The following is a 70,200-nucleotide window of genomic DNA, read 5'->3' on the forward strand; positions in this document are numbered from 1 at the left end:
GTTGAGCCTAGCAGTTAAGGTACTAAACTAGTAATCAAAAGGTTACTGGTTCAAGTCTCACCACTGCCAGGTTGTCACTTTTGGCTCTTGAGCGAGGCCCTTAACCCTCAATTGCTTAGACAGTATACTGTCACACTGGATAAAAGCATCTGCTAAATGGCAAAGATGTAAATATGATAATTCAAAATCTTAACCTCCTAATTAGGACAATTAAGATGGTGTTCCAATCATTCAGGCATGAAAAGAACAACTGGAACTACAAGTTCGTTAAAATTCGGTCAGGACAAACACGTCTCTTACAAATGACTGTGAAATTCTGACTGTAGATGATTTTATTCAAACATCAGCTATGCAGTCCAAGACTTTTAAGAAATGAACCCCAGGATATTTTTTACTCAGTTTTGAGTCTGCACGGTGATCCTTTATAACCTATTGTTCCTGACTGTAAGAAATAGACAGCATTTGAAAAAAGAATGCAGCCAGCGTGGGACCAATACACAGCGGGTAGAAAAGATCCAGGGTACCCAGAGAAAGAAAAGAGAGAGACAGAGCGGGAAGAAAAGTGTCATGCCGGGGATAAGTGGAGTTCACAGAACGATTGACGGAACGAAGAGGAGGGTAGGATGGGGTCCAAAAGTAAAGGTCAGGAATAAGTGAAAGGAACAACATGGGCCTGAATGGTGGAGAGTAATGCACACACATGGACAGCTCTATCCCATTTACTGTGAAAACATTACAGAAGGAGAAATTGAAGTTCAGAAGGTCTGGTCACATCAGGTCATTATATGCAAAATGAGTCTGTGCAAAATTAAATTCGTGTGAATGTTAGAATGAAAGCTGCGTCTCCAAATTATGATGCAAATACAAAAATTATGGTCAGTCAGGGAGCTATTCCATTACAAAACCATGGCCATTAATATACAGTTGCCCCCACTTGCAGCTCTAATAGCCTCCACTTCTTAGAAAAGCTTTCCACAAGATTTTTGAGTGTGTCCCTGGGAATTCATGCCAATTCCATCAAAAGAGCATTTGTGAAATGATGGTGGATGACAAGGCGTGGCTCAAAATGGATCTTCCATTTAATCCCAAACCTGTCAAACCAAGTGTTTATGGATTTTGCTTTGTGCACAGAGATACTATGCTAGAATGGCAAAGGGGCTTTTTACTGTTGCCATATAAAATATAAATACGGATTCTTCAAAAGTTTCCACACTTATTTTTATTTTATTTTACTTATTTATTAAGAATTTACATCATTTAGTAATAGTCAACTTCTGATACATTTTTCCCAGCATCGTACCAACTTTTTAATGCCATTAGCAAAAAATTTTTTTGGTTGAGTGTGTAGCCACTGATGCACCGCTGCTTTCACATCATCATCACATGAAAACCTTCCTCCTCTTAAAGCTTCTTTGAGCGTCCAAAAAGGAGGAAATCAGATGGGGCTAAGCTATAAGCGTCTCTCAGTCTCTCAGACACGACCGATTACTCCTCCTCCCACCCTCATCAATTCCAACCAAAATATAAAAGTGCAGAAAAGCCATTTGTAGGTGTGGCTGAAACACATACAAAACACAGTCACTGTGAGGTTTGTCCACATACATTTGGCTTTGCATTGCAAGACGCAATAAAAACAAGAATCTGTAATTTGTTGATTCACTTTCACTTGAACCGTGTTTAAGTGGCAACCAAACAGATTGGCCGACAAGCTGGATTTTATTTATGGGGTTTGTAAACAAAGCCAGCAATGACTGCACTTATTACAATTGTATGTGGAAGACTGGTCTTATGCCAAGGTCTGAAAAGAAAACCCAAACTGTCACATTGTTCAGGAGGGAAATTTGTCCAGATGGTCAGATGAGATCCAAGAACCACAAAAACAGACTTGTCATGAATAATAAGATGTCGATATGAATCATATTGTCCACAGTCAGGCAAGCTTTATGGTGCTGATACTGGAGTAAGGTCTTTTTCTTTCATACTGTCAAGTCATCATTGTCTTTGTTGTTCCAGACTCTTATTTACGACAAATCTGTTTTTTGTTGGTTTTTGGATCACATCCGACCATCCTGACAACAATTCATTCAGCATTAAGTGACAATTTGGTTTACTTTCTTATCTTGGCCCTATTTATATAGGCACAGAGAAGTCATCAGCTGTTGCCAACCTGTGTGATCAGCATAACTTTATGGACACTGTGGACACTGTGGACTGCATTAATCAAAATTTAGACAGAATATTTTCAGAACTGTGGTTAAAATCTCAGGCAGTGGTAGCTTAGTGGTTAAGGTACTGGATTAGTGATCAGGAGGTCACTGATTCAAACCCTACTACAGCCAAGTTGCTACTGTTGGACACCTGAGAAAGGTCCTTAACCTTTAACTATTTACATTGTATTCCGTTACTCTGAATGAAAGCATCTGTTAAATGCCATAAATGTAAATCTAACTGTAAAACATAAATCCCAAGACTTCTATGATAAACATACGAATGTAAACTGTATGTGTTAAAAGAATATAGCCATAACCTCTGACCATGGCTAAATGTACTACATCCTCATGCATCCAGCTCAATACAGAGCTAGCTAGCGCTTCCAAAAAGCAGACAGAAAATGATAATCACATCTACGCTACAAACCCAGCATGGCTACTGTGTCAAATTTAAATAATTTATGACAGCATGCACAATGGAGTGCTGAGATGTGCTATTGAGCAGTGATCATCACAGCAGCACACACACACACACACACACACCTCACTTTGATAAATGAGCACCACAGTGTTAGAGAGATCACACTGCCCTAGGTGAGAGAACCTGTGTTCCCCGCAGCTAGAATCACACTTGAACACTTCATAGTTCCAGCGGGATTTGAACACACACCCATCCATCTTTATCTGAACTCTGCACCCTCCTTCAGGCTATAACGGATGGGTCCATTATTACACGTTTTGGTTAAGCCATGCTAACACTATAAAGGCCAGCGCTTACTGCCATCATTTTTGTGCTCAGTGTTCAGATGTCGCCTTTCAGGCGAGGTAGCCCACAAGTGAGAGAGAATTCAATTCAACATTATAGCTCAGCAGCTGAAGCTTAAGGGACGTTTTGGGTCAAGTGATTTAAACCCAGAATGAAAAGTAACCAACACAGATATTTCTTTTTCTTTTTTTAGGATTTTAACGTCATGTTTTACTCACTTTGGTTACATTCATCACAGAAACGGTAGTTACTGGTTACACAAGATTCATCAGTTCAAGTTTTAATGACAAACAGAGTCATGGACAATTTTGTATCTCCAATTCACCTCACTTGCACGTCTTTGGACTGTGGGAGGAAACTGGAGCTCCCAGAGGTAACCCACACAGACACTGGGAGAACATACAAACTCCACACAGAAAGGACCCAGACCACTCCACCTGGGAATGGAACCCAGGACCTTCATGCTGTGAGGCGACCGTGCTATCCACCAAGCCACCGTGCCGCCCATGTCATAAATATACATACAGCAAAAAAGTTATTTAATATTAATTAATACTGCAGTGTGGTTCTTTAATTCCCTTTAATTATTTATGATTAAATACATTTGGTGATTTTTCTGTAGCCATTTGGTGTTCTGACCTCCCAAATGATTTCAGAACGTCGAGAAAAGGAACAGTTAATTGATAAATGTGTCCAAATGGATGTAAAATGTAGCCAAGCAAGTTTGAATGTAAGTGTCAGGAACCATGGTGGGTGAGTCTTTTTTTATGACTGCAAAAATTTCTGCAACACAGGACACAGAGAAAAGGAAAATCAGCATCATGAAAATCTGAATTATGAAAATCTGCATCATGAAGGGACAAGTCAATAGCACACGTCGAGCATGCAGCTTCAAGCTGCTCCTCTGCACCAGATTACGTCAGTGCTGATTTAAGCTCTGGCTATTATGAGCCAGTTATTTTTTTATGCAGAGAAAGTAATTGCCCCCTTTTCTGATTGCATGTTATTGCATATTAATAAATCATTCATCAGAGTCTAATATTACACCAAGTAAAATTGTGTGCAACACATTCATTTAATTTATTTAGAAAAAGATTATCCAACACTCATATTATCCTTCTAAATAACTGGGTGCAGCACTGTTAGCTGCTATGAATGCAATATAATGTTATTTAGAATTTAATATTTTAAAATATTTTAGCCTTTTCAATCAGCTCGGGGCTTTGACTGTCTGTGAAGAAGTCATTTTAACCTTACATGTTTAACCTCTCCTGTCGCCGATTGAAAAAAGCAACCCCATATCATGATGCTCTCATGCCCGAAGTGTCAGATGCAGGTGTGAACTGAAATGATTGTGGTGCAGTTTGTTACTTGTTGTTTCTGGCTCCTCTTATACCTTATTTTCAATATTCTTGGAGCACATTCTGTAGAGCTTCTGTTAATGGATGATTACTTGTGGTTCCATTAACTTGTTTAAGAGTGTTTTATGCATTTGTTATTGCTGTGGCTTTTTCTTTTTTTTAGATAAAGCAAGATGCAATTTGCATATGAACATTTTTGCAGCATTAATATACAAAACATTTATTTATTTCCAATATACCAATTTACACATATTTTAGTATCTGAATACATTTCCCCTATTAGTTTAGTCAATTTAAATTTGTGTTTTATTTATGCTTATAAATATATACTTTCTGAAAAACATTATGGGTACAGTGTTAAAAGAAATGCTTTGTAAGTTTAAAGTGGATATATACACTGTGCTTTTACTAAATAACAAAAATAAAAGGATTAACTACTCGTTTCGTATAAGTGCGTGTAAACTGTGCAGTGATTTTAATTCTTCTTTGTACTTTGCTACCATCTAGTGATTTCTTCTTGGTTGTCCTTAATCCTTTTGAATGACCACGTGATTGTAACCCAGCACTTAAACTTGTACCCCGAGGTTTTCAAGTAATAGTTTAAGACTTAACAATAGCAGGCAGACAAGCAGGAGGATGTTTTGAGTTGTTGGCTGCCAATTGAGTCTAAACACACACACACACACAGGGACTTTACTACTATAAGTAGACAACAAAGAAGAACTGTTGACAGCAATGTTACCAACAAAACTGAGACTTTGCTGTTGTTACAGGTGCTAAATAACTAAACCCACACTGCAGTGTTCTCAGTAATCTCATACCTACCTGCATTTTGACGTTCTGCTGTGCTGAAGCTTTCAAAAAGAGATATTATATCCTATTTGTGCAGGACGTTTCTGGTGCAAATGCATTACAGTGGGATGTGACAATATCTTTTGAATCATAGTGAATTTAATAAACAGTCTGAGCCTGCAGTTAACAGCACAGTTGGGAGTCTGGCAACCTTTGTATTATTTTTTTTTTAGCATGAATGCTCTTTGATTGGCCAGTGTACTGTTTGAATAATACAACAAAAATGTAGTCATACATACATTTTTTTAATCCAGTTTTAAAGTTACATACTGCATGCCTTACACCGAGGGTTACAACCACCAACTAAATATTTTTATGATTTAATATTTTATGATTTAATGTGCCTGTCATGTGTATGGCTCATTGGAGAAAACATTTAACTTCTTGTTAGAAAAAAGGGTCAAAAGGTTATAGGGCCCATTGTTTGAATCAAGAATATAATCTGCCTGCACACACACACTAGTTTTTTTTGGAGATAATTAATAATTAATAAGGCATTAAGGAACACCCCCGCCCACCACCACCCCCCCCAAAGATTTAGGAATTTGCTGTGTGTGGTCATATTACAGTATTGAAGTATTTGCATATCGCATAATTTACCATGAAACAGTTCAGATTTCTATCTATAGATTAATGAGGTCAGGTGAGCTCATGGGACTGCAAATAGGGGGAAGTAACCCACCACCAAAACCACAATGACTGTCCACCTGCACATGCAGGATGCATGTGTCTCAGGCCCTGTCACCACAAACAGATATTTTTCAATATATTATTTCCCTCTTTGTGTTTTTAAATTTGTTTAAGATTCTCTATTTTAACTGCCCTAAAATGGCCTTAAACTCTTCCGAGAGTGCCTTCTCAGTCATTTCAATGACTTGACTGCACTCACAAATCAGACATGCAATGCTATCACCAAAAACAAAAGCAGAAAATGGACAAAGTATTGCGCAGAATGTTTGGTTTGAAAGATGCTGGACAAGGCCTCAAAGAATGTTTACTGTATATGTACAATGTTGGGTGGAAGCGCAAAAATGTGCCACTGTCTCTACAAATATGTATCATCACCTCGTTTTTCTGTACTAAAATGCTTTTAAAACACAGAGGAAGAAATATTGTTTGAAAAACCCTTTTAATTAGTGTGATAAAGAAGACCCTATGCCATTAGTGTGATTGTCAATGTTAATATTAGGTAGAAATATTAAAAAAATCATTTACTCAGTTCCTCCATGGTTCCATTTTTATTCTCAAATATACATGTAGCAAAACTGTTGTAACAGATCTTTTATTGCTGCAAAGAAACTGCAATGCAATCTGGAATGGCGTTAAAATTGCCTAGTAAACACTTGTTAAAACAAGTTACACTTGGAATTGTTTTCATCATCATCGTCCAATCAGAACAATTGTGTTGAACACGACTACATAGAACAACAAAGTGACATCATAGGCAAGGTGCAAAAATTTAAACTAAAATCTGACTGTGTGGGATAAATCTACTAAGCAAATGCTGTGCAAGTACACAATTAAGGCAATAGACATTAACTCAGTAATCATCTGATTACTTGATTTCAAAGCTAGAGACTCGGGCATCACCATCAAAGTTTATGTAGTTATACTTTTCAGCACCAGGGCGATTGGGGAAGCTGATCTCCGAGCCGTCAGTCAGAGTGATCTTGAACTCAGTAGCGGTAAATTTGATCTGGATCTAATGGGGAAAATGGCACATCATTATACTTCTTGTAAACATTAAGAAAACAAATTATATAAAAACTCTAGTCTTATATTCCTTATACAGTGCATTAAAAGGCCTTTCCCAAACTGTTGCCACAAGCAAGAAGCATATCCTATATTTCATGTAAATGATTTTTACTAGGAAGAGTTTTTACATACATGTGGCCCAGTGGCGGCTGCTGGTCTTTCAAAGAGGGGAAGCTCATTGTCGGCTTACATCATAAAATTTGTCAATTTATTTATATATAAATGTATAAATTCTCCCCTTTGTTAGTTTTCAAGAAAATGGCATGAAATGGGTTGCAGTTTGTCTTCCGACTTCACTCGCAAAATCCGCGATGGTACTGAAGCTCCCAGCGACAGCTGTCAATCAAAACGGGATTCAGCCTTTCGACTGATCCTCCAATCATCTTGCAGAAGCTCAGCGTCCAGACTCGCCCACAGCCCCATTCACCCCCAGAGACGCTCAGCGTCCGGGGGCGGGACAAAATCGTGGCAGCCCCATAGAAGCAAAGAGACGCTCAGCGTCTGCGGGTAAATGCATTGACGCTCCGGGAACGTATGAGTTAAGTTAACAAAATCGAGTCGATTTGTGATAAGTAGCTGATTCTGAACGAACTCGTCTTCAAGATGAACGTGTTCTAACGCATTTGTAGTCAATGAAATGTTAACACAACTGTACATATTTGACCATTTAATTTTTGACATTTTAGGGGAAGCTGAGCTTCCCTTGCAGTCTTCAGAAATCGCCACTGATGTGGCCATATAGTGTACCTTTAAGCTCAATTCAGTCCATCCTAAAGTAAGAAAAATATGAATCTAGAACCACACTGCACATGTCAGGCTGCCCAACTAAAGTTAGACAACAAAATAGAAGAAAATTTGCTTACAGTTTAAGTGTAAAGTTAATTAGAATAATTAGAAATAATAATTAGAATTGTGGACAGTTATGATTTTTTGATTCATTCTTTAAGGCTCTGTATATGATCAACACAGTGTGAGTTTGATAAAAATATACTACCTTAAACTCCTCGCCATAATTAAAAGGAAATGAACCATCTCTCTGCTCTTGACACCAGTTGCCACCCTGGTATGAGTTGCATACAGTGGTACGGTTGTCCCCATGAGCATCAAAGCGAGGGTTCAAGTGCAAGGCAAGCTCTGCCGGGCTGCTCCCAATGTTAATGGCAAAACTGCAAATATCAAGAAGTGGATAAATATTCAAAATACAATGGATTGCTAAAACATCATGCTATCATTACAATGTCAGTATATCAAATGTTTAAGTAAATCAGTATCTGTTCACAACCTTACAGTTTTAAATGTATGTTTTAAACTTTACACAGAAGGGTGGTTAAATTGATTTGCTTTTTGGCTTTTTTCTGTTCCACACATAGCAGAGTCAAAGTGGTAACTACTGAGATCATGTCATCACAACTAATTGCTAATTATATAATAACATGCTAATTCACATCAGAGAAGAAAAGAGTATTTTTTACTTTAACCTGACAAGGAGAATGAGTCTGAGACTGATTGAGACTTTATTTGGAAAGGTCATATGAATTCTTTAGATGTTCGCACATGCATGCTTAAAAGGGGGAAAAGTCATTCTTTAAAAAGAGCACTTTAGCCAAGTCACTTTAAAGACACATCAAGCTCAAAGTCTTAATCCTGCAGCTGTGATGGAATGAGGACATCTGAGGCAATAATACAGTCTGTGGCCATGGCCAAAACTCCATACTATGTTTAGTTTAGCAAATGGTCCCCTTCTCTATTTTAACATGTTGGTTAAGTTCATTATATTGTGCGTCCTGGTCTGCAGTGTTGGATAGACATGTGGCTACAAACATAAATGCTTATAGATTCACATTTCCCAGTATCATGTTCTTAAAATAAAATATTTAGGTAGTTAAACTATTTAATTGGCATATTAGTAGGGCATTACTAAATGCTACATTACTATTTTATGTAAGTTAGGGTGAACAATAGTACACCTATAGTACAGTATATGTAATTTTACATTTAATTTTTATATTTTGGAAAAGTGTTAAAAAAAGATGCTGTGTTGTATTTGCAAGGAATACAAGCTTTTATTTTCATATATTTTTAATATTTTTATCAGGCCATATCCATTGTTGCACTAGTTGATCAAGTGTCCTTTGAAGGCACTTGATTTTGGGGTCGGCAGCATGTTGATGTAGTGGGTAGCGCTGTTGCTCCATAACAGGAGGGGCCTGGATTCGATTCCCCGGCCAGGATCCATTCAGTGTGTAGTTTGTGTCGTCCTAAGTGTGAGGGTGTGTGTATGTGTTTGCTCTCTGATGGACTGGCAACCTGCCTGGGTGTTCCTTGCCTTTCGCCCAATGAATCAAACCCACTGCAACCCTGACCAGGACAAAGCGGTGGTAAAACAGACAATAAATGTTTCTTTAGGTTTATTTAGGTATTCAGAGCTATTTGAGTAGAATGACCTCAGCCAACTATATGTGGTAAAAGCTTTTTTTAAAAGATAACAATAGAATAAATGCTTTCACCTTTTACTATCTTTTTATTGTTTGATGAAGAACTATGAACGTCTTCTTGTTTTGCAAAACTGTTTTGTAATCACTGACGAGGAACAACGAGGCCATGCCACAAATGAACAGTCACTACAGCCACCAAATTCTTCATCTAAGATGCTTTATGTATATTGTGAACCCAATAGATTTAGTCAGATTGTAAGAAAGCCCACAATAACATTATAAACTTGCATGAAATACATTTCCATTACAGGTGTAAGTAATGTACACAATTTTATGTAATATCTGAACAGTAGTAAGCCACAAATTCCTGACTTATCAAAGGCTCGTAACTTGCACTAACCTGGTGGAATCAGCTTTGGGGACTCCAGTAATGGTCAGGGTTTGTCCTGCTTTAAAGGACATGTTCTGCACAACTACACCCTGTAAGGAAAAAAAGAAACAACTGTTAATCTCGAAAGCATCAGCTGATATGTACACACACACACACACACACACACACACACACACACACACAGAGTTATAAACTATAATTTGTTAAGAAGCATCACCTATTACATGAAGAACCAAAAGTCCATTATTAAGTGATCCCATAATCACATGTTTCTCCCCACTCTACTTTGTCCTGCTTCTAGAGGCCCAGTGAGCTGAATTATGGACCGTCTGTTTCCACTCAAGCTTTTTTGTTTAGAAATTGGGCAATGAGTCAGGAAAAAGATTTATACAGTTAAACACGGTGTGTTATTTTCCTCCAGCGGTTCCTATAGCTGCAGCTGGATTGATGAGGAATAAGTCTGTCAGATTTTCCTTATTGTACAAAAACCATCAGGATTAAGGTTCAGTACTGTACATGTGGCACAATCCATCTGGAAAGTTCCACACTGTGGAAAATAAGCAGTTGTGCACTAGACCGCAGATATCAGAAAAGCCTAAACCGCCTGTTGGGCCTTGACACATGATACTGTGTTGGCATGGAGAGGTAGATTTTAATAGCTCCATTTAATCTTGTCCAGCAAGCAAGGCTAAATTTGGCAGTGGAGAGAGACACAAAAATCTGGTCAATCTTAAGGACCGAGACTAGAAGAAAAAAAAAAGAACTAAAAGGAGAGAATGGAAGTCATATGAATTCTTTCCACATTAAGACTTCTGCTTTGTAAACTATGCAATCCAGGTCACAGTTCACAGCTGGTGAAGAAATGCACTCATATGAGTGTGAAATGTCTCACTTTTTCTCCATCTCACTTTCTCAAATACTAAAAAACTTAATGAAGTTCAACTCAATAATCACACACAGTGTCACCATGTGAGTTTATATTTATAGTACTATATGCAGCATGTGATACTAGTTTTGTTATTTCTTTTTGTTATTTCATATGTTCACTCTGTTATCCAAATTTCAACTAAATGTAACTCTTTCTATAATCAATAGTACTCTATTTTATATATTTATTAATGTATTATGGGCACTCAAGTGGCACAGTGATATATTACAACAGCCCACTACCACTGGGTTCCAAGGTTCGAATCCCCAGAGGTGCTATAGGCCAGTCAGGCATTTACATACAGACATGGTTGGCTCTGCCTGGGGTAGGGAATGTCCGGGGGGGTGTCGGAGACCCTGCGATGGATTTGCGTCTTGATTTGCTTTGTGCTGTACAAAGGCACATTTTATTAGATGATGCAAAATAAGAGCTGGAAAGGATTTTTCAAAAGCAATGGAATTTAAAACCACAAAAACATGGAAGGGTGGCTTAACGGTTGAGCTGATAGAGTGGATGCTGCAGAGCAACAAGGTTCCTACTTTTCCTTTGTGTAAGTGATGAACAATAAACTTGCAAGGCAGCCTCCATGCCCACTGAGATGTGAAGCTCACTTGAATGTATATTTATACTGTTAACCCAAATTTATGAAAATATTAGTTCTATCATTGTCACAGGAGGATGAAAACTGTTGCAGAAATCATTATTTTTAAAAAATGCTGTGAAATATACGAAATATGAAAGTATGTACACTTCAACTCTTTGAAGTTACATAATTATAAGAATATATTATAATGATAATCAATTTTACTGCAATAAAAGTTTGTTAGAATAACACATTTAAGTCCTTATTAATACAGCATAATTATATACTGTAAGAAAGAATGTTTATATTGAACTGTATGTACATTAAATAGAAGCTGCATGGTGTAAAGCACTGCAGTGCCACTCCCTTTCCCCAGATGGGATGCATCACTGTCACTGATACAGAGCAGAGCAGTGTGTAGTATATGCAGTTATAATATTTACATAAAACCAATACAAGTGAAGCATACATGATGAAACAGACACATTAAGAGTAATAAAACACTCACGGTCATTGTTGCTGTTCTTGTTCCTTCTATGACAAACTTAAAGTGAAGACTCAGAAGAAAAAGTCACGCTGCGGTTGGAGCTTTTATAGCATCGTTCTGAAAGGCGGGGCAAGTCGTGATGATTGATCGATACAGTATCCAATAAGATTCTCTACTCTGAAGTCTCTGACCAATGACAGTGAAGCTAGGGAAAGGAAGCAACCTAAGGACTGGAACGCTGACGGAGATAAACTTTATTCCCGGCAAATTTTGGCAATTTGCTGCTGGACTAGGACCAAACTTCAGTCCTAGACTTTTAGACTAGTCTATTACACCATGTTTTACACCCCTCTTTACAGAAGGCAGACATTTCTTGAAGCTTCCAACTACTATTATTCCAGTTAATGTAAACTAATACCTACTAATAACCTTTTTTAAAAACAATTGTATTTAAGCTCCTTAATCTCCTTTTGACAACTTAGCTTAAGTGTGGATGGATGTTCATAAATAATGTAACACTAGTTTTTTTTGTGTATCTGTTATTGTTCAGTGGCAATTTTACATCTCATTTTCTACCAGTCAAAAATTTGACACATTAAGTCATAGATTTACTTATTTATTAGGATTATAACATCATGTTTTACACACTTTGGTTACATTCATGACAAAAATGGTAGTTATTCGTTACACAAGATCAGTTCACAAGTTTATTGTTAAACAAGTTTACTGTCATGTACAATTTTCTATCTCCAAATGACCTCACCTCACTGCCTGAGCACTCACACAGAGACAGGGAGAACATGCAATTTCCACACAGAAAGAACCCGGACCACCCCACCTGGGAATCAAACCCAGGACCTTCTTGCTGTGAGGTTACAGTGCTACCCACTGAGCCACTGTGCCCCCCTCAAGTCATAAAATGTCTATTTACATTATTTGAAATACTACTTTTTCGTTTGCAAACGTATGTGTTCTTGGCTTTAAGCTGCCTTATCACTTTGGATATCAAAACTGAAATATCTTATTCACAGTATTCAGACCCTTTATCTGCTATTTTGTAGAACCCCATTTGGCAACTATTACACCTAAAAATCTTCTAGGATTGGGTCAGTTTATCCCAAAGACAGATTATCTTAAGCTTCATCGGATTGGAAGAACATTGGAACATTTTTGGCATATTTATGGGACTAAATTTATTATTTCATAAGGATAAAGTCAGCTGTAACAAATGAAGTTACTGGGACAGTAGCAAATACAGACATAGGTCAGGAGCTTTAGGTAACATTTACATAAAACAACAAAAAAAATGTGCAAATTATCCTTAAGATGTGTCTAGTCCACCTGCTGCAATTTAAATTGACTGGACATAATATGAAAAGACATGCCTGTGTTTATAGCTGCCCACAGTTTACACTGCATTGTCTGACTGTCTAACTGTCTCTTAGACAGTTCCTAGAGCTTGCATTTTCACTTTAATTGTAATCTCATGTGGAACCAAGAGAAAGTAGCAAGAGTACTGAATTTCCTAGATTTTTATAGTCCTTTGCGATGTTTGATTTACTTAAAAATAGTACACTTTTTCTTTAGCAACTGCTAGTCTGTGTGCCAGTTGTGTCAGATGTGTAAGTGCTGCTCTGTCTCTGGTTGGCCTGGTTGTTGCTTTTGGAAAATTTCAGAGCACTGAACGAGACCTTCATTCTTTTGGCTGTTCGCTCACTGCGACACATCAATGTATTCTTCACATGATTTCTGAACTCCTCAGAGATAAAATAATACACAAATGGGTCAATACAGCTGTTAAGGCTGGACAGGCACAGTGCAACAATGTATGCGCCATAGACATCATTCTGAAACCCAGCAGCCAGCTGAGAGTAATGCACCATCAGTAAGATGTTACTGGGAGTGAAACACACTAGGAACAAAACCAGTACAACAATCATGAGCCTGATCGCTTTCTTTTTCTTTTTACCACTGCTGGAATCTATAGTGGAATTTCCGAGATGGTAAAACATCAGCACATACGCCACCACACACACAATACAGGGAACTACAAATCCCACAATACCCATAGTCAGAAAGTATGCAACAGGTAAGTGTGACTGACTGAAGCGAGCAACATCATGACAGGTGGTGATGTTGAGATTACTGATTTTAACTGTTTGGTCATACAGGTATAGTGGAATACTGAGGAGCCAGACCATAACCCATATCAACACAGATACACACCCTGCTACCCGGTTGTTCAGTTTATTAGAAAGTGGGTGCACAACTGCCCAGTAGCGGTGCACACTGATACATACTATGAATAGAGTTGAACAGTACATGTTGCTATAGAAAGAGCCCACCAGCACCTTACACAGTGTCTCTCCAAAAATCCAGTTATTGCCATTAAAGTGGTAGGCAATCTTCAGTGGAAGCCAAATAACAAAGAAAAGGTCAGCAAGTGCCAGACTGGCCATTAGGATGGACGCTGGATGCCTTTTCTTGGTCCTAAACAGGAAGACCCAGATGGCTATGGCATTGTTGGGTAATCCGATGATAAAAATGATGATGTAGATGACAGGGAAGACGACTTTGGTGAGATTACTTTCCAGCATTTTCCTTGAAGTAAGGGTCGCTGAAACACCCCATTCATCTTCTTCAACTTTGAAACCTTTATAGACAATTCAAAATGTTTGTTAAAATCTTATGAGGTAGTACCACTAAGTCAACAAGTCTAGCCTAAAACATTAATTTAATGACAAAGCTGTAGGGTCAGATTTAGCTTAAGAGTTTCAAACTCAAACAACATCACACCACAACAGCTGTTGTGAGCAGGGATGAAGAGGAGAAAATGTCATCTAATACATTTAATAAAGTTTTACAGTTGCAATTAAAAATATTCAAACACCCCCTCAAAGCTTATTAAGATTTATAACTCCTTATTCTGCAGAACTAGATAATGCTTTAAATGAAGTCTCAGTCTCCATATTTAAATCCCATAGAAAGTGTTTAAAGGATTTAAAGTGAGCAAGTGCAGCATGAAAGGTATCAAACCTCAATAAGCTGGAAGTTTTGCATTAGAATAATGGACAAAGATTCCTCAAGTGGGGTGTCAGAAGTGTGTTAGCACTTACTGAAATAAGCTATTAGAGATTATCAAGGCAAAAGGATGTTCTACCAATTACTGAATCTGGGGGTTAAAACAGTGTGCATGGACATCTGTCAAGAGAATTAGATGTGCTCATTTAAAATCAGTGAATCTGACCTATTGAGAGACCCTGACCAGGATAAATCAGTGGCAAAACAGACAATTGATAAATTATTGAATAAATTAAATAATTAATAAAACTTGTGAAATCATGTTTTCAAGTTCAGTTCTTTACACATCACCATAATACATGTTAAAGTGAAGAAGGATGAATATTTCTGATTGCAACTGTACAAGATAAAACAATAATCTGTGCATTACTGGTGTGTATTCTAAAGTTAAGAACAAGTTAAATTAACAGAAAATCAAGAAAGAAAGAAGTTGAAAGTTTCAGTTAAAAGAACATACCATGTAATACCAGATCTCTGTTCAGGGAATCCATAGTAAGCTGAGTCCTGCAATAATCTAAAAAATAAACCCAGAAGTTTCAGTGTCAGACTGAAGAAAGCTGTTTCCTGGCTTCAGCAGCAATTTTCACAACTGAGCTTCCGTATTGTGCAGACTCACATTACAGGTGTTTCATGCAGCTTTATTTCCGTTTTTTATAGTTTTATTGATGTGGTTGAGGTTCAAAGTTCAAGCGTAAAACCACGCATCAACATAAACTATCACATCCGCCCAATTTTTAACCCGAAAGACCATGGCTTTAATACAAAGTTTCATTGAGGTCCAATATAGGAGAGGACAGGGTTGGTTGGCACACGTTGGTTAATCAATCAAACAATCAATCCAGGAATACTATATTAAAATTACACTATATGGAAAAAAGTATTCTAATTACTACATTTAAATGTTTCAACCACATCAATTGCTACCAGGTGTAATAAATCCATTATATAAAGGAAATTATTGCTTAATTTTGCAGCAAGAGTTTAGGGAAGGTCCTTTCCTTTTACAGCATGACTGTACCCCTGTGCATTAAGAAAAGCTTGGTACAGAGCCCTGACCTCAGCTCCACTGAAAAGCCTTAAAATAAACTGGAACATCAATTCAGGGTTTCTTTACCAATATCAGTGCCCAGCCAAGCAGCAAATGCTTGTTTGACTGAATGGGCACAAATTCCCACAGACATGCTTTAAAGTCTTGTGAGAAGCCTTGTCAGAGAAGAGCTGAACAGATCACATAGAGATCACGTTATTTGTCATTTGCTTTTGAAATGGGACCTCCAACAAGCTCATGGTAAGGAGTCCAAAATACTTTTGAACATACTGTATAATCAACAGGTAGAGAGATTTTTCACACCCGGGGTGATTTGTTTTCCCATCCGTTTTCGCTTTGCTCGCTGTGATTGGCCAGATTTGTTATTTCCTATGTGTGCGAGGCTCTCAGCGAATAATCGCACAGAACGCTAGCTATTAGCCAATCCAATTAAGGGGGCGGGTCAAGTTACCAGAAAACAGTGGGAAAAACACCTCATGGTCTGTGTGTCCACAATCGTGATGTTATTGTTTATTAAATTATATTATAATTATAATTCCTGTCATTAAAGTGAACACAGTTGGTAAAGTGAAATGAGCAACAATACGGTTCATGATGTGATTTCGTCATGTCATTTCCAGAAGCTATTTTTCGCCATGTGTCGTTTACACACATTTCCATGGCAGGTAAGCCTGATTCACTCATTTATATTTACTACAACAAACTGTTACTGCAAAAAAGTAAATATTCACGTATTGTTTTAGTCTTTAGAAACTGAACTCCAAACCTCACCTTCAGAAGTCATTCTGGACATCCTGAAAAAGGTACACAGTCTTTCAAGCTGCCTCACAGGTCTACAAACACGTCTCACATTTGCACATTCGTTATAGATCCTGGTATTTTCAATTATAATAAAGGTCCAATTTTTGTTACCCGAATTTGAGCAGTACGTTGGAATTGAGTATTTGTATTTTGAATATAACAAGACTATTTAGAGTGACACTTCTTTTCCCCAGACATGTCTTCATGCTGTCTGTGGTAAACACCCCCCATCAGTGAAATACAGGAGACTCTTCCTATCAGAATTAATAAAAAGAGTAAGTGGACTTTTTCTTTTTTTATTTCACTTAGTGCTGTCAAAAGAGTTTAATTGTTTAATGGTTTCATTATGTCATGTTTTGTTTTGAAGCATGAGGCTACTGCTTTAGAGCCATTAGATGAGCTGTATGAAGCACTATCTGATGTCGTGGGTGCTGAAGAGGAGGCAGTGTGTTACAAAACATACTTTCTGGTAAAGTACACTTAAATGCATTTACATCACACCCACCATCATACAAATCAATAAAGTTAAAATTTGAGAGGAATGTATGTAATCTGATTAACTTTGAAGTATTTAGTGCAATATACTTTCATTTCATCACACTAGTATGTTACACAATTTTAATTCCCTTAGTGTTGCTAAGTTGCCCTGCTTACTGTAAACAGTAATAAACATCTTGTATATTCAGTCTGCTTTTTCAGAGCAACATTCTTTAAAAACCTTTAGAAGCACCTATAATGGGCAATAGAAGAAGGTCTACTGGTCCAACGAATCATGTTTGGCACCAGGATGCACTGTAGGACAATCCACCTTACAATGTAGTTCTTAATAGACCTGGCCATGTGTCAGTAATGTCCTGGTATCAGATACCATGGGAGTCCACATCTCTACAAGCCAGAGCTGTTTTGACAGCATATTAAGCTGGTGGTCATACTGTTTTGACACGTCAGTGTGTCACCAAGCTTTAATGTACCTAGTCAGGCCTAAGCTTGAAAAAGTAGTATCGGATACATATCAGGATTTATTGGCAGGTTTCAATAAGTTATGTTTGATAAAATTATTTGTATCAGTAACCTAAACAATCAGCCGGAATGTGATGTGAATTCTCATGCAGCCTTCAGGGGAGCCGATGAGTCTAGAAGAGAATGTAGCAATGATCTCAGGAGGCACCACAGGCCTGGTCACATGGGAGGCCGGACTCTACCTGGCAGAGTGGGCTTTGGAAAACCCATACTACTTTAACAAAAGGTACCACACATCAATCCTTCATTCATTTTTACCAACAGCTCTGATCATTTCAGAGCTGCATAGAAATGATGGGTGCAAGGTGGAACTGCCACCTGGTCACTCAGTCACTAATGGAAATTTAGAGTAATCAATCTATCATTTGCATTTATTTGTGAGGTGGAAGGTAACCAAAAAAGAAATACCCTTGCACACAGCAAAATCATGTACCTAGTTAAAGATGTCCTATTCCAAAACCATGCGCATTTTCATAAATTTGGCAACCCCTTGTGGTCCTGAAGTGCTAAGGCATGTGACAGAATCACTAGAGCTGAAGAAATGATTACACACATTAGTAAGGTAGACATTAATTTTCATTAATACCTACCTTACTAATGATAGAAATCCAGTAACTAGCAAACTTGCTGCATTTTCCTTCTCATTAATGAATGAACGAGATGCAACTAAAATAATTACAAAATCATATTTATTGCAGTTATTTAGTTATTCCTAATTATTTTCTGAATTGTTCTATACAATGCAGGCAAAAATGGTACTGTTCCCATCGATCACTCCGTACGCTGAACTCTTTTCTCTGCTGTGCCCACAGGACTGTGCTGGAGCTGGGCAGTGGAGCAGGACTCACTGGTATAGCAATCTGTTCAGCTTGCAAACCCATGAAATACATTTTCAGTGACTGTCATCAAAGCGTGCTACAGAGACTTAATAATAACATCAAGCACAATGGTTTGACCGAGCAGGATGATACAGGAGTATCGGTGTGTGTGGAAGAACTGGACTGGAAAAACGTGAAGAAAGAAGAACTGCAAAGAATTGAGGCCGATATCATCGTAGCAGCAGGTGAGTGGTCGATCGTGATTGCTTGTTTCATAATAGTTCATTATATTGATCATGTTTGCAACTAATTTTGAAATAACGGGCAACTTTATTTACTGATAATTGTATTTTTATCATTAATTAAATGTTCCATCTTTGTTTTTTTAATGAGCTAAATAAAACACTAGTTCATTATTTATCATCATTACAGATGTGGTTTATGATCCTGATATAATTGGCTGTCTGGTAAGTCTTCTGGACAAACTTTTGAACTGTAGAACCCAGCAGAAGAGTCCTGAAGTTTACATTTCTTCAACCGTGCGCAACCCTGAGACATACAGCTACTTTAAGAATGAACTGGGTGAGTTAAATATCCATGTTTGTAATAATAACATTAAAATGCATAATGCAACGTCAGAACAGGCATTCCTGATGAATAAAAAAGTAACATATTGTTGTGTACAGAAAAGGCTGGTTTAAAACATGTCATCATTACGAATCCCATCATGCAAGTCTTCCCGTACGATAGAACATCGTCCATAGAAATAATCAAGGTACATTGATATGGCAAAATGTTTTGTTTTTTTTGGAATAAAGTGCTCATGTACATTGTATTTACACGTAGTGTGCTTCTTATTCTCATGTTCAAGTTTTGTCCAATGGAATTGCTGGAATGCTGATGACCTAAAATGTTTGTTACCCTGTACGATTAATGTGACCTGACCTTATTGTTGTTGGTATCAATTTAGCTACTGTTCAGTCACAGTGTTCCTTAAACAGAGGCAGAACATTTTGGTCCCAGTTCTCATCCCACCGTTGCTGCCCGCTTTCACGGAGGTTTCTTCGGAAGAGGCTCAGTTTACCCCCGTCGTTGGGGAATTCTGAAAACAGTATCTGTGTACAAGTAACACAAAGATGAAGCACATACAAATAGCAGTGATCTATAATTAGATTTTTTGCTGATTAAATTACCTTAAAATGTAAACATCAATTACTTTACATTTAAGATTTATTTAGCTTAGTTTAGTGCTTATTGAGTAGATAAAATATCAGGAACAAAACTTTGGTTGGCAGTCCTAAAAAGGGCCCAGGTAGAAAGTTAATGAAAAAGAATTGAGAGATAATTAACACATTTTATTTTTTATTTTTTTTCAATGCTGTGCTTATGTCCAGGCAAAGAGGAGGTCATCCTTTCTTTATATGTGTGTTTTGAGAGACCGTAGGTCTCCTGTCTTAATAAAAATGTTAATGGACATCAAACCAGCGCAGGAGCTGTTCACTTGCTCACAGAAACGCATTAACACCACATTGAACAGTAACATTAGCAGATGTTAACGCTAAGGGCAAGGCCATTGCTGATTCCCAAGCTAAAACAAATGAATTGGCATCCTGTCCATGGTGTGTTACTGCATTGGAAAATGTACCTACCTTGACCCTGAACAGGATAAATCAGTGGTAAAACATGAAAATGATAAGTACGATATAAAGTATTCTATCAGCCCAGATGTCTGTGAAATATATGTGAACTAACGTATTTCCAGCAATCTCACATTTCTCACCTTTAGTTGCTCAGACAGCTCAGATGAGTCTTTGAAGATCAGGCCATTCTCCTCGTGTTTCACCAGCTCGTCCAAGCTTAAAAACAGCCAGGATGGAGTGTTATTATAGAATAGAAAATCTGATATGACATTTTCAGCATCTATCAAAAGTGCTCTGTTGCCATTAATTCATTGGTATATACTGATGCAAGGCCATTTCCATCATTAGACAGTAATTTCTAATATTCACTAGTATAAAGGAAGTGAACTCACCACTGAAAGTGTATGGCACAGACGGGCAGACAACAACCAAACATGTCCACCACCTTCATTGGAAGGTCAAGACCACTTGAAGACTTGTGTAAGCAGACGCCAAGATCAGCCGAACCTGAAATGCAAAACCTTACAATAATCAGATTGAGATTTTCCCAAAATGTTCAGAAGGTCAGATTTTATTATAAAACCTGTAAACAGTATACACATTAAAACCCATCAAATTTTAAATGTCAAGTTCATATTTTCATTTATTTTAGTTCAGTTTACTGATTACTGAGTACTCATTTACTGACGAGCTACACATTTAAGACCTGAATAGCCAGGACTTCTCATCGAACATCAGTGCCTGACATCAAACTTATGCTGGGTGAGATGTGAAACCATGCTTTGTTCTGACATCCTTTTAAGAGCCTATTGTGTAATGACTGGTGACTCTTCTCCTACCAAGCAGAACTGGATAATCCTCAGCTTCCAGCCATGGAGTACAAATCTTCACATGTTTTAACTCCTTGGAATTGATCATCTTCTGATAATATTCCTTTTGAGGGCCTTTGCCTGCAGATATAATGGGAATGTAAACATTCAGGTGTGCACTGTCTACAGAAAAATGTACTGTTTATCTCATGTATAGTAGATACCTGTGATGACACAGACTAGTGATGGAAGACGCTCCCCTGCTTCCACAAATCTTTCATAATCTGTTAAAAAGTAGAAGTACACTACACTATGACACTTTTCCCAATTTTATCCACAAGGATTGCACAATAATGCAGTTATAAGTTGCGCTTATCTTACCTTCCAGTGCCTTTAAAAGAACCGAGAAGTCCTCATCCTCTGTTGGAGTAAATAAAAATGTCAATCCTTCTGAAATTCATGAACTTGAATAGTTGAAGTGTAATTAAAACCAAACTTTAGATTTAGATAAGCATTAATGGTGCCAATTATGAAGCAGGGGTTTCTTTTTTTACATGGCAGCCTCTAAGCCCATGGCAATTTTAAGCTTGTTTGACTGTAAACAGTGATACCTGCATTCCAGCAGCCTTAAATTTGTAACAGAAATGTTTTACATTGTTGTTCCTGAATTACATCCAAACATTCTTCGACCTCGAGTAGGAGATATTGCATAAAATAAAAATCACAGTGTATGCAAACAGTATTCCATCAAAAAAGGTTGGGGAAGCCATAAAAATCCTGAAACCCCCATCACATAGATTTTTCTTACAAGTCTATGTAAATGTAAAACTGTATATGGAACTTATATGGTACTAACCAGTCCAGCTTGTGCTGCTGATAAGAAGTGCAGGTCGTCCAGGGGCTAGCACCACCTCTCCTGTTTTAGAATTCCGTTCAGTAAATGCAGACAGCTCAACGTTTTCCTTGCTCATTCCAGAACTGTGCAAATTAAAATTTTTTAATATAGTTAACACATGGCCTAAAACATACCCGAGACGTGTATGTGAACGCAGTTGCTCTGAGTAATGTTAAAATGACCTTTAAATGTAAAATGCAGAAAGACTAGCCTACACCTCCAATTTCATGTTTTACCACTGCGCTGGGTCCGTCTTCCCTTTACAAAAGTTAACATGACATCAGAAACTTGTAAATGATGCTGAAAGAAGTTGGGCCTGACCAGGTTAAAGAAAATGTAGGAGCAGCATTGTCGACATGAATGAATGAACCTTAAATGAACCTTACCAAGCTCGGAATGGTGGGTAAGCACTGGCCATATGAATAAACAGGTCATGTCGAAGCTTTAAAGGTGTTTCTCGAAATATTGAAGGTGGTTTGTCGTATAAAGTCGTTGCCCTGGAGAGGAATTGACGGTCATAAGTGGCTTGTTTTACAAAGACTTATAGCTTTAGTTTACTTAACAAAAGTAGATTAAAAATCTTTTGTAGCAGGACTTACTTTATGTTCCAGTTCTTCTGAAGATCATGTCTCATTGCATTCGTGACACACAGATTGTGGTCAGAGAATTTGCCGAAGAATTTCTCATACCTGACAAAATAAAAATAAAATGTACAATGACTGTTTTACTTCTTACAACTTATTATATTTACAGTTACGTTTATATGCAAGATTTAGTGAGATGCAGTAAATGCATCTATTAGAAAGTACGTAGAACAGAAAACCAGAATTGTCAACCTAGGCTAAGAGGACTTTTGTTTGACTGGTCTGTTGCAATCCAGAAGCCACTATGAAGTAAAGCTGCTTGTGGTAAATTGGTGTGGCCTGTGTACCTTTGGCTGACAATGAGCATCCTAATACCATTAATCAACCTCATTCTAATAATTTTTAATGCTTAAACAGAAACATCTGAACCTCGGTAAACCTTAGGAAACTAAAGCACTAATATACACCAAAGCAACAGATATCTTACCATTTTGCCAGCTTCACCAACACATGTTTCTCCCCATGAGTTAAAGCCATGATGGAGTATCCATAATTGTGCCAGTCGATGATGAACTGAGCTCCCGTGATTCGACTCACCAACCACGTTACTGCAATACTCGGCAGCCCAGGAGGATTCTAAGCCAAACAAGATAAAAGTTATTCTACATCACGTAATGCTAAGATAGATCTTTTCCACCTAATTTTACCCAAAACATCGTTTTAACTGGATACCTGTAGAAGTATATAAGCCTGATCCTCCAGCTTCATTAAGATGTAAAAGAGCTGCAGACACTGCGATATTACCTTGGTGACATATCTAACAACATTAGGGCCAACTGAAAACAAAGCAGATGGTAAATAAAAAAGAAATACAATTTGTGTTGATTTTAGAATTAAACTTGAATTACCTTTTAGCCCTTTGCGTTCTGAAATGGAAACAATGTCGATTCGGTCATCCTCAAGAAGGTCTTGATGTGGTTTAGTACCTAGAAGAGTATCACATCAGTCAGGTACTTGTATGCAGTGGGATACTTCAGTACACCTTTATTACAGTAAACAAAGCATTTATCAGGTCAATGATGTTGGCTAAGAAGGCCTGGCGAATAAATTCATCCCTAAGGTTTCTAAAGGGGGTGAGGTCAGGCTTTTATTCAAGCTTGTTAAACCATGTCTTTATGGACTTGTGAACAGAGGCACAATAAATATTATACGTAATTGATTGTACACATCTTTTAGCAATTTATGTGGCTGAAACACCTAAACTCAGTCATTAAAAGGGGTGTTTATATTTGGTGCCTTGGTCCTTGGACCTGGAATAGGCACCAGAGCCACTGCAACCCCGACAAATGTACTTAACTGAAGATAAAAATATTACCTACTATGTTAGAGCACTTTATAGCGTAAATGATACACCGTATTAATCCCCTCTACCACATTTCAATGCTCTACTGTACTGACAATGGTCTGTATTCCAGAGCTCAGTTAATTTGACCAGTTCTGACCCCTTTGTGGCTCCACAAAAGTAAAAATAAAAAACACTGTATAAGTGTTAGTGTTATTAAGGTGCACATCATGGTGACAAAACCATAATGTTGTCAAAAACGTTCACTAGCCATGTCTGGGCCCATCATACATTCTCTTACCCATGAATTTACATATCCAGACTTGGGGGCCAACCGCTGGCAAATTTGACCAGTTCTGACCCATTTGTGGCTCCATAAAAGTAAAAACACCTTTTAACTGTTAGTGTTACTCACCCTACAGATCATGGTGAGCTTTTAAAGTGCACATAATGGTTACTAAACCATGGTGTTGTTAAAAACTTCTCCCAGCCATGTCTGGGCCCTAATTCATTCTCTTACCCATTTATTTACATATGCAGACTTGGGGGGCAACAGCTGGCAAAGGTTCCAGTCCACCTTCACTTGTTCCCACTGCACTAACATCTAGGGGTAATTGAAATCAGGGTGTGGTGGGTAAAAAGAAACCAGAGTACCTATAGGAAACCCATGCTTAAGTCTCCAGGGTCCATGCAGTTGTGCGGCACCCTGGCGGTGTAACTGTGAACCTAACTGTTAAATGTTGAGTATTAAAAGCGGTGATTTACCGAGGAAGCCGATGAGAGTGACATTATATCCATGCTTGCTGAGAGACAGCGCGTGATACTGCATGCGCGGACTGCGGCCCAGATCACCCAGCACGAGCACACACACGTTCAGGTGAGCGAACGGGTCGCGCGCTTTGAGTCCGCGCGCCAGTATAAAGATGAACAGGACCACGCCGACCGGCAGCAGAGCCCACTGTAAACTCAGTCCTGCCACCAGTCCGACCAGTACCAAACACACGGTCACCAGCAGCACCGCCACATTAGCATCCGCCATCGCTGTCTTCCTATATATGACGTCATTACGAGAGTTAAAGGGCCCGCGCACTATTATTGCTCATTTAGTCAATTAACAATCTTTTTTCTCCCCCTTTAGCGCGTCCAATTGCATTGACACTCCGACACGTGGGCAGCAAGCCGTATGCGTCTTATCACCCACACATTGACGAGAGTTGTGCCACCTAGCGTTGTGTATGGAGAGACACACCCTAAGAGCACTCCTTCCCCATCTCTGTGTAGGTGCCTCTAATCAGCCAGCAGAGGTCGTAATTGCACCTGTCTGACAGAGAGAGACCCCATCCGGCTTAGTCCTGCCCATCTGAACGACAGACCAATCGTTGTTCATGTGGCCGCTCAGCCTCAGCCGGCAGGCAGAGCTGAGATTCGATACGATGTATTCGAGATCCCAGCTCTGGTTCCAGCGTGTGTTTTTACCGCTGCGCCACCTGAGCGGCGTCAATTTACAATCTAAGCAAGTGAGGGTTGAGGGCCTTGCTCAAGGGTCCAACAGTGGCATCCTGTCAGTGGTGGGGCTTAGTGGTGTGCGATACTGTAAAATTTGGTACCAATCCGATATCAAGTAAATACAGGGCCAGTATCACCCATACTTTTTAATAATTATGGTAGATGCATCATTAAATTGCTAAATCTGAATGAATTTTCATGACCTTTAAGTGTATTATTGTAATACATGCATTTTTGTAAGTAGCTGCTCTCAGTAGGGTTGTAAATAAATTCAGATGTTTAAAGCGGTCCGATTTCTTGTTTCTGGTATCAAGCATCAAGGCTCTTCTCTGTACTGGCACCCAAGTGGTGGAACGAACTTCCCTTGTCTGTTCGAACATCTGAGTCTCTTGCTGTCTTTAAAAAACAATTAAAGCCGCTCAGGTGGCGCAGCTGTAAAAAGAGACGCGCTGCAACCAGGGCTGGATTCTGAGAACGTGGTATCGAATCCAGCCTTGCTTTACCGGTTCGAAGCTGAGTGGCTATATGAGCAACGATTGGCCGGTTGCTCATATGGGGGGTGGGACAAAGAACCGGATGTGGGTCTCTCTCTGTCAGAATGCGATTACGTTCTCTGCCGGCTGATTGGAGGCGCTTGCACAGAGATGAGAGAGGGTGCCCTTGGGGTGTGTCTCTCCGCATGCAACGCTGGGTGGCGCCAAACTCGTCAATGTGTGGGTGGCAAAGATGCATCTGGCTGCTGCTCGTGTTTCGGAGGGGATATGGGTTAGCTTCAATCACCTCCGTCGGGGCAGGGTTTGGCATAGACAGAGAGGAAGCACGATGCTAATTGAACAATTGGATGCGCTAAAAAGGGGAGAAAAAGGGGTAACATTTTTAAAAAATAAATAAATAAAAAACAATTAAAAACTCACCTTTTTACTAAGCACTTAAGCTGACTTGTACTTACTTAGTAACGCTCTTTCATTTCTTTAAAATAAAACACACTTTGGTTGAAACAGAGTTTTAGCAGATGTGTGTTCTCGGACTGTTGTTTACTCCAACTAGAGTAAGGTAATGTTTACTATGGAAGCACTTCTGTAAGTCACTCTGGATACACGGTAAAAAATTTCAAGTCTCTTCAACTTAAAAATTCTTAGTGACCACTTGCATCTAATTTTTTAGTTGGCCTAATTTAAGTTCTGCTGACAACCATAGAATTTAGGACCAACTAAAAAAAACAAGTTGTGTCAATGAAATTCATCAAATACATCTTGTTGGTCCAAAAATATATTTTCAATTCTGTCAACTACATTTGTTTAGTCCAGTTAATTAATAATTAGTATCAAAGTATGTGTAAAATATACTGAATAAGTGAACACTATATTGAGAATTCTGAGTTAAAATAATGGAAATTTTACAATATAACGACCCTTATTTAAAAATGATACATCAGAATTGCTTGATATTAACTGAGTGAAATCTACAGATGGTGTACTATCATTATGAAGTGGAATTGTTTTGTGGAAACTAGAGAATTCTTTTTAATAACAGTCTAGATTTAAAATAATGGAAATTTAACAATATAAAGGCTTTTATTTAAAAATGATACATCAGAATTGCTTGATATTAACTGAGTGACATCTACAGATGGTGTACCATCATTATGATGTGGAATTGTTTTGTGAAAACTAAAAAATTCTTTTTTATAACAGTCTAGAGTTAAAATAATGGAAATTTGACAATATAAAGGCTTTTATTTAAAAATGATACATCAGATTTGCTTGATATTAACTGAGTGACATGTACAGATGGTGTTCTATCATTATGAAGTGGAATTGTTTTGTGGAAACTAGAGAATTCTTTTTAATAACAGTCTAGATTTAAAATAATGGAAATTTGACAATATTAAAGCCTTTATTTAAAAATGATACATCAGAATTGCTTGATATTAACTGAGTGACATCTACAGATGCTGTAATATTATTATGACTTGGAATTGTTTTGTGGAAACTAGATAATTCTTTTTAATAACAGTCTAGAGTTAAAATAATGGAAATTTGACAATATAAAGGCTTTTATTTAAAAATGATACATCAGAATTGCTTGATATTAACTGAGTGACTGGAAACGTCGTATCGAATCCAGCTCTGCCTTACCGACCGAGGCTGAGCGGCTATATGAACAACGATTGGCCTGTTGTTCAGATGGGCGGGACTAAGGATCGGAAGTGGGTCTCTCTCTGTCAAAATGGTGCAGTTATGACCTCTGTTGGCTGATTAGAGGTGCCTACACTCTTAGGGTGTTTCTCTCCGCACACAACGCTAGGTGGCGCAACACCTATGTAGGTTAGCTTTGATCTCCTCGGTCAGGGCAGGGATCAGCAGAGGCAGAGACGATGCGTGATGCAAATTGGGAGCGCTTAAGGGGGAGAAAAAGAGGAGAAAATGCATTAAAAAAAACCCATAAAAACAAAGCCATCTATACATCTCTGTGTATGTAAATATCCCAGTTTTGTATTTTGCACCATCTTATTCCTCTTGCATTGCGGTATGTGTATAAATACTGTATAGGTAATGTGGTCAAGTGGTTGCTTGTTAAACAATAAGCCAAGATGAAGCATTTCTCTGTGTATTCTAAAGTATTTATGACTTAATATATCTGTAAAACTACTAAACATATATGTAGTATTGGGTTGGGACGCGCCCCCTGCTTTTGTTGTTTATGTGGCTGAACCACGTGACCGCTCTCCCCACCCCTGATCCTGCACATTGCCAAGTTCAACATTCCTCACAGTTCAGTCTGTCAAACAGTGAGAGCAGAGCAGACTGCAGAGCTCACTTTTAAAGCTTTGTGGGAGAGATGCGGTATTTCTTGGTGCTCCTGGTTCTGTCCAGCATCCGCACGGTGAGAATGGAGGTGATAGATGATGTTCTGCACAGTTTATCCAAAGGAGTGAAGTTTTTTGAAGAGCAGAGCAGGAACATGAATCTGGATGGTGTTCTGGGTTATGTCATTCTGCAAGGTATGCACTTTATATCAAGGACTGCTTTGTTTGCTTAGAGTGGCAAACTAATGCACAATATCCTGTATTCAACACACCACAACTAAAGTATCCAATCAGTTTTGTTTTTGTTACTTGTAAATTTTCCAGTGCATTTACACTAAACATTGTTTTGACTTGGGGCACATATTTGTAGTCTTAGACCTGTGATAAAAGTAAGAAAGAAGCTTGGGTTAGGGTTAGGGTTAGGGTTAGGGTCACTTAAAAAGAATTGCAGGACAACCCAAAGGCAGCAAATGCAACAGTTGCATAGTTTGTTTGTTTATTAGGATTTTAACGTCATGTTTTACATTCATGACAGAAACTGTAGTTATTCGTTTAATGTCAAACACAGTCATGGACAATTTTGTATCTCCAATTCACCTCACTTGCATGTCTTTGGACTGTGGGAGGAAACCCACGCAGACATGGGGAGAACATGCAAACTGGATCGCCCCACCTGGGGATTGAACCATGGACCTTCTTGCTGTGAGGCGACAGTGCTACCCACTGAGCCACCGTGCTGCCCAACAACAGTTGCATAGTAAACAGTAAACTGTATGGGGCGGCACAGTGGCTAAGTGGGTAGCACTGTCGCCTCACAGCAAGAAGGTCCTGGGTTCGATCCCCAGGTGGGGCAGTCCGGGTCCTTTCTGTGTGGAGTTTGCATGTTCTCCCCGTGTCTGCTTGGGTTTACTCCGGGTGCTCCGGTTTCCTCCCACAGTCCAAAAACATGCAGGTGAGGTGAATTGGAGACGCTGGATTGTCCATGACTGTGTTTGATATGACCTCGTGGACTGAAGAACCTTGTGTATCAATTGGCTACTGTTCCTGTCGTGAATGTGACCAAAGAGTGTGGGGCATGACGTTAGAACCCTAATAAACAAAGTAAACTCTATGCACAAAGTCACCACCCAAGACCCAAAACTGTGTCAAACTCACAAAGATGGAATTATTTGAAATGTAATTAATAGAGCTAATCAAGAGGGTTGTATTGCCCATCATTACTTATAATGCATTACTAAAAATCACTTTGGGTCATATTACTCTGTTTACATGTTTCTCTGACTAATGAATTAGCACATACTTCTTTGACCTCTCTCATTAACACTCCCTTTCTGCCCACAGTTCTGCCGCTCACTGGATGTTTTTTTTCACTATTCTGTGTAAATTCTAGAAATACTTAAACCTACCATGGAACATTTCATTAATTTTAGTATTTTGGTGCTCCATGTTTATTTTGCCAGGGTAAATAATCTTTTTATTTTTAGCCCAGTTGCAGGAAGCCATGAGATCCCGGTCCCATTCAGACTCTCTGAGCCTCTCTCAGCGCTCCATTGCAGTATCTCTGTTTAAAAAACTGGAGAGGAGTTTGGTTGATGCAGTGGCATCTCTCCAAACAACAGATGCTAAATATTACAAAGGTAAAACAAAGCACTAAAACTACTAAAACATGGGTTACACTGTCCACAGTCAAGCAACGTCATTCCAACATGTATTTCCCCCACAGAGTTCGAACCTGTCTTGAGCCAGTCTTTTTGGTCTCTGCCATGTGAATGGAGCTCCACAGATCCTTCTCTTGCCTACTCCTCAACGAGATCTTCAGAATGTTACAATGAGCTGCTGTCGGACAAATGCATGACACTGCTTCTGGGGACTTGGTATGAACCCAGTGCATTTGATTTTATGACAACAATTGCTTGAGATATCATAGATTGTCTTTTAATTCAAAGGAAAGAAGATGGAACGCCGTGCATTGTGACAAAGACCTGCATGGAGGCAATGACCCAGTTTGGATGTCCACATTATTCACTATCGCACCAACTGCTTTACTTCATGGTTGGGAGAATGGTATGGACTTTCCTTTCCTTTACTGTATGTATGCTGTAGGATGAACATGAAACCCTGGTCATGGCCATTTTTACAGTGTCCCCCGAGAGAACACTAGTCTCTCTACATCTAGTGATTCTTTTTAAATGTCTCATCTATAAGTGTCTTTTCCATCAAACATTTCAAATGTAAATGTAAACGACAATCTCAAGCAATTATTTTCTTTCCATTTATAACCAGACAATCAGTTAAAAGTACAATGCTGGATGTTTTAATACTGACAGTAGTTCTATAGTTATTTCATGTCTGATTTCAGAAAGGTTGTTCCAAGATGCTTAAGGGAGACATGAGGCAATCCCGGGTCAACATCACTGTGGAACACTATCAAAGGATTTTCTGCTCCAACATGATGAACAGCAATCAGCAGATCGTCAGCAAAAGCTTCTCTGGACAAACCCAAGATATCTTCATAGAGAACAGTTAGTATAGTAGATTACACCTTATAAATAATTTATTACTGGATGTTGTTCTTTGCTGATGTCATTTCTCCAAGTTTGACATACAGTGATGAGCTAAAACATTAGAAGCATCAGCCTAATATGCAAAACAGCTCTGACCCACTGAGACATGGATTCCATCTGTGATCACTTCTAGCTAATAAACCTAATATTTTTTACAGTACTTTTATGTGGCTTGGTTGGATTCTCCGACTTTTATAAACCAAGCTGGTTACAGCACATTTTAGAGTGGCAGGACAAAGAACTTGGATGTTTTGGGAAGGACGGTAAGTGGGTTATAGCTTAAATAAATAGCATTTGGAATATGATCTTGGCAGTGTGATGTGCATGCTGTAAATACGACGATGCTTTTCTTCCAGAGGATTACTCTCAATTGTTTGAGGAATATTTGGATACAGCTCACAAGCGAGTAAAAAGAAGAGATAAAACCTTAAAAGGTAAACATATTTATACCAGTTGTTTATTCAGCCAGATAAATGTTATTAATATCTGCAAATCCAGCTCCAGAATTGATGAAAAAAAGTTTTTTGGCAACCAACACTCAATAAGGTTTAAGGATGGATGTTCAAACAAACAAACAAACAAAAAATATTCCCTGGTCTAAAGTATGTTGCAGGATCTGTGATGCTTTGGGGGTGTTTGTTTTTTTCTACAAAGGACCTGGGACCCTCAAGATACACTGCTTTGTAGACTCCAAAAAAGTACCCGGAGATGTTAAATCTGGCTGCCTCAGTCAAAAATCTGAAACTGTTTTACAGTTGGTTGTTTCAGCTATTCCAAATTCCAAATACATAAAAAAAATGGTTCATTGAGCACTTAGACAAATGGGCAGGAGGATTTAAGGCAATTCTTTTCAAAGCAACAGGGTGTCAGTAATTCTGGAGCTGGTTGTTTGTGTTTGTGAGATATAGTGTGAGTGATATAAAAATATGATATAAATTTCTTTTGCAGGTGGATGCTCGAGTCACACAACAGGCGTGGCTGTTAGTGCACTAGGTGGATACCTCAACTTCTATCTGTCTGAGCAAGACATCACAAAAAGACCAGTGTAACAGATTTCTGAAACCAATAATACAATACTAAGAAAAACACATTTATTGATAAACAGGCTTTTATTCTATAGAAATAAAAATATATACATTTCATTTAATAGTGTTTATTTATTTGGGCCTTTTTCCAAGTAGCAGAACAGTACTAAATAGTACCAGAAACATGAAACTGATCATGTACCAAAATATTGCTGCACTCACACAACAGTACACAAGATGCAATAACATACAAACACTAAATAAATAAGCAGGAATAATAATTTGGTGCCGTTTTGTGCCATCAAAATGCAATATTGTGCTATTTTATTTCTCAATCTGAAAAAAGCTTCAGTTAAAGTTTTATTTTTTTACACTGACACGGGTGTATTGTTTGTACAGCACAGATACAGCACAATTTACTCTTTGATGAGCTGGGGTGCTGACTGCACGACACACTTACTGTACTAAGCTGACATGTTTTACCCATACAGGCTTTAGATGGTTTACAGGGTTGCACGAATACACATTAATAACTCTGAACACAACATGTACATACTGTAGATGATAATGTATACTGTAGATTTGATGAAATAAATTTTTTTAAACATGAGTTTCTTTTTTTCTTTCTTTAGAATTGCATTATGGTACTGTTTGTACAGGCATTGCATACCTCCACTTTGTATGAGATGAAATATAAGCTAGAACTACTACCCAAGGTTCTGTTGGTTCTTGCTTTGGCCAGTCAGTGGAAAACAATGTTTTGCAGTGAAAAACGGTAGGAAGGTCGTTAGAATTATGAGAAGACATATATAGTAGAAAAGACCATTTTTAGAAAATAGTAATAATTGAAACCCCCCTTAATAGAGACCTAAAGAGAGCTCGTAAAATATCAGTGTTCTCTCAAACTGCTAACCAGTTAGTCGCTCCATCCGATAACTTCATAGAACAGGGCCTTTAACATGCGAGCTTCGTATGTAACTGTGTTCTTTCCGATGTGTGCACGCTCCTCCTCCAGAGGCTGCTCGATGACAGCTGGTACATCTTTCCCATACACTTGAAAAAAAAAGAAAACAAAAAATGTTAGTAGCCTCAAATAGCCCTGCTCAGAAACACAGCAATGCAAGGTCAATTAAATTACACAATGTTAGTAGTTAGATATGTTCATTTTCTCCTTATTAAACACAGTAAGCTATTGTGTGAAAATTAATTTTAGACAAAATAAAAAGACTGTTTGTTAAGAGAGGCTGAATCCCACAAAGCTTAGCAGCAATGCTAGAATACTTACATTCACAATGTTCCAGGAACTGGATGCAGTCTTGCACCACTATATCCCTCAGCATGATCATGTGCTTGGCCATATTCTCCAGCAAGGAAAGGAAACATCTCTTAATGTAGAACCACGTGTCTGTGCCGAGCTGAAATTGACACAAAAAAAAATCGACATCAGTACAAGTGAAGTCAGGTTTATAAAATAAACCACAGTTTTAGGGCCATGGTCAGTCTGAGCTCTCAATTGTCAGGTTTTTTTTATTTATTTCTTTAACAACTGTGCAAACTGAGAAAAATAACTTTTAGTCATGAATATAAATCAGATTTTGGGTACAATTTATCAGTCACCAATTCAGGGGACCATAGAGAAACGTTAAGTCAGAAGCAAATCCATCCCGTACATGTCAGCATGACCCTGCTCATGGGAGGCTGGGAACGAGGGGACTGTGTTTGTTCAGCTGGCTGCGTTTAAATGCTCTTTGATTTTAGTACAACAAAAAATAACATCTGCTTAGCAGAAAGTGAATGCTGGAGCACTGAACATTGAGAAGAATGTGGAGAGGATATTAAAGCCATAAATCATTTCATATGGCATTCTGCATGGCTTAGAGCAAGTACCAAGAAACATGTCAAATATGCAACACCTTTTTGTTGTATGGCTCCAGGGACTTGATCACTCGAGAAATGCCAAAGTCGTAGTTTCCTTTAGCACAATACAAGGTCCTGCAGGAACATGAAAAATGCATTGCACGTTATATAAAATCTTTAATCATATTTACGGTTGTGTCAAAAAGTAACTGACCCCTTTCTTTATAGAATCTATAATATTTTTTGTCAACTCTCCTGGCACTGTTACTGTAAAAAGGTCAGTGCTTGACTTAATGGTAAAGCTGAAGATGAAAACTGTGTCCTTTGAGCTAAATTAGCTTAGTTTCATTTGTGTAATATCATGCGTTGTTACTCTTTTACACCACTTTATATTGGTCTTAAGGTAAAGAGCTGCATTTCCCCCAGAAAAACTACACTATTATTATTACACTATGTATTATTCATTTATTTTTATAGACCGTAACTGCTAATATGAAACTAATTAAAATCATAAAACAATGCATACCCGATCACCAGGTTGACAATACACAGATGAAACACTTTCTTGTCAGGGTCATTGTAGGAGATTTGTTCCTCCTCTTTCTCGATTTTTCTCATCAGCTCCTCTGCCTTCAGAAAAACACAATCATTAGACACCACACATACATACACTTATAAACCACATAATAAAGAACTGCCCCAAACTCAAATAATATCTGGTCAGTGTGGATCCTATAGTGTTCTTTGTACAATTATAGATGAGATACATGGGGTTGCATAGTGAATAGAACACTGGATCTTACCTCTTCATTTTGGCTTGTCATGATGTAGGAAACACACAGGTTAGCCAGAACAACTGCACTCACGTTAAGGATCTGTAAAGCAAATCATGGTTTCTTATACAGTCACAAAATGAAGGTTAAAACACAAGCAAAAGCAGGGTTCAAATGTCACACCTAACGCCCCATGCATTTATGAAATACACACTCAGGCAATGCCTGCACTCATTTTACCGAAGGCTTTCTTTTGTAGGGACACTCTTGAATGTTACACTGTTCCAGCTAACAAGGGCAAAACAAACAAACACAAATTTAATAAAAGTCCTGCATCTAGTTTAATGCCAGCCCAACCATGCTTAACCTGGAACTTATATTTAGAAGAACAGCTGATGAAGGTAAGCTGCGTTTCGTTTTATCAGCATTTCTCTACTGTCTCAAATGATTTGGAATTGAGGGATGTATTACTAGTAGTAATTAGGAGCATATTCTACACACAGTACTTACATTATCGTAGTGTTTCTTGACAATGGGCTCGTAGAATCCGATAGCCTCCTTGTATTTGTTCTCTTGCATGAAGAGTACGTGCGCCACGTTCAGCTTCCAAGTGTCGTGTTCACTGCAAAACTCCACAGACTTGCGAAAGATCTTCTCCACCATGTTGTAGTTTTCACGGTTCCAGTAAATCTTAGCCTGTGCCATCAGCACCGGAATGTACCTTAAAAGCAATAAAGTTGGAAACATATTAATTTCTATTAGCAACAGGTGTGGCTAAAAAACACACAATAATTTTGTCAACTTAGTCCTTATAATATGAAACAAATAGAGCAAAATGTAATAAGACAATATCATGTAAGAACAATTCTTTGTTGCAGTGCTGTTTTTGGCATTCATAGATACAGAGTAGGAAGTAATTAGCATGTTTAGAACTGTGTTTCAAATTTGGCATGTTTCTTATTTAAAATCATTTTTAATTTGCCCAAGATGACAAGAACGCATCTAAAGGACTTGTAGCTTTTAATAAAAATGGCAATTTTATCCATTTAAAATAAAATCCACGCAAAAAGTGTTAAAAAAAATTAAAGGGTTCTGAATCTAATGTAAATAAACTGAAACTATATTACTGCAAAATGAAAGTGATGAAGACGAAAGAAGACGATATTCACTTACTCTTCCAGAAGTTGATCATAATCTTCAACTGCCTTTTTTAAACCTTCATCGTCCCGATTGCGCCGGGCTTCCTGCACCTTCAAGGACAAACATGACACTTCTTCATGACAATGTATATTGTGCTTCATAAAATGGCATATCTGGACTGAAGACAGGCCAGTCTAACACCTGCACTCTCACACTACAAATGCCACGCCAATTCAACTATGTTTAAAAAACGGTTTTACAATGTTTACAAGTCATTAAATTTAAACTGGTAAAGTCCACAGTGCTGTTGTACTAAATGCATTATAATTGTCTTTTTTTAGTTTTTTCGTTTTTGTCATTGTTCTCACATGTCATAGTTAAAGTAATTCAAAAACCTGTTTTGTGACTTTGCGTAACTGCTCAGTTAGTTTTCCGGCCACGTCATCAAACTTCCGAAAAGCCTGTGGGATAAGTCACAAAAAAGCAATAGTAGATTTTGTTAACTGTGGCTTAAAGCTTCTACTGAGGTTAGTATTAGTATATTAGTTTTACCTCTTCTGGAGCGGTCTGGCTGGTCAGCATGGCATCCAGGAACTCGTACAGGTACTGTAAAGAGAAAACAAGAACACAGTGATGGACCAGACTTTCAAGAACTTACTGGAATTATAGGACTTATTCCTATGAATTAGAAGAAAAATGATTCTTTTTATTTAGTGACTGCATGCTTGGTAGTGCCTCAATCTTCTGAGCAGCAGAGAGCCCTAACCACTGAGTTTTTCTCAACAAATTATGTAGGTCAAAATTTTCCTGACCAAACTCAGTGAGATCTTTTTTTTTTTTCTTAAAACTGATGAAACTGAATCAAACATTCTTAAACTCAGCTGAGAAAGCAGTGTTTATCTTACTGGTGAAAGAAACTTGTAAGTGAGGTGAGCATTTTCAGCCAGCACATCAGCAGCCAAGTCAAAGTACTGTAAGAGAAAAAAAACCCAGAAACAATAACAACAAAGCATCACATTTGATTTCACAGCAGCAAACCATTGCATTCGTAGGAAACACTTGAAAGCCAAATCATTTATTACCTATGTGCTTTTTTAAAAATATGATTCACACCTCATATTTGCAGTAGAGCAAGAGCAGGTTGCCAAAAGTGGAGAAAGGGAATGGGCTCTGCTGCAGGAGGAAGGCAAGCTTCTCAAAGCCCTCTGTCGGCTTGGTGTCCATGTTCATAAGGGCCTGGTTGTGAAGGGTGACTGGATCCAGCTCCTGCATAAAGTAAACCATTAATACTCCAATACTGCAGTCCAGATCTGACTCTTATTGAAACTGTTAGATGCATCATGAAGAGGAGACTCAGACAATGGTGACCCTATGTCAAGCAAGATATATTCTACTTGCAAAACTGCAGCAATTAGTGTCCTAAGTGTTTTTAATAGGAAAGCTAAACATGCCTCTGTCCCAGCTTTTTTTAAATTGTGTTGCGGGCATCATATTCTAAATTTGTTCATATTTACAAAATACAATTAAGTTGGCCAGTGAAAACACTGGGATTTTTTTCTTTGTACTTCTGTCAATTAAATAAAAGTTCAAGAGAACCAAGAATTCTCGTGGAAGTTGGGTTTGTATAAGGTATTATTACAAAAATGCAGGTATTTTAAGGATTAAGAAATGTACTTTTCAACGTTGCTATTTTTTATGAAGGAGAAATTCCTTATGTTGACACCAGATGGTAGCAAAAGACCATGAGCAGGACGTATAAAAACTAGGAAAATAATTTCGTGTGCAAGATGACTTGGTACTCTGGTCCATAATAATCTGCACATTTACATATATGCATGTTTTAATGAATCAGCCTTGCATAATTATGATAGTAATAAATGATAATCAGCCTTGCATAATTACAGATCCTAACTGGATGATCTTAACACACCCCTTGCACTCAATTTGGCTACATTTGCTTTGATGTTTCAATCCTGTACACGTCTTGCCTCTTGGCTAAAAAACATGAGTTTTTCTGAGAAGCTTTCCCACAGGGCATGAACAGTGCCTTTAATGAGCGCTTACGTAAGTCCAGAGGCCACTTTTAAATCTCTTCATAAATCTCTCCAGGTGTTTAAAAAGAAACACGTCCTTGTTGTGCTCTGTTTGTGTAGCACTCGGTTGCTTGTAGTTACGTTTTAGCTACAGCCAAAGAATTCGTACAATGAAGCCATTATTTAATCCTTACAAGGCTTAAAAAAGTCGGTCTGTGTGAAGTTGCTTGTCAGTTTGCAGCTTGGTTACATGACTAAAAATTTCGATGGAAGAACAGACTTTCCAAAAATCTAACTCACAAGAGCAGACATGCTCAGATTTCTGTTGGAAACATGGAAAGTGTCGACATGATTTGATCACATTTGACAGCTTGTACAGGCAACTTGCTAAAACAAGCTTAAGAGTTCAGTGGAGGTCGGGAACAACATGAGTTATCTAAAACTCCACTCAGATCTGGTTTTGCTCAAATCCATATTTTATTTTTAGGCTTTTCATATTAGCATTTTAATGTGCTTTGTATCTGACACTAGAGTGAACTGATCCTGAACTGACCCGCATGCCAAAATATATAACTTCAGTTGGCTTGTTTTATGATAATGTCCAAGAAGGTCAGAGAAACCTGATCGAAGGCACTGAAAAATGCAGTTACATGCTAGAACCATAAAAAAAGTAGCTTAAGGACTGAGTTTTATTTACGGTACCTCTTCTGATCTGGGTGGCATATCAGTCAGTGCCTCCTGAGCATCATCGTCTGTGGAGTTAAAACAAGAGTACAAAACAAATGATGTAAGTCTATATACAGTCCTCTGCAATTGTTTGGACAGCTCCAACAGTCAAGATATTAAAAACAGTCAAAAAATGTGACTTCTTTCTGTTTACTGTATGTACTGTAGGATCTGCTGGGTCACAAACATGCATACAAAGCTTGCATGATTTATTTAGTACTTGACCTTTTAAGATTGTGGAAGGGCTTTTTAATTTCTTGTGAACGTAACTAAGTCAGAAACAAAACCCAAACTGTACATTGTTGAAAGTGGACCCACTAATGCACAGGGAAGACTACATGGCTGATCAAGAAGTAAAACATTCATATTTTACTTAATAGTTATGTACTGTGCAATAAAATATTGCATGCACTGTTATGATCATTTCATTTATTTCATTTTCATCAACCGCTTTATCCTGGTCAGGGTCACAGGTGAGTCCAGTTCCACTGAGAAATACTGAGCGCAAGTCAAAAATACCATGGACAAAGTGTCAAACCATGGCAGGGCTTTAGCCATCCCGACCAGATATAGCCAATCATGATGCCTGACCGGCTGATAGCATAACAGACCACTGCACCACCTATTTTGTTAATAGTTAGAAAGATTTTTTACTATTTTAAATACCCACAATAAACATATTAAATAACCCAAATTTGTAAACGTTTTTATAGGACAAAAAATGAAGAAAAAAAGTAGCAGAATATTATACGTTTCATTTGCACTTACATTTTTTAAGCTGGTATTCAATTGCTGCCTTCAGATTAAATGCTTCAATTAATGCCGTCTCATGAAGCACAAGTGTGTTGCCAACACTTTTCACTTCAATGCCTTCTGTTGTCATGCCAACTCCAAGTTCTATAGGTATAGAAAACAGCAGTAAGAAATTATACAGTTTTATTTGAATTATTTTCAGCAGTGACAAATAAGAAAAGAAACTGGCATGTCAGTATACACAAACATCATAAACATCATGCATATTTAAATAATATATACCTTAATCACATATCTATTTTTGCAATTTCATTTTTATGTTTTGACACCACTTTATCCTGGTCAGGATTACTCACAGTAAAGACACAATGCAGTAACACATGCAGGAGAGGACACAATCAGTCCATCCATCCAAACCCCCCACCCCTCAGACAAAATCATTAATCTCAAATTGGTTGCTGTCACAGAACAGACGTTATAAAACAGAATGTGTTTTACTTAAGTTCACCCTGATCTTTTGTCCCATTTCTCATTAAAACTCTGCATTCATCTGACATTAATATATAGGACTATGTACTAGTTTGTCTACAGTTGAGGATTTCATGTGTTGAATTGGAAAAACAAAAATGCTCGCACTGTAATCCAATTCTTAGTTTGAGCAAGTACAGAAAACAGAAAATGTCTTTGATGTTAATGTTGTCAGACAGCTCAGTATTTATTTGGCTAAAATGTCAACTGGAAATGAAAGACTGAATGAAAAAGAATCAGCTTCACTGTGTTGTACCACCAGTGCATCTTAATGTTTTGATGAAATCTGTAGCTGATCTGACTTGGATACTGCAGCAGCGTGCTATAAGCACCCCTCCTCCTAATGAAACCCTTTTTCAATTACATTGCTCTGCACAAGGTTCCAATAAACATAAACAGACCAAGGTCTATCACACCCCTACACCAGTCGCAAGATTTATTATTTCATTTGTACAGTAAACGCATAAATAGGACACAGATCTTCACTACAGTTATTGGTAATATGAACAATAAGAATAGAAACAGACTGAAGAAAGGCCTTTACATGCTTAAAGATCTTTCTTTTGCCCAGCATGCACAGATTGTCGAAATATGTAGAAAATGCGACTTAAGTGTTTAGATTTCTACTCTCTCTAGATTTTACTTAGCAAAACAAAAAAGTGTTAAACCCACATGATCAAAAAACCAATTTTTAATATTAAAAACAGAATTGCAACAACTGTTCAGAGGCTCAAACCTGGATGTTCCCTTATTCCACGCTCGATGATTTCTCGGATGTATTTGAGGGCTGCTGCATACTGCTTGAGGCTGTAGTGGCAGAGGGCGATATTGTATGCCAAACCTAAAACCAGAAAAACAAATGTTATTGAGTGCTCCATACCACATACATATCTGTAAAATAAAAATAACTACCCTAAGGGTTGATTGCTCATCTTATCACTGTAACAAGCGCTGATTTATTCCAGAGATTTATTTTTGTTTACTTGGTTTTGCAAAGCATGTGACAATGTAAGCAGGTCAAATTCTCTGTAAGTGATGAAACTGAATTTGCACACTAAAAACTCATGCAGATTAGAAACTTATCCCTCCTGTACATTCTGTATGCTCTTTTTGTCCTTGGGGTTCAAATGACCTAAAGCAGCTTAATTGAATTTTAAACCCTAAATCTTTGCAAATATCTTCAATCACTCTAGGAAAGGTCATCAAATTTTAAGTTCTTAAGACAATTTAGTGTGTTTTTTCGGCTGTTAAACATAGTTCCGGGTCATTTTTGACCCTTCAGACAAAACAAAGGTTAAATGGAAAGCTGTGTCAATAGACACGTGTAGAATGATTCAGAGTTGGGATGTGGACCTGCATAAACGGCAGCTAATTTTGAAAATGCTAATTGCAGCAGACAGCTATCTAAAGTTTGCCATGCATTTACAAATGTGTGCTCTCAGGGAATTCATTTCTTTCAAAAGAGCCTGACCTGCTCTTGAAAGACAAACACTCAGGGAGCTCTGAGGGTGCATTGATTTAACACGCTAGCTAGTACTGCTGAGATCTTGAGTTTGAATCTTAGCTCTGCTATCAGAAATAATTGGCTAGGTATGAGTCAACTCCGACATAACCTTCTCATCATGTTCTTTGCAAGGAGTTAAATCTGCCATCTTTATGTGTTTGCGTATAAATAGGGTATTTGATTCCTTGTATGCCCATACATTTACACTATAACTATGTTCAAATATGAAATGGATGAATGCAAATGGATATGCATTAGGATAAAATCATGTTTTTTACCTGGCTGATACCCAAGCACTTGCATGGCTGCTGTAAATTTTGTGCAGGCCTTCTCGAATTCACCAAGCTTGAAGAGCAAGCATGCATGATCCACTTCAGTGTCTGGGTCATCCACAGGCAACTGCTCCACCAGAGCCTGGAAAATGTTATTGCCAAACCAAAAGTTCTTACTTGCATGCAGTGGTCAGTACGTAATTTTCCACATGTGTAACTCTACTCAGACGAGGGCTGAGACGTAATCTGAGAAATAGAATTATATTGTTTATTGAATGCTATGCTAGTATACAGAACATATTCAATCCTCCAAACTAGTTTTAGATTTTATTAACAATGAACTTTAATCCAATTTAAGTCGCAGTGGGTCTGGTTTCTCCGGAATTACTGGGTGCAATGCAGTAACACACCTCAGACAGCAGACTTTGCACTTAGCTACTGCTAATAATGGTAACCTTAAATTAAGTTAGATGACTGGCTAGAGAAAAGGTAAGATATCCATGCTCAATCGTTTTAATGTACTAAATCACAAGCTTCTCATTTATGCATTTAAAATGCATTTTTATTTATACTTTGTTCATTGTGGGCATTAAGGAGATATAGATCTTATTTCACACAATAAAAAGCTCACCATTGCTGCTGAAAAGTCCTCCTCTCCATATTTAATAGCAGCTTGAAGCTTTATCATCTGTAAATAATGAGATAAATAATTCATTCTTTTATTAATCACAGCAAATCACACACACAAACTTACTAGTAGTGGGTCAGTATGCAAATACATCAGCAGGTGAGCAATAATGTTATTAAGTGATTGTGTTTGTAAATAGGTTAGCTAGTCATTCACTTGGTATATTCATATTTTGTGGGAAAAGATAAAGGATGTCGGCATCTGCAACAGTGGAACAATAGACCAGACTGAAAAGTGCAAAAACTATAACTTAAACCATGTCATTTATACTGTAATTAGGCTGATATTTAGGCCATTAAGTGCAACACAGCTGATTTTCAGGCAATTTTGTCTTTTTTCTATTAGTCGACAAAACATTGCACTTTTAAAAGATAATGAATACGTTTAAACATTTGCTAAGGAAACTGGCATCGTTTTTATTGATTCCTCGATATCATTACCTTGGTATGACTTGTGGGGTTGTCCAGAAGAAAAGTGGCTTTCATCGCCTCTTGAGAGGCACCTGCTCCATAGAGGGACTGTGCATAGTACAGTTTGTAGTCCTCCACCTCTGGATGTAACTGAACGAGCTGCTCGTAACAATCTGCTGCATTGGTGAAATCCTGCACATGATAATAGCAGTAGCCCAAGAGCGACAGTGCAGCCCTGGACTGAGGATAAAAACACACACACAGAAGAACAGTTACAACATTTATATGTAACATGTATTAATTTCAGAGTGATTTAAGTTGCATACAAAGAGAATAAAATGAAATGAATTAAAACATAGTGTGGTTAAATCAGTGTTAGCTCATCATGCTGCATTATAAAAGAATTTACGCAGTTATTTCAATAAATCCTACATGGTTGTGACTTACTTTCATGTGTTTCTGCAGTTCATTGCTCAGAATGTGTATAGCGTCTCCGTAGCGTCCATCTTTTATCTTAAAAAATAACAAATAAAAGATCTTATAAATTTTTTTCTGTTTTACAACTGCTTTAAGGGTGGCGCGGTGGGTAACACTGTCGCCTCACAGCAAGAAGGTCCTGAGTTCCAGATGGGGTGATCCGGGTACTTTCTGTGTGGAGTTTGCATGTTCTCCCCGTGTCTGCGTGGGTTTCCACCCACAGTCCAAAAACATGCAGGTGAGGTGAATTGGAGATACTAAATTGTCCATGTCTGTGTTTGACTTTAAACTTGTGAACTGAGTAACTATGTTTCTGTCATGACGTTAAAATCCTAATAAATAAATAAACAACTGCTTTATCCTGGTCAGGGTCGCGGTGGATCCGTTTTCCCAGTAACACACCCCAGACAGGAGGTAAATCCATCACGGATGAAATCAGCTGATGTTACTAAGACATTGTACAGTTGATAATACAGTAACTATTTAATTTTAGGCTGATAAGTTTTTAGACTCGGTAAATAAAGTTACAAACTCAAAACGGTGTTTTTTTCTTGCTTGTTTCTACACTAAGTAAATCTGAATCTGCACTTATTGGCTGGTTTGTTAATTAGGATTTTAACGTCATGTTTTACACTTTGGTTACATTCATGACAGACAGGTAGTTACTGAATACACAAGATTCATCAGTTCACAAGTTTAATGTCAAACACAGTCATGGACAATTTTGTATCTCCAATTCACCTCACTTGCATGTCTTTGGACTGTGGGAGGAAACCGGAGCTCCCGGAGGAAACCAATGCGGACAGGGGGAGAACATGCAAACTCCACACAGAAAGGACCCGGACCGCCCCACCTGGGGATCGAACCCAGGACCTTCTTGCTGTGAGGACTATAACAAGACTATAGGGTCCCATCATTATATAAAACACATCACAGAGTTCCATATCAACACGTCTTTATTTATCATTGCTTATTAATGCTATGCGAGTAAAGCAGTGCACTTTATGTTAATGTTAGATATAAGACTAAAAACCTTTAACGTGACTTTACAAAACAGAAATGACTTTACCTGAGCAATTATAATCACTTAATGTACTTTTAAGAAGTGTGCGGAACACCGTGAGGTGTAAAAGCAGCACAGTGCTAGTTAGTACAGCTAACGCACAAGCTTACTAACACAACAATGGTTTAACTCACCAGTTTGTACACAGTAGCGGTGTACTCGCCATCTTTAATAGGAGTCAGTGTCATTACTTTAACTCTTTTTATAAATAAATTAAATAATATATCGTTTAAAAAAGACCGCAACGACAGCTACATAACCGATATAGCGTCTACGCGAGAGCTCCGGTTGCTGAGCAACAAGCCCAAAAACGGAAATGACGTTTTTGTACCTTAAAAGTCCTTTTGTGTTCAGTGATATGGATGCAAAAAGTACACTGGTGTGGATTTAATATTGTAATATTTTGATTTGATATCATGACCAGGGTCTGGATTTGGCAGGAATATCATTAAAATGTATTTATTTATTTATTTTAGGATTTTAACGTCATGTTTTGCACACTTTGGTTACATTCATGACATGACAGGTAGTTACTGGTTACACAAGATTCATCAGTTCACAAGTGTAATGTAATGGACAATTTTGTGTCTCCAATTCACCTCATTTGCATGTCTTTGGACTGTGGGAGGAAACTGTAGCTCCCAGAGGAAACCCACACAGACACAGGGAGAACATGCAAACTCCACACAGAAAGGAGCCGGACCACCCCACCTGGGGATCGAACCCAGGACCAATATCATTAAAATGTTCAATGTTAATATCTATAAAGCTTGATAAAAGAAAGAGGTACTGTCCATTAAATGTCTGGAAAAGAAATGTCTCTAGCAACAGTTTGGGGAAGGCCCATACAGACATGGTTTGACAGGCTTGGTGTGGAGGAGCCCTGACCTTTAAACAGTTGAAAATTTAGATAAATTTCAACTTGATTGCCAGCCAGGTCTTCTCATCTAACATTAGTGTAAAGCCTTATAGGCATACATTCCAATGGATACATTTCACAGTGTTGTGTAAAGTATTTATGAAGAATATATTGTGTTTTTTGTTCATATGGGGAATGTTGTGAACCTCTGGGGCAGAATCCTTATTCAATCACAATGACTTGCTTATACTTGCTTATACTGTTAGTCAGTGTGTGTGTTTTGGGTTTAAAACAGCTCAGGAGTCGAGGAGGGCCACAGGCTATCACATTTTTACACTGGCCATTGGCAGACAGAGAGTCTTAGCATGGCCAGAGGACCACAATGTTCTCTTGCTCTTTTGCCACACAAATAGACAGCAGGAGCCACGGTTGCAAAAACAAGGACTTGAGTCCCCAGTCAGCCTTCACTTCAAAAATATAATCCAAAATGTTGTGGAAAGCCTTTTCAAAAGAGCGGCGCCTGATATGGCTCCAACGTCCATGGTTTTGGAATGGGATGATCAACAGGCTCAGAATCAGGTTTCCAAATACTTTTGGCCCTATAGTGTAACTTTGCTTTTAGTTCATTTTTGAGGAACGGAATGAGCCCCTGGGCAGAATCCTTATTCAATCATAATAACTTGTTTATACTTGCGTATGAGTCAATGACTGGGGTTAAAAAGACAGCGTAGATGATGGAAAGAAAATGAGAGGGTGTGTGTTATGTGTTATATCCAGAGCTTTTTAAAGCCTGCACTGCATATTGTGGTTAGAGGCTCTGTTTGGGCTGTACTGGGCACTTCTCCTGACACACTTCTCCTGAGGTACTGAACTTCCCTGCTGTGTAACAGGTATGTGCGTTGCTTCTTCCTATTTTTATATATTTGCAAGTATTTTAAATATTTCTCATTTTCATGCTGTGTATAAAATGTTTTCCATAAAACAATTCATTGTTATTGTTTCTTTACATTCACATACTTTCTTTGGGATTACAATTGTAATCACACCCAAAATTGCAAGGCAGCTGAGCTTCATTGTAAATTTTTAAAACCTTTTAAGAACTTTGATAGAGCTTAATCTAAAGACAAGACTTAATGTCTGAATCAAAAAAGATTATGCAAGATTTTGAATGCCTTTAGGTTTCATGCCTTTAGGCTTCATGGCAAATTTATTGAGTTCTAGTGAATTGCACAGTTAATTTCAGGTGAACCTTTTCAATGAGGTGAATGATTGGAACACATTTCCACATTCAAGACACTTTCACTACATCAACAGGTCTATAAATGTTTAGATTTGTAACAGAGGCATCTGCCGTATAAACCGTCATGGGGCACAGACTACAGTATGAGGCGCGGATGACCCACAGTACCTTTTCCTTTAATCAGCATTCTCTGTTCAGCTGCTCTTTCTTTCTTTTTGAGGCCATAATACCAGGTTTGGTCCGGCCCAGCTTTTTGCGCTGGCACTTACATTATGCATTCTTTAAATTTTCTTGGGGAACTCAACCGGTGGCTACAGCTCTTGTTGCTGTCAAGAGGATACCACCCTGGATGTGAACTGCCTCCCAAGCAGTGTGGCAGCATTTCTATATGCAGACCCCACAAGAGATTCCAGGCAGAGTCGCTGAAGTGGCAAGTCCGCAGCACCTCCCATTTATAGCCGTTGTCGGTTTTACTGAGTTTCCTTTCTTTCTTCTTTCGAAAACTTGGGTTGTCACAGGCTGAATAGAGATTTACTACTTTACGATTTACTAGGTTCTCATTATCTTTTATTTCTGTCCACTTCAAATTGCAGATCATAATTCTGATTTTGTTACTTTTGGACGTTTTGCATTTCTTTTCTTTTTAACTCTTTAGCTACAATATTGTTCTACCCTGGTTATTATCCTGCACTTCTGTTTATTTTGAGAACGAAGCTCAGCATCCTTTGAGATCAACAACATCCTTTAGTTGAGCTCTTTTAAGCTCTTTTAAATCAAACATGAATGTGATCCAGTCATTCAGTTACAAAAACAGAACAGCTGCATAAATGTCCATAACAAGTTATCTTCAAAAGCTACTTCAATGGAAAGTGATATAAAAATGTGGGTACAGAATGTTACTACAGTGAAGGGAAAAACAATCAAACGGCTTTGACCTTGGTTTCCTGTGCTTGTTTTGCTTTCCAGAATGGGCTTTAGGGTGAGCCTGCTGCTCCTGGCTCTGGCCGTGGTTGTTGTTTTTGCCCAGAGGAAACGCCCTTCTAAAGAGGAATGGAATTACCGTGATGGATGTAAGCCTCATATCTTAGTTTTCATAATAAAAACATGCAGCCACTTCCAGAATTATTGGCACCGTTGATGAGAATGATGAAAATTTTTTTTTAGCTTAATCTAAAACAATGTATTATAAAAATGTAACCTTTCATTAAGACACAGTTAGTATAATGATCTCACGCCATTTGTATGAAAACAAAAAAGGAACTAAAGCATGTTTGGATCTAAAGCATGTGTTAGACTGAATCTAATATGATAGTTCACCACCATGGTTTAGGTCTCAAAACACTCAACAGATACAATTGGCTGTACTTCAGTAAGTGAAGGCCAAATGTGAAATCTTCTTGTGCTTACAACAGTGACTTCTACCATCTAAGTGAGGCACTAACATGAGTGGTCAGGAATGTACAGAACCTGGCATGAATCTCTGTTCAATTCATTGAGCATCAGTTAAGGCTTTCTTAACAAACATCAGTGGCCAGCAATACGAATACTCGAATGAGTGAATGAGCTCAAATTCCCACAGATATACTTCAAAGTCTTGTAAAAATTCCTCTCAGAAGAAAGCTGAAAAGATCACATAGAGGTCACTCTATTTTAACGCAATTTGTTTTTGAAATGGAATGCCCAACAAGCTCTTGGTCAGGTGTCCAAATACTTTTGGCCATATAGAGTACATTTTCGACCTAAGCTGTTCTTATTTAACCTGCCTTATTCATAGTTAATTCAGAAGTCTCTATAAATAAAAGTTATTATAAAACACCCTTTGTGTCGCCAGCGGAAAAAGTGAACATGCGTGGCGTGGCCAACTTGACTCAAGTTCTAGATGACTGGAGGTTTGATATCTTAAGCCAAATGAAGAAGCTGCTGCAAAACGACCATCAGACGGTGCTGCCTGACTATGCCAGGTACGGTCATGTGGTGTTTTTCACCAGTTTTGTGGCATATGTTCACTTTTTTTTTATCAATGAGAATACCATAAACATGCTCTGAAGAGAAAGCTCATAGCCAGGAAAGGAAATTACTAGTCTGGGGTTTTACAGCAGTGCAGGGATCCCAAGTCTCTGGATTTATTTCCGACTAGACCGTCTCATTATGTTAACCAACTGTTTATGCTATATGCTCAATCAGGAACTTCCTGGCTTAACTGTTATGGTTTGGATGGAAGTTGTGCATTCCTAGCTAATAATGACATAGACACATGATAGTCACATTTAGAGTTTTTTCACTCTTTCTGTCTGTCGTTCTTTTAAAAAAATAATTTTTCAGGATCCAGCCTCTATCTGAGGCACTTGATGACTTGTACAAGGAGTTCAATGCCTTAAAAGCACACCTTGGTGAGCTGACCGAGAAGATTGGACCCATTGAGACATTCATTGATGAGCTGAAGACTGAAAAGGCGAACGCTGCTCCAGCATCTGTACCAGTACGGAAGAGAATTGTTAAAACCAGAGCTCCTGCTTCGTAAAGAGATGCAAATTCTGAACTTGCCCAACAGAGCCGATACTCTCAGTTAAGCCATACATATAGAGGACCATCATAGATATGACATAGATTTATATGGTATTCTTTCTGCTTCTTTTTAGCATCTTGTTACTGCATGTTGCTGGGAAACAAGTAATAGACAAAATGCTGGAAATGTGGGAGTGTGTGCAAAGAACAAATATAGACGTATATAGTTTTAAGCATTGCATAGCCTACATCATCTTAGATTATATTTTATACACATGTAGATATAAATATATACGTATGTAAGTATATTTAAGTATATATAAATAATAATGACTATTGACTAATGTCATTTCTAATCTAGCCCTTTATATCTAGCATATGACCCAATGTATAAGAGCATTATTGTGCATTTAGATTCTTCTACTGAGCTTGGTAATGTCAACCAATCTGACAATCTAAAAATAAAGTCATTTGCATGTGCAATCTGAGTGGTATTGGCTTCTATTCTGTTTTTTAATTATTATTAAGGTCCATGGGGTATAATTCTGGCTCAAGTGGTTGGCAAATGATGCTCAAAACCAATCTGTTCACTTTTTAAACCGTGTCATCACTGAATATAGTTTGATAACCACTCCTAAATCATGGAAGGGCATCAACCAGATTCTCATTTTGTTTAGTAAGGCATCATCACACTTTACTTCACTACTTCACATTGATTACAACAGTGGTGTCTTTTATTGCTGGCAGTTTAGCAGTAAGTCTACCATGTTTGTATCTGTGAACAATACAGTCTAGGATGGGTTATGGGGAATGTGAGACTAGCAGAAGTCAGCACAAACTTAATGAGAACATTTTAATCTCCTGACAAACAGTAACTGGAGGCAAGATCTGAACCCAGGTCCCTAGGACCCATGTTGCTGTGTAGCACCCACTCTATCAAATGCCCCATTGTACTGCCTAAATTACCATTGCACTGCACTGCACTAAATTGTCTTTACACTGTATATTTATAGTTTTAGAGGAACATAGCCGAATAGTGTTTGTGCCTTACAGCTCCAGGGATTCTGGTTTGGAATTATCTTTAGTTTCTTTATAAACACACACACACACACACACACACACACACGAAACACAAGCTAGTAAGTAAAATGACTGCTCTTAATCATTCCATCTGTGTTTACCTAAATAATGAATGTGAAAGTCCATGTAAGAGTCACATATTCCTGCCTTATTTGTAGGATTTCTAAGGTTAAAAAAATCACCTGGACTATTCCGAGACCAAAGTGATTGCTAAGCATGACTGAATAAGTTAAGTTCATCCAAATGTACCATGCAGTAATGCTGCTTTCTGTTCAAGATTTATTCCTGCCATACATACATCCAGGGTCTCTGGGTGACTCTGGAATGGTGGCGACCCCAAACTAGGATGATTTGGTTACTAAAATGAATGAATTAAATTATATGGCCAAGCATTCATTTCCACAGTATTTCTACAGTTCTTGTATCTAAGCTGACCACCCGATACAGCATACTAGTAACACACAGCCACCAGGGGGAGGTCTAAATCTGTGGCTAAAAAAACAAAAACAACGCTTAACCACATCAAGATCTTTATTTTATAATTTTTTATTTTTTCTATAATAATTATTTTTCAACGTTATTGAGCTAAAAATATTGATACCATCAGTAGACCAGTAGATGCTTAGATAACATTTGATGTATAGATATTTGTAGATAATACATTTATAAATAATAATAATTATTATTATTCATTATTAACATCTGAATCATTTTTAAGAGAGATGGATGGATGGATAGATAGTAGAATACACATAAAGCAACATTAATTATTAATTAATCATTAATTTAATGGTGTATAAATTATATAATAAATTACTGTTAAGAATTAGCTACTAAAAAAAAACAAGTAAACACTTTTCCCAAAGCTTTACTTATTTGGGAGCACTGAATCCAAATCCACTTTTGGACAGTAGTGTGATTTTCAACAGATTTAAACAACATCCATTTCCCTCAGAATGATTAAAACAAGAGATCATTCATCACTGCCTGCTGCCAGCCTGTTTCTCTCTGAGAAATCCTTACATAACTAGCTCTGTATCTGTCACCCTTTAAATCTGAACAGAACTCGTAGCAGAAGACTGACTAGCTTTAATTGAGTCTTGACTCTGCCTCGATAAAAGTGCCCATCTTGATTAAAGATTTAACAAGCTCCCAAAGCCATGGAATTTAATCCAAGTGTATTGGAGGTATTCCAACCTACTGTGGGTGCCAACCAGAAACAATATGAAGATTAATGTGTTAGGCTATGATTATAAAGTGGCAAGTCCAAACCAAAAATATAGCATGTAAATAATGAAAATACACTTGAGGAGGACATGAGTTTGTGTCACCTTTATAATGCGGATTTGTTAAAGCTAGGGTGGGTGATCAGTGGAGTATTTTCACTTTTATATCAGGGGTTCCTGAAATGGGAGAGATGCAATGATATAAGATGATAAAAGAGGTTAGTAAGCAAGACAACAGATAAACTAATAACTAACACATCACTTGAGGCATGAGTAGAATTATGGAACAACCAAACAAATAAACAGAAAATATGAGTGTGTCTGTGTCTGTAAACTATACATGCACTGGGATATGAACGGGATATGCAGTCTTAAGGGACTTCTGTCTTACACAGGAGCCTCTAAGCTCATAAGAATGTAAAGCCTCTTTGTCACCACACTGCAGCAAATTTCAATTCATGGCAGACCTGTTTTGGTTCCTCAATTAGATCTGACCATCCAGACAAAAATCCTCTTAGCATGAGGTGACTGGGTTTTCTTCATGACCTCACCAGGAGACCACTGTTCTGTGTAAATTTTAATGAGGGAGGTCAAACTAGTCCTGTTTACAGCTTAATTACTAACAAGGAATTATGAGTTTATGTTACATGGCTTAATGGCATTAGAGAATTTTCTTTACCACTAATTAATAATCAAAGCTGCTGTATGAATATGTATGTATTTTGTTTTAGATCCAAGAACAATCTGTTCCAATCACTCAGTCCCAGGATAAAAAAACATGTTGCAGAAATCACTGAAATCCCAAGAGTACCCAAGAAATACATGATCTTTACAAATGTATGTAAAGTTTTGACTTTAACTGTATGTTTATTGCTTTGCCAAAGTGTTAGGACTAAAACACTTATTTCAGTAGAAACAGAAAGTAAATGAGCAGCCTGATTTCTTGGAACACTACTTTCTTCCACAGAGAACAAAAAAAAAAAACACTAAATCACAATGGGATGGAATTGTTTTCAATTGCATAGCACAACTGAATCTTAATATTCTTTTGTGTTGGCTTTAATGAGACATAATGTGAATTTCAATACGAATCCATTACATTCAAATGAAACTCATTTATAATTAACTAGCTCTACAATTTGCAACACGTTTGTTTAATGAAAGTAAAATAATCTGCAGGAGTTACCCCCTCCAGAAATGAGATTATTGCAGATTGATTTGGCTGAGAGAGTAGCTCTGGCTGACATAATTGCTCATGTACTAACATTTGTAAGTGTGTTTTATATAAAAAAGTAATTAGAGATACTTGGAACAGTTAATTATTTATGGATTAATTCTACATTCAGGCTGGGTTTAGTATTAATATTAATATTAATGTTGCAAATTCATCATGGTGGAAATTGAAACAGATCTGCATGAATATATAAGAATATAAAAGTTTAACCTAAGGGGTAGCCAGCTCATGAAAAACGCAAAATAACAATTAAGAACTGCACCCTAAGAAAGTAGGTAACAAAGAGGCCAGTACGCTTTCTTTTTAGTGTCACTGGCATATGCTTCAAAACTGACACCTTAAAGCTCGACTGAAGTTTATCACTGAATACGTGGACAATAGAAAACAGGAGCAGAGGCTTTATTCTCTTTATTATACACTCTCTAAGCCCATGAAGCCCAGTGTCTCATTTCTCATTTATAGCAGACCTGATTTTCTTAAGGTTCTGAAACTACATCTGACCTTCAAGACAAATGCTTTAGCAACAGTTGATTTTTTTTGTGTTGTCCTTTCAAACTTGGCAAGAGACTACTCTTCCAAATACTGTTTAATGGGTAAGGTCAAACAAGCCCTGTTTATTTGGACACATAGAAATTGCCAGCTAGTCAATTGTGATTACTAAAAATGACTTTTCAGAACTTTCTACACCACCAAATTAACAATCCCAGACAACTTATTTTTAGAAACCCCAACAAAGACTTCAGAAGATCTTTGTAAAATATAAATTATGGACAAAAAAGTTTGTGTTCTAATTATTCAAGCAGGGGAAAAAGGAACAGTTACAAAAATTGAAATCTCAAGACTGTCATGACTGTATATATGTGAATTGGCCCTGTGTTATAGCAAATAATTGGTGTTTAAAAGTAAAAAATAAGCAAGAGGTATTAATGAATAAAATGTTTAATTGAATTTTAATTTCATCACCGGCTTAAAAAAAACAGTATGAAGAACAAAATAAATCACAGCTGGTAATTAATGTGTTTTTATAACAGGATCTGCAGTTACTATTTTTATTGCAAAGCTAAAGTACAGGAACTTGTGGACCGGATGCTCTGTGTTATTTCATGAAGCCCAACAATAATATAAAAAGTGACGGTTACAGTCTTTAGGTTTATAATTCTCCAGCTGGCATTCATCTAAGTTTGTGGCATATTAAGGATATTCATTAAGGTCCCAGCAGCCTCAAATTTTTCTCAATAAAATTGTTTCTGTACTCACACATTTGTTGTGCTTCATGCAACATTGGTGCTTCCACCTCAGTTTGCATGGTGCTGCTGCCCTGTAGTGCTGGACTTACAGTGTGGTGGGCAGACATTGGACATTAGAGGAACTGTAACTGATGAAGAAAGTTAATTAAGAAAGAGCACCTATATGGGGCCGACATAACATTCGTAAACATTACACAAATATTTATACAACAAAGATTAAAGATTTAGAAAATCCTAATATTATAAAGTGGGATTAAATCCAAGGTTTAGTGCAGTAAAAGGCTGCTTTTTCATGCGGGGTAAACTGAGATTATGAAAAGCATCTAAGCTCCTGCTTTAAATGATAAAAAAATTTCATGATGATTCTCATGATTCTGGTACAACTGCACTTCTACATATTCTACAGTATGTAAAGTAAAAATGAATTATTAAAATGCCCTAAAAACAAAACTGGTGGCACATATTCCATTTGTAACACAATTGAAAGCTCATATGCCATCCCTAACACACATGAAACTCTCTTTTTTCCTGTTGCAACAGACACTGAATACTACAAAACTTAAATATAAAACCAGGATCTATATTATAATAATAAACTTTTTAATGACGTCATGTAATATTGGGAGATAATAAATGAATATTATACAAACAAAATTGCTTGTTGACCACTAAATGAATCTTTTGCTAGTCCTAGCTTACTCCCCTGACCTAAACCTCACTGATGAATTGTAAAGAGTAAAGTGTACAAGAACAAGGTTTTTCTATGTAGCCCTTATAAAGCATTATAGGAGAAGACGATGTACTATTATGTTAGGAGGTTGCATTTAATAGAAGGAATAATTGAAAGGAAGGAAGGAAGGAAGGAATGGTTTACTTGTCCTTCACTTGGCGGCCAAGAGGAACAAGTTTGACCCTTCATTTTTCAATTCCTTTGCACAGCAGGGAAGGATGCGCATTACAGTACCAAACAGTGTTTCAAACAGCTGTGGCGGGGATTAATTGAATAAAAAGGAGATAGAAAAGGAGATTAAGCAATCCCCAGTTTCACAGCTCTCCACTTTAAGAATGTATGTGTGCTATTTTCCAAGGATTACCACAATCTTACATGATGTTGAACAGTCAGGTTTGCTGTCATGCACATTAATAGGAAGTCTTGTAAAAACATTGACTTAAACAGTGCTAAAATAGTCACGTACCAAGGGTCTGTTCATTTGTTCATATATCACTTATCTATAATCAGATTCAAGCTGACCTTTAATTGCTAAAGTAATCCAATCCTAACAATAAAATACACATTAACTAGCTCACACAGATCCAATTCAAATATGTTTATTGAACCCTGTAGATATAAGATTTTAGAGTCTGACTAGAGATTCATCCAGGTACATTTTCCTCCAGCATTGCTTGTCCTGGCTCTGGCTGTGATACCACTGTCTGATAGCAGAGTTCATTCTCCATCACCTTTTCAGATTCTCACAGCTTTTTAGCAGATTTGTCAGAAAGCAACTTCCCCTAGGCTCATGGAAGCAGCTCGGCACCTGTCATATCACTCCGAAACCGTTTGCCGTGTCTTCTCGCCCTGATGAAAACTCACCTGCCGTGAGCGAGGTGGGATATGTTATCAGGAATACACTCAGTAAGTATCCTCCACTTCGGAAAGAAAGGTTCTCCCCGAAGGCCTCCCGCTGATGTGTGAACATCAGTGCATTCTAGGGTGCACGAAAAGTTGAAATCAACACTCTTGATTGACAGGTAGGATAGACAATTGTGACAGAGGTTGATTGGAACCTAAAATTGCATCTGGGTCTGAACAGCAGCTATTGAATTAACTGATGTGGCACATTTCTGTGGTGGCCCAGCTCTATTAGCTGTTGTAACCAGACATGAAATGAGTTTGGAGGAAACAGAACCAACCTGGGCAAGATGAACTGTATTCCTCTTAAAGAAGTATAATTACTTTACAGACTGAGATGTTTAAGGGATTATTATTTACTTTTAGTGTTTTAAAATAATTACATTTTTACAAATTGTTTATTGACTGTGTAGGAGTTGGTGGTGCTAATGTGGGCAACATCTTTTACTTCTTGACAGTTTGCAGTTTTTTTATTCATGATATGTAAATGTACACATATAAAGCATTTCTTTAGACTCCATATCATCTATAGGTAATCTAAATTTACTTGTGGACTGAAAAGTAAACTTTTATGTCATTAAGGCTGTTTTTGTCATCAAAACAATCACTCACTCACTCACTCACTGACTGTCTTAACCGCTTATCCAATTAGGGTCTCGGGATAGCTGGGATTGAAAAGCTGGGATAGGCTCCAGCACCCCGCTGGAGCCTATCCCAGCTTTTCAATGGGCGCAAGGCACACAGTGACACCAGTCACCAGTCCATCGCAGGGCAGACACAAATACATACACACACACACACACATACACACACCCATTCGCCTATATGGCAATTAACTTGACTGCATGCTTTTGGACTGTGGGAGGAAATCGGAGCTCCCGGAGGAAATCCACACAGACACGGGGAGAACATGCAAACTCAGTACAGAAAGGACCTAGACTGCCCCGCCTGGGGATCGAACCCATGACCTTCTTGCTGTGAGGCGACAGTGCTACCCACTGAGCCATCGTGCCGCCCATCAAAACAATCAAGTTCACTCAAAACATAAAAAAAAAAATAATAATTTCTCATTATTGTCATTACTTGTATCTTTTTACAGCTGTCCTGGAAACCGTTCTATTATTTTGACTGAAGATTTCAACTTCACTCAGTGGACATAACTATTTTAGAATCAATCATACAACCAAAATGTGCAGTTAACTGCAGCAGATGAGCAACAACAACACAGACAGTTAGAAGGAGAGAATTGATTGATTTGAAGAAACATTGATTACCAGAGAGATTTCTGTTTGAGTATGGTTGCTTCTTTTTCACGTTTCACGATTTCATCCATAAATAATTCTGCACAGCAAACCCATTACATGACTAACAACTAACTGTAAACACCAATATTTGCAGAAATTGTTTACAGATACAAGCTGCATGTCCAAGTCTTGTAGGAATGTTTTAGCATGTGCTTGTGCACAAATTGCTTGGCAATATGTTTGTGAAACTTTCTTCAGATCTATAAAATCATTCAAGTACTTTAGAAATGACCCTGGGGAACTAGATGTACCTGAAGGCCAAATAGTATGAAGGCCTCAGAGAAGTGAGTGGTGGGGGAAGGAAAATTAGCACCTCTCTGATGGACCTGGAGGGTGATGTGTATTCTGTTTAGGGAGAGAAATAGCTTGACAACAAGCTTGATTGTCAAGGGTTTAAATTTTCGTCTCAGCACAATAGTGAGGCTGCATGAAGATGTTCATGAAGATGTCATGACTGTTGTAGCCTAGCGGTTAAGTTACTGGACTAGTAATCAAAAGGTCACTGATTTAAGCCCCTCCACTGCCAGGTTGTCACTGTTGGGCCCTTAAGCAAGGCCCTTAACCCTCAATTGCTTAGACAATATTTTGTCACAGTACTGTAAGTCGCTTTGGATAAAAGCATCTGCTAAATGCCGAAAATGTAAATGTAATGAAATAAAAGCTTGTTTGGAATTTGACAGATTCAGTTTGTACCCCACTTACCTCCCACAGACTACTCTACTTTACTCCTAGGTGTAAATGATTGAGTAATTTCCTTACTTACTCACTCATCTCATTTTCACTCCTTGTGTGGTCTAACAGTTTTTTAAAGAGCAGTATCATTGATCAAACAAGTGAAATCCGGTGTAGTTCCTTCTTTGATAGAACCAAAACCTGCAGTCAGATCAGATTGGTCCCCGGTGAATAAATATGGCTCATTAAAAATATATCATTGTGTTTTAGGGTGGACTATTCTCTTAATGCCTCCTCGGCAATGAGCCCTATAAAGTAAATGGCAAAAATGAGAGGAAGTAAAAGCAAAGCTACAAATAAACAGTTGTAAAAATGTTTCATTTACAATGTTAATAAAATTTAATGAATGTTAAGTTTAGGTGCATTCACTGTGAAGGCTGGTGTTTAACTGCCTGCCACTGTTAATAGATCTTTAGCCTCAAGAGGCTACAGGGCTTCAGTATGCCTTTCTGCTCTACCTGTTTTCAATTTTCCAGCAGCAAACGTTCTCTTCCATTTCTCTTTTTTATTATGATTAGCGCAGTAAATAGGATTCATATCTCAACAATAGCCTACAATAAAAAATTGGAGTAAAGCTCAGTGCTTGTGTTGCAACCTGGACCAATACAAAATTGCAGGAATTTGGCCCTTACAACACAATGTTTATTATCTGCTATGTTAAAAATACCCCAGTTTTACAGAATCAAGTTTTTGATGAAAATTGTCAGCCATTATAAACCTATAGTGGGAGCCAAAAATCTGAGATCACTAGTAAGAATCCATAGATTTTGCATTGGCAGCACCGTGGCAGTGCTGGACTGACAGATCTGGCATAATCGGGCAGTCTGTAGAAATGTCTAGGGTGCAAAGCTGTGGGTATCTTTATGGATCAAGGTTGAAAACACTCTGTTGTGCTGAGATTTGGTGATGCTGCACAACAGCAGGAGGCTAAAAGATTCACCAGAGGTCCTCATCTAATCCCAGAGTTTAGACAAAGCCCATTTTTCAAATCCAAACTACACAGCTCTACAGTGCTGATGTTGTTCTGTATCTAAACCAAAAGTAAATTTTAATGAAGTGTAGCATAACCCACAGTTTTCCTGGATCCACTACCAAGGTCAAACATTGCTTTTCAAAAAAAAAAGGGCTTTGGAGTGGTGGAACAATAAAGCTTTTACCTTAATATTGTTAGTTTCATGCTAGAAGTCCTAGAGAACATAACTGGAGCTGCTCTCAGGATGTCATTCATTTCTTCCCTATCTATTAAAGCAACTCTATAGGCAGTGAATGGCTTCATGCGTCTTGGAGGCAGTACCTGCTAGCCCTTCCTGTTACTAACCTTCCAGGTTAGTAACTATCATGTGATCAGAAAATTATCAGAAACTTTGTAAAAACGGGCTATCCGGAGTTATACTGGTGATTTACAAACAATAAAATATATTGTTTCTAAGTTTTAAGGCACAAGTTCCGATTTTCAGGTAAAATTAGCTGAAGAGAAGAATAAAAACTAACCTGGGACCCTTTTGTTAGAAATGCATTATTGCTAAAGAACATTTGAGATTCACAATGTGAGATTCAGGATTCTCAGTGCGAGACCTCAACCCCCATCAGATGCTGATTGTATTCAAAAAGTACAAATTTTAAACGAGAAAGAGCTGCGTCTCAATCTGCATTGTCATCAAAACACTAGTGTGCTAATTAGACATATTCTTGAGGGAGTTATGACATCTTGTAAGGGTTGAAAGGCCTTAAGCTCACTTGCCATTGCAATCATTTAGAATGTTTACAGTTTTTTACTGCTGCTTAAGAAAAAATTATCTAATGTGTTGTTTCAAACATTTGCAAATTCTAACGACACTTTGCAGATTCTGGGAAAAAAGAGGGAAAGTATACTGACCTGCTTTTAAGCTGAGGCAGGGTTGATAAGAAGTTGACCAAAAATAACACCTCACTGAAGGACTTCTGCTTAAAGGACGGCAATCCATCAGCACAGCAGTCTGTCAGAACCCATCCATTCACCTCCCTATTGTCTGGCTGTACTGAGTCAAGGTAACCGGACCTGTATTACAGTCTTGAAGATGCTTTGCCAGTCATGCAAGTTACTTTATCAAAACTGTCATTAACAGTGACAAAAGTGGGACATCGCCAGGCCTTTAGCAGATATGAATCATCTGTCAGGGACATCAGTCTGCTTAACAGATAAAGAATCGAGACAAAAAGACACCAGGATCAGTTATAAACAATCTAACAGAACGTGTGACTCAGTTGACAATTATTATTCAAGTGCACATTATCTGAAATTGAAAAGAATCCATTCGGTTGGCTGACAGAAATTCAGCTGAAGGACGCTGATCCATCACGGAGCCTGTCTGCCTTGTCAACACCCCTGTGGCTGTGCAGACACACAGGTCCTCCTAACACGCTCAAACACATTCATAACCCAGTCACGGAACCAAAGCAGCGGGCACTGGGGCCTTCGCCAGAAAGTGTGGGCACCACCTCAGCCCGGAGACACTTTCACACTTCGGTGATTAGCATGGCGCCTTTTCATTACAATCTCTGGCCTGGAGTTGAAAAGCAGAGTTCTTCGCCTTTATCCTCTTTTTCTGTCTCCGTCTGGCTTGTTTAATTACAGAACAGGCTGTGCAGAAGTAGATTAGATGCTGATGGAAGAACGCTGAGCTTTGTGAGCAGGGCACAGGAGCTAAACATTAACATGGACCAGAGGAGTTTAATTGAAAAGGCATGATTGTTCTTCTTTCTCAGAATTCTTACTTATGTCATTGCTGAATGCTGCTAAGAAAAACACCCTCAAAACCCCTTGTGGCACATATTTTTGTATTAATATTCAGACACTAGATTAGATTAGATTAAATTACTGTATAATATGGGTTACCTGGCATCCTGAATGACTTCATATTTATTAATTGTACACTTCAAACACAGTAAAGGTTCTGATTCATCTGCAACATGTGTTTAACATTGCCAGTCCAAATTGTTAATAGTCAAACCCTGTGCATTTTTTAGGTCTATAAGTATGGTAGAGGCTGTGCAGAAAAATTCAAAATGCGATTCAAACCAAGTGCTTAGATCAGGCCACCCATAAGAATGTGCTCAGTGACCCCTGGCAGAATGGCTGATAATAAAGAATTTTTTACGACTTGAATCTTAAGTGGTACGTGGTGTAAATCTAACAGTGGACATCAGCCAGATAACACCACAGTAAGCACAGTGGTGATATCTGCATGATATATAGGTAGGCCCCTCTTAATTCACAACTGTGAAAATCACATGAGCCTTTTCCCGTGTAATATGTAATTTGCTGTGAAATTCAAAATTTAAGGTTTGTGTTTAGCGATTTAACGTTTTTCATTCGTGCAGCGTTCAAGTGTCTCACATACAGAAAGTAAATGTTGCCAGTATATGAAGTTGTATAAAACCAGTGGATTCAAATATTTGTGGTTTATAAGATTGTCCAGAATGTGTTTGTCTATCAATATAACTTGGATGAAAATCAGACCACATTTTATAAACATTAAATCCAGAAATTCAAGTTCACAAACATTTTCTTGTAACAAAGACAATTTCAGTTTTTATAAATTCAAGCCTTTTTATAATGTTTGATTTTTGGTCTAATTCCTATGTATGTGACTCCAGCCCTGCCTCTTAATAGTGGAGAGGCTAAATCAGAGGCTTTATTTAGATCCTGCTGTACTCCCTCTGCCCATTTATTGGCTGGCACTGAACTCACTGTTTTGATACAGAAGCATGTGGATTAGACAGGTGGCCAAGCATCAACACCTCCTACACAGGATGTAGGCATCATCATGGGCAGAAGCCACAGACTGAGCTCATGGGCACAGTGGTTACTGTCCCTTGAGAACCATAAAACCATCTGGTAATTTCATGAGTGGCATTTATGCAAATAGTTGTGTTTTCTTGTGCACCTCTGACCCAATTTAATTTCTTTTCTGTTGTACTGATTTTAGGCACTTGGGTGGTGCAGCTGTAAATTACGCTAGCCCACTTCTGCTGGAATGTTTGAATCTCCAGCGATGCTATTGACCAGTTGGGTGTCTACATACAGATATGATTAGCTGTGACAGTGGGGAGGGGTGACTGATGCCCTGCGATAGATTGGCGTCCTGCATTACACCTAGCAATTCCAGGAAAGCCGGACCCACCAGAATAAAGCTGTGGTAAACCATGAAAATAAAAAATAAAAATTACTTATTTCAAACCCAAACAAATAGGACAGACATACATTAAACAATAAATAAATAATACATGTAGGAAATTTGATTTATTAAAATAAGAACCGTTGGATATATAACCTGGTGATAATAACAAGGCATATTTTGTAATAGGGTTATCAGAGTGTCAGCATTAGGGAGGTATTAATGATCACATCTGGGCTCCAGAAGAGCACCAGAGGGGCATCCTGGCATAATGCTATAAAATGCTTTTATGCCAAGGTCTCGCTCTCTTGCCTTTCACATTACGAGTTCTTGCTACGTTAAGGTACTGGACTAGTAATCAGAAGGTTGCCGGATCAAGCCCCACCACTGCCAAGTTGCCACTGTTGTTGGACCCCTCGAGCAAGGCCCTTAACCCTCAACCCTCAAATGGAAGTATCCTGAAGATTCTTGGAGGATTCTTTGAATAGTTACACCGATCCAGCATAACATTATGACCACCTTACTAATATTGTGTTGGTCCCCCTTTTGCAGCCCTGATCCATCGAAGCATGGACTCCACTAAACCCCTGAAGGTGTGCTGTGGTATCTGGCACCTAAATGTTAGCAGCAGATCCTTTAACTCCTGTAAGTTGCAAGGTGGGGCATCTGTGGATCGGACTTGTTTGTCCAGCACATCCCACTGGAGCTCCCGAAGGAAACCCACACAGACACAGGGAGAACATGCAAACTCCACAGAAAGTATCCGGACTGCTCCACCTGGGAATTAAACCCAGGACCTTCTTGCCGAGAGGTGACTAGTGAGAGGTGCTACCCACCAAGCCACAGTGCCGCTCCAGATAATTCTACATGATAAAAAAAACTGTTCCTCAATGGTTCTTTGGATGATGGTTAGTTATTTTGTTTTATAGATATACTGTACATACTTAAAGACTGCTTGAAAATAAAAAAGGAGTCATTACCTTTTTATTACCATTATTCCTTTGCAACCTCAAGAAAAACGAGTCCCAATGCCTGCGAGAGGAACCAGCACAAGGACGCAGCGAGAAAGCTCAATATTTATCACAGTAACATGACGGTTTATCATGCAGTGCTGTCTGTGGCCTCGAAGGTCACTACATTCAACTGTGGTTCCTGTCTTAACTTTATTTAAGTGTCTTGCTGGCACAAAGAACGCAGAGAAAGACAAAAATTCAGTAACACAAGATGTATTACAAGATGCTTTTTGGAATATTATATTTTGCTTAGATAACATGGAGAATCAGATTTTACACCAACTCGAAGAGTCCAAGCCAGCTTAAGAGCATTTTGTCATTACAGAAAAAGGGATGATTTACAGAATACTAAGAAATTCTAAAACTTATGTCATTTTTTTTAAGATTTAACTTTTAATTTAGGATGTTATAGTGTGGGACTTGACACCAAAATATTATTAAATTATAAAAATAGGACACTTGAATAGTTAATTTATAGCAACAATAGCTAATTCTCCCCTGTTGAGCCTAAACTAGCAGGTGTTTAATAATAGGTGTCAATGCACATACTTCAGGAGGCTGCCAGGTGGCCCATGTGACACTCTCCCTACCTGCAACCCAGTGCCAACCAGATGCTTTCTGCCAAGGGGGTCCTGATCATAAGTTTGCATGTTTAAGTGTGAGTGTGTGTACAGGCCTGTGGGTGCTGGTGTATAATTACATTGGCTGTGATATAATCTTCTCTGAATGATGCACACTAGGTGTTAATGTCATCTCTGCCGGAATCAAGGTGAGTGTTTCATTAAGTCTTTGTGTCAGTAGACAGAGGACAGAGCAGAGCGTCCTGCTACTTTAATTACTGCCGGAGTTACTGGAACTTGGCCGCTGTCAGAACGGTTTGTGTAAATGCGTATGACAACCTTAAAATAGACACACGTAAACACAACGTTAGATTGATAATGTTGGTTTGGTCCAGGTTCATGTCACTTCCACTGCTTTTTAATCAAAATAAAAAATAATGATTTGATTATTTGCTCTGCTTCTTCAAGGCCTTGGATGAGCTCTGTATTAATTCATATTCATTAGTTTAAGTAATGAGTTCATATTCTATTAATGAGCTTATTAATGAGTTCATAATTAAAGATGTTTACATGGTTATCCGTGCCAGCATTAAAGAAGTGCTAGTGGTTATATTTGTTAATTATATCAGTTAATTGTGTTTCTTTATAGCTATAGCAGGAAATTAGACCAAGGTCTTGCTCTCTTGCACTTAGTTTACTACGTTATGTAATAAAACACTCTAAGTAGGCCGGTGACTACTGCCAAAGATTTGTAGATTAAGCCTACATACACTAGTCAAGACTGATTGTCATGTTGTATACATGTCATTTGTGACTTAAGGTACAGTTAAGGTACATTACTATAGATCAGAAGGTTGAGAGTTCAAGACTTTGCCACTGCTGAGCTGACACTGCTAAGCCCTTGAGCACTGCCCTTTGCACATTTTTTGGCAATGCCAAAATCAATCCTAATTCAGAGCTTTAGAGGAGGGTAAGACACTATCACATACAATTGAATTAAAGCAGATCTTTAAGTGGATCATCATAAAGACATCAAGTTAGTATGTAGCTTAGTTTCACATGTTAGATAAGCACATGGATGACATAGGGTTTCAAAAAGGGTTTCATCGGGTTTATTTGGACAATTCTGCTGTTCTAGAGTCAGATGCTGTCAGATTTATATTCTGTACTAGTGTGTAGAATCATATTCTTGATTCATCTTTACATACGCTGAAAAAATAGGTCATTGTCCAGTTGTCCAAGTCCAGACTCACTAGCCAGTAAGCAGTAAAAGGTACTGAAGAATGCCAGAGATCGTGCTTGATATTTAAACTGGCCCATCGACCAGATGTGAACATCTGCTCTCGCCTGGATTGCTCCGAAGCCAAAAGTAAATGTGTCGGATGTGATAAGACCACTGGCGTTTGCAGCGGGTTGAACATGCACAGATTTTAATTGTTTGGGGAGAAGTGCTTTTCTTTTCCCCAGCCAGGCTTAGTTCCACATCGCAATTACCAGCGAGAAAAGCTGGAGACGAGCTACAGACGCTTTTCTTCTTTGCTTGTAAAGTGTATGTTTTAAAAATGATATGCAGCACATTGAGTTTGTGGGCAGCAGCACAAATGATCCTCCATTTCTTAAAAGGACAAAAACCAATATGAGTCGTCCTCTGTCAGTGCCAATATACTGAAGAAAACACTTATAGTATTTACACAAAACAAAGAATTATGTTACTTATATAGAATAAAAATGTTTAATGACTAAGACATTAATCTGATAACCAATACATCATTAATACAGATAATGATTTATTAAAAATAATAGGTGAAATTAACACAAAAATTACAGTTACTAGGGGTAATCCAGCTACTCTCTGGTTCTCCGTCCTCCTCTCTGTGTGTTTTCTTTGTGGTTTTGTGATTGCTAAGGGCTTTTAATGGTTATGCCTTTGTGAGATGATTGCATGGATATCTGTGTTTCCTCGCTGGGGTCTTTCTTGGTGATCTCGTGAAGTGTGGTTATTATTGCTCTGCCAAATGTGTTTGCCTACCAGTTCTATCCTCTCTCTGCTTTGGGCTGCTTTTTATGACACTTGAGCCACAGTATTGTTCTACCTTGGTTAAGTATTCTGAAAAAAGGTTTATTCTTTATAACACCACAGGTATGGGGCTACATGCATCTCTTAGGCTGTCAGCAATTACTTGACACGGAGAACAAACTCCCTCAAAACAGTCATCAACATAGAAACATTTTAGAATACACTAACAGACCCCCTTCATGTTTTCTGTGTTTATTTATGACTTATCGGTTTTGCAAGCTAACACATGATCATTCCTGTTTTCATTCATTATTTACCATTTTCAGAGTCTATGGTGTATTCCCTCTGTTTACACCTCATTCATTTCTCAATCTATAAACGTATTCAAGAATAATTTGTATTAAATCTTGTTTTGTGTCTTAGAGAACTAAGGCATCTCAGGTGGATAATACACAGAAAACAAAATATTGGATTACTGAATCTGAGATGCACATCACAGATTAAATATTGATCCTCTGCCTGCCTTTGTCATGTTTTCCTGTTAGGGACAAACTTCTTCTTTCTTTACAACATGTGTTGTGCCTGAATGCTCCTCCATTAACTTCTACAGTGGCCAGGCCTGACAAAAGGGACCACTTGGCATTCTGGAGATGAATTGTGGAAAGGCTTGTAAGGATTTCTATTTTAAAAAGCCTAACAATAGCATAAGTGTGACTAGAGTGGAAAAGCCACGTGTATTGTTATTTTGCACTACTATATGATGCTTGGGAAAATGTTTCTAGACAGAAGCTTTTATTGGTTTAAAATGGTGTATTTAAATAAAAAGATAAAAAGAACTTCACCACAATGACTTTTCTCATTTTAAATATCATTAAGTAAAATTAAATGTTTCAGATGAAGCTTATACTTTACTTGAATATGAAAATGCAGTTAGCCAGCAAGCTAATCAGCTAATGAATAAGTAGAAACATCAGAGCTTACTGGTTTGCCTGCCTAACAATCAAGTTAACAGTGCATGTTTGGTGGTTAGCACAGACTCTAGCTTATCATTTATTGATTAAGAAATGGGTGAATTGAATAAACAAAGTGTTTTCCTGTAACCACATGACTTTAATGTATCCTGGACTGGCGGCATATCAGTAGATTGTACTATAATGGTCTTGCTGGGCTGGCTGGTGAAAAGAAGGAGATTTATAGCGCCACTCCGATAACTGATGGATGCCTTTGTGTGTTTGTTCGGCCCGGCTGTCCTTCCCCTATTTCAGAGGCGTATATGAGATTCAGGGAGCTCATTCTCTTATGCCATAGCTGATATGGAGAGTTATAAACTAAACAAGTCTGGCAAACCAGCATGTGTGTGCGTGTGTGTGTGTTGGAATAATTCAGATTCATCCTTGAGAACCTCACTGAAAATAGAAATCTGATTATGACAAGCTGTAGAGCTGCTAAAGCAGAAGTTAAACCAGACACACAGTTTTCTTTTAAAAAGCAAAACATCTAATAGAACAAAAAAACAGTTAAATTTAATAGCGCATCCTCACAGAGAGCTCAAGCTTTTGAGTTCAAATTTAGCTGTGCTTCATGGCTGGGGCATGACTGGTTGGGGAGGAATTGTTGACTGGGTTTCTTCTGACTGCCGCTGCAGAAATGCAACCTCTGCTGTCTGGTTGAGGCACAAGCACCACTGATGGATGACTAACATGAAGCATACAATGATTCTCTGTGCACCATATGGCTCTCTGTAAGAAACCATCGCTGGCAGGTGAAAAGAATTGGCCAGTGACCACACGAGTGTCAGAGCAGGTGTGTGGTAGTGCAAGTGTCCACGCAATTGCAATTAGGAACCCCTTGTTTATTAAGTCATGTTTAACTATTACAACAAGTAGTCTTTTTGCATACGCCTTTAATAATTTTGCACATGATAAAGCATTTTGGTTTTCATGTAACTGTACAGCAATTCTGCGATTAGCCACAAATGTTCAGTCAAATGGACTGAAAAATACCTGAACTTAATTATTAGTTGGTGTGTTCACATACTTTTGGCCACATAATGTCTGTTATATCATATTTTAAATCAAAATATAATAAAGGTACCAAAATAATTGCGAGCCTGTGTTCTGATCCCTCGTCTGAGAGCAGTCCGTCACTGACAGTATTACACGGACGTCTCATTTACCATGTGGATGAAATCCAGATGAAAAGACATTGGCTTTTTGATGAAGAAAAAAACTGAAATCAGGAAAGCAGCAATCAGCGAATGAAAGACGGATCAGTCCGGGCTGTGCACTCGCTGTCTCATGCCAGGACCAGATTTATCCCTCTTTCTAAAACGCCCCTGACTTCAGTATCTATAGGAAAGTGAAAGTGATGCATAAGCAGCTGTCTGTGCACTTCTCTATCAATCTACAGGGTTTATTAGAGGGGGCAAGATAGCAGCTGTTCTCTTTTCTCCTGTCCTTTATTTTCCTCTGTCCTGTCCTCCTTGTCTCCTGCCCCCACCCCTTCCACAACATGTCTTGCCTTTCTTCTGTCCATTTTCATTTTCATTTTTCACTTTTGTCCAGTTTTTGCATATCTCCTTTTTTCTGTGCCCACCCCTTGTCCTAATTTCTTTTTCATCTAATCTGTCCTTTCCACTCATCTGTTTAGTACACCATCTTAACTTCCACACTTATCTCCTCTCTGTTCATTCCCCTTCATGTCTCTTCTCCCTTTTTACCTTTCAGTACCTTTCTAGTTCTGTACCTGACTTGTTTCTGCTTTCAATTTTCCCTCCTTCTTGATTCTTCCGATCATTCAGAATATAAATGACTAAATCCACACCAGAGAGGCAGTTGAAGCAACAATCCCCTCAATCTACAGAAGCTTTGAATTTAATCAGTACAGCCACTGAGGATTCACACTAAATCTGAACTGCCAACATTGTCAACGATCGATTCAGAATCAGCCAAACAGCTTTGAATAAATATTAGAATAATTAATAATAATTAATTTAATAAATATTAAATATTAGAAACAAAGAATCTGAATCAAGACCTGTAGAACAAACAAAAAAGCTGTTTGTCATTGTTAGAAAGAAGGTCATACTGTCTCCTGATATTTTTATTCACATGGTAACACCAGTGCTTTACAAGGGTCTAAGGTTAGAAAAAGGAGACCAGATTTTGGTTGCACATCTGTCCTGCTGTGTGCCAAAAATGGTCTGCAGTCCAGACATGGCTTTAATCCAAACTACCTTGCACTGCTGGCATATGAAATGCCCAGGAGCGCTGTGCCAATCTCCTGAACTTCTGACACTTCAGTCATTATGAAATGCCCATGAAACTAACCTTGAGCCAGGGTGGTTCAGGCTGGACCTCAGTAGGAAAAAGTGTTCTCATTAACTTTTAAAGTGTCTGGAACAGATTACTTTGTGAGCTGTATTGCAACACAGATTAAAGCTAGTTTACAACTTTATTTAAATATACACATTACAATCTGTCTACTTTGTTCTGATGTTCAAGTAATGTTCAAAAGTGTAAGCAGTCAATAAAATAGTGAAAAGAAGGACAAAGCAAGTTTTGATTTATATGTCCACTATGAGTAAACCACAGTGAAACTTAATATACTTGCTAAATACTGCTTGGGTATTCCAACATATTACTGTAATAGATAAGACAAAGGTTTTAGCAGAAATGTGCAGTGCTGTTTGGAAGACTAACACCAGAAATTCCCAAGGGTGAAGCATGATGGAGGGGGCGTTGTGGGTTGGGGCTGCTTTGCCTTCTTGAAGTTTGAACAGCTAACGAGCACTGAAAAAACATCGACTTACTTAAAGCTGATGCAAGACAATGAGCCAAACACACCAGTAAATTACAACAGAATGGTTTAAAAATATTTCGGAATTGCCAAGTGAGTCCCGGCAGTATTAATCCAACTGAAACGCTGTGACCTAAGAGAACTGCTCATGCAAGAAATCACAGAATGGTCTAAAATAACTTTTTATTATGATCAGACCAGTAATTAATGCAGGAATCCAAGTAGTTCCAAAGTATTCCTGCAACCACATGATGACAGAAAGTTCTCGAATGGCATTGAAATTGATAGGCAGCGCTGGATTCAGCTTATCAATGTTTTACAAATGCATAGCAAAGTAATTTGCATAAATGTCATTAAACTGGTCAAAATATGCAACCTTTCCAGTTTTTCTGAAGAACTTGCAGTGAAAACAGCATTGTAAATGATTACCAAGCGTGGAATTGATGCCAAATGACTTTCACCGTAAACCTCATTCCATATTTCCTTTTCTTTTTTCAGCAAAAATATCATTTCATTTGCTAGTGAAATGAAATAAAGTGAGATTGAAAAAGTCAGGGTATGGATAGATAAGAGATATATTCGTACATGCCAGATTATATTTAAATAATGAGAAAATCTCATATCTGTTAACATTTTATAACATAGAATAGTGTTAGCCACTCTAATATGGAGTTAATCTAACGGACATATAACCAAACGTTAGGTGTGCTGTATGTATATTTGTAACCCAGCAGAAACCTGTTTTCCTGTGTAGCCTAGTGAAAAATTACTGACATTTAAAACTTTTATAAAACTATGTGAAGAATCTCAAGAATCTTTATTAAAATTTTTCAAACAGGTCATTAATATGCCAGTTATCATTTTATTAAAAGAGGGTTGTAAAACATTGCTGTTTACTGACTGCACTTTACACGTTAAGCGTTTTATTGATTAGAAAAGAGGATATAACGGGTGAGATGACAAATTTGTGTGGTGGGAGTTTTGCCACCACCACTGAGACAGTGGGCTGTTCAAATCAATCAATAGTGCTTTCTCTTTATGGAAATGATGCCCAAGATGGGTTTAAGTTTTATATTTGCTTTGTTTCTGTCTTGCAGCCCACGTACGTGTCAGGCTCCAGTGTTGGTGTACGACTGTGAAATAATGAGGAGTTCAGGGCAGCTGGGTCAAACAGCATCTTTTAGCTCTGCCTGTATTTTCAATCCAAGGATAGCAATAGGACGCTATGAATAGACTGGTGCCAGAAATACAGTTTATTTATATTTTTGCAAACATCTAGGTAGCATGGCATGCTCTTTCTAAAAATGTTTGAAAGAAAACACTGTAAATGTTCTCAAGTAAAACTGCATTTACTACTTTGAATCTGCATGATTTTTAAATAATACATACTTGTGCTTTAAGAGTCATTGGCCCTTAAAACAAACACAGATCCGAGCGTCCAGAATAAACTACTCTGCATCTGATTTATAAAGCTGCTGTAGGGGATTAATTAAGCAGTTGCTTGAGTTTACTTGGTAAATCAGCTTTATTCCTTAATCAGCTTCAACTTAAACTAGGTAACACCCTGGATGGGGTGCCAGTCCATGGCAGGGCAGACACATGTACACACCCACACACACCCATTCATCTATAGGGCAATTCAGTGTCTCCAATTAACTTGA

General features: G+C 38.0%; 7 protein-coding genes across 8 annotated transcripts; 3 read left to right on the forward strand and 4 right to left on the reverse strand.

Annotated features, from left to right (window-relative positions):
• Positions 1-6,408: 6,408 nt before the first annotated feature.
• Positions 6,409-11,834, reverse strand: LOC134335984 (beta-galactoside-binding lectin-like). Its single transcript, XM_063018651.1, has 4 exons — positions 11,790-11,834; positions 9,780-9,859; positions 7,939-8,110; positions 6,409-6,891 (listed from the first exon to the last, which is right to left on the reverse strand). Exons 1-4 carry the CDS (start codon positions 11,793-11,795, stop codon positions 6,745-6,747), a joined length of 405 nt encoding a protein of 134 aa, XP_062874721.1. The 5' UTR covers positions 11,796-11,834; the 3' UTR covers positions 6,409-6,744.
• Positions 11,835-13,351: 1,517 nt separating this feature from the next.
• Positions 13,352-15,340, reverse strand: LOC134300347 (proteinase-activated receptor 2-like). Its single transcript, XM_062985066.1, has 2 exons — positions 15,307-15,340; positions 13,352-14,421 (listed from the first exon to the last, which is right to left on the reverse strand). The coding sequence occupies exons 1-2, from the start codon at positions 15,338-15,340 to the stop codon at positions 13,352-13,354; spliced, it is 1,104 nt and encodes a 367-aa protein (XP_062841136.1).
• Positions 15,341-16,362: 1,022 nt separating this feature from the next.
• Positions 16,363-20,017, forward strand: eef2kmt (eukaryotic elongation factor 2 lysine methyltransferase). Of its 2 annotated transcripts, XM_063018925.1 has the most exons (8): positions 16,363-16,562; positions 16,641-16,700; positions 16,893-16,973; positions 17,066-17,167; positions 17,811-17,944; positions 18,531-18,781; positions 18,969-19,118; positions 19,223-20,017. In XM_063018925.1, the coding sequence occupies exons 1-8, from the start codon at positions 16,470-16,472 to the stop codon at positions 19,318-19,320; spliced, it is 969 nt and encodes a 322-aa protein (XP_062874995.1). In that variant the 5' UTR covers positions 16,363-16,469; the 3' UTR covers positions 19,321-20,017. The 2 variants fall into 2 exon arrangements, with proteins under 2 accessions (XP_062874995.1, XP_062874994.1); XM_063018924.1 differs by having other exon boundaries at positions 18,969-19,237.
• alg1 (ALG1 chitobiosyldiphosphodolichol beta-mannosyltransferase) lies at positions 18,391-24,845 on the reverse strand. The gene is made up of 13 exons (XM_063018923.1): positions 24,572-24,845; positions 23,373-23,450; positions 23,197-23,300; positions 22,952-23,100; positions 22,480-22,569; positions 22,267-22,377; positions 21,842-21,963; positions 21,367-21,405; positions 21,210-21,269; positions 21,016-21,126; positions 20,569-20,683; positions 20,317-20,392; positions 18,391-19,651 (listed from the first exon to the last, which is right to left on the reverse strand). The coding sequence occupies exons 1-13, from the start codon at positions 24,843-24,845 to the stop codon at positions 19,514-19,516; spliced, it is 1,467 nt and encodes a 488-aa protein (XP_062874993.1). The 3' UTR covers positions 18,391-19,513.
• Positions 24,846-28,114: 3,269 nt separating this feature from the next.
• On the forward strand, positions 28,115-32,320 carry c22h16orf89 (chromosome 22 C16orf89 homolog). The gene is made up of 8 exons (XM_063019020.1): positions 28,115-28,316; positions 29,606-29,758; positions 29,845-29,995; positions 30,068-30,185; positions 30,481-30,643; positions 30,844-30,948; positions 31,042-31,119; positions 31,634-32,320. Exons 1-8 carry the CDS (start codon positions 28,154-28,156, stop codon positions 31,732-31,734), a joined length of 1,032 nt encoding a protein of 343 aa, XP_062875090.1. The 5' UTR covers positions 28,115-28,153; the 3' UTR covers positions 31,735-32,320.
• ift70 (intraflagellar transport 70) lies at positions 31,823-44,216 on the reverse strand. The gene is made up of 19 exons (XM_063019019.1): positions 44,069-44,216; positions 42,842-42,907; positions 42,425-42,634; positions 41,928-41,984; positions 41,303-41,438; positions 40,257-40,361; positions 39,008-39,136; positions 38,216-38,265; positions 36,594-36,746; positions 36,386-36,451; positions 36,033-36,086; positions 35,876-35,941; positions 35,514-35,590; positions 34,851-35,061; positions 34,371-34,442; positions 34,094-34,197; positions 33,624-33,702; positions 32,996-33,125; positions 31,823-32,763 (listed from the first exon to the last, which is right to left on the reverse strand). Exons 1-19 carry the CDS (start codon positions 44,120-44,122, stop codon positions 32,627-32,629), a joined length of 1,956 nt encoding a protein of 651 aa, XP_062875089.1. The 5' UTR covers positions 44,123-44,216; the 3' UTR covers positions 31,823-32,626.
• A 1,401-nt stretch (positions 44,217-45,617) lies between these two features.
• Positions 45,618-48,917, forward strand: si:ch211-76l23.4 (uncharacterized). Its single transcript, XM_062984877.1, has 4 exons — positions 45,618-45,683; positions 47,000-47,103; positions 47,865-47,994; positions 48,356-48,917. The coding sequence occupies exons 2-4, from the start codon at positions 47,001-47,003 to the stop codon at positions 48,552-48,554; spliced, it is 432 nt and encodes a 143-aa protein (XP_062840947.1). The 5' UTR covers positions 45,618-45,683; position 47,000; the 3' UTR covers positions 48,555-48,917.
• The last annotated feature ends 21,283 nt before the right edge of the window (positions 48,918-70,200 follow it).

The sequence above is a fragment of the Trichomycterus rosablanca genome, chromosome 22, assembly GCF_030014385.1.
Source record: "Trichomycterus rosablanca isolate fTriRos1 chromosome 22, fTriRos1.hap1, whole genome shotgun sequence".
NCBI classification, from domain to species: domain Eukaryota; kingdom Metazoa; phylum Chordata; class Actinopteri; order Siluriformes; family Trichomycteridae; genus Trichomycterus; species Trichomycterus rosablanca.

Bases quoted from the DNA above. Each gene is read 5' to 3' on its own strand.
- eef2kmt (XM_063018924.1), top strand. From the start codon at position 16,470: ATGAGCAACAATACGGTTCATGATGTGATTTCGTCATGTCATTTCCAG. The intron at 16,701-16,892 runs GTACACAGTCTT...TCTTTTCCCCAG, and splicing joins TTCTGGACATCCTGAAAAAG to ACATGTCTTCATGCTGTCTG. The intron at 17,168-17,810 runs GTAAAGTACACT...ATTCTCATGCAG, and splicing joins GTTACAAAACATACTTTCTG to CCTTCAGGGGAGCCGATGAG.
- LOC134335984 (XM_063018651.1), bottom strand. The intron at 8,111-9,779 runs GTTAGTGCAAGT...TGATATTTGCAG, and splicing joins CCCAAAGCTGATTCCACCAG to TTTTGCCATTAACATTGGGA. The intron at 6,892-7,938 runs GTAGTATATTTT...TTTCCCCATTAG, and splicing joins ATTATGGCGAGGAGTTTAAG to ATCCAGATCAAATTTACCGC.
- si:ch211-76l23.4 (XM_062984877.1), top strand. From the start codon at position 47,001: ATGGGCTTTAGGGTGAGCCTGCTGCTCCTGGCTCTGGCCGTGGTTGTT. The intron at 47,104-47,864 runs GTAAGCCTCATA...TTGTGTCGCCAG, and splicing joins ATGGAATTACCGTGATGGAT to CGGAAAAAGTGAACATGCGT. The intron at 47,995-48,355 runs GTACGGTCATGT...ATAATTTTTCAG, and splicing joins GTGCTGCCTGACTATGCCAG to GATCCAGCCTCTATCTGAGG.
- c22h16orf89 (XM_063019020.1), top strand. From the start codon at position 28,154: ATGCGGTATTTCTTGGTGCTCCTGGTTCTGTCCAGCATCCGCACGGTG. The intron at 28,317-29,605 runs GTATGCACTTTA...TTTTATTTTTAG, and splicing joins GGGTTATGTCATTCTGCAAG to CCCAGTTGCAGGAAGCCATG. The intron at 29,996-30,067 runs GTATGAACCCAG...TTTAATTCAAAG, and splicing joins ACACTGCTTCTGGGGACTTG to GAAAGAAGATGGAACGCCGT.
- alg1 (XM_063018923.1), bottom strand. From the start codon at position 24,845: ATGGCGGATGCTAATGTGGCGGTGCTGCTGGTGACCGTGTGTTTGGTA. The intron at 23,101-23,196 runs GTATCCAGTTAA...TGTTTGGCTTAG, and splicing joins AGGCTTATATACTTCTACAG to AATCCTCCTGGGCTGCCGAG. The intron at 20,684-21,015 runs GTAGGAGAAGAG...TTTGCATTTCAG, and splicing joins GGATTATCCAGTTCTGCTTG to GTTCGGCTGATCTTGGCGTC.
- LOC134300347 (XM_062985066.1), bottom strand. From the start codon at position 15,340: ATGGATTCCCTGAACAGAGATCTGGTATTACATG. The intron at 14,422-15,306 runs GTATGTTCTTTT...TTGTCTATAAAG, and splicing joins CAGAGATCTGGTATTACATG to GTTTCAAAGTTGAAGAAGAT.
- ift70 (XM_063019019.1), bottom strand. From the start codon at position 44,122: ATGACACTGACTCCTATTAAAGATGGCGAGTACACCGCTACTGTGTAC. The intron at 35,942-36,032 runs GTAAAACTAATA...CTTATCCCACAG, and splicing joins GCCAGACCGCTCCAGAAGAG to GCTTTTCGGAAGTTTGATGA. The intron at 35,062-35,513 runs GTAAGTGAATAT...ATTGCTTTTAAG, and splicing joins TATGATCAACTTCTGGAAGA to GTACATTCCGGTGCTGATGG.